At 35.8% G+C, this 64,083-nt stretch overlaps 6 protein-coding genes and 1 pseudogene across 6 annotated transcripts in view; 2 read left to right on the top strand and 5 right to left on the bottom strand.

The window, feature by feature from the left end:
• The window catches only part of LOC130740531 (uncharacterized), a 1,785-nt gene extending 906 nt beyond the window's left edge, over nt 1-879 (bottom strand). The window contains 1 exon segment of the mRNA XM_057593180.1: nt 1-879. This exon segment is cut by the window's left edge and continues 741 nt beyond it. The gene's annotated coding sequence lies outside the window, so the exon portion shown is untranslated.
• A 4,245-nt stretch (nt 880-5,124) lies between these two features.
• On the bottom strand, nt 5,125-7,287 carry LOC130740530 (WUSCHEL-related homeobox 2). The gene is made up of 2 exons (XM_057593179.1): nt 6,608-7,287; nt 5,125-5,743 (listed from the first exon to the last, which is right to left on the bottom strand). The coding sequence occupies exons 1-2, from the start codon at nt 6,969-6,971 to the stop codon at nt 5,325-5,327; spliced, it is 783 nt and encodes a 260-aa protein (XP_057449162.1). The 5' UTR covers nt 6,972-7,287; the 3' UTR covers nt 5,125-5,324.
• A 12,717-nt stretch (nt 7,288-20,004) lies between these two features.
• On the bottom strand, nt 20,005-22,631 carry LOC130740529 (heat shock cognate 70 kDa protein 2). Its single transcript, XM_057593178.1, has 2 exons — nt 22,329-22,631; nt 20,005-21,913 (listed from the first exon to the last, which is right to left on the bottom strand). The coding sequence occupies exons 1-2, from the start codon at nt 22,540-22,542 to the stop codon at nt 20,175-20,177; spliced, it is 1,953 nt and encodes a 650-aa protein (XP_057449161.1). The 5' UTR covers nt 22,543-22,631; the 3' UTR covers nt 20,005-20,174.
• Nucleotides 22,632-32,486: 9,855 nt separating this feature from the next.
• LOC130740527 (inner membrane protein PPF-1, chloroplastic) lies at nt 32,487-38,588 on the top strand. Its single transcript, XM_057593176.1, has 11 exons — nt 32,487-32,930; nt 33,834-33,944; nt 34,208-34,282; nt 34,402-34,462; nt 34,921-34,994; nt 35,097-35,201; nt 36,107-36,214; nt 36,291-36,394; nt 36,690-36,839; nt 36,917-37,037; nt 38,208-38,588. Exons 1-11 carry the CDS (start codon nt 32,619-32,621, stop codon nt 38,313-38,315), a joined length of 1,329 nt encoding a protein of 442 aa, XP_057449159.1. The 5' UTR covers nt 32,487-32,618; the 3' UTR covers nt 38,316-38,588.
• LOC130740528 (CLAVATA3/ESR (CLE)-related protein 46) lies at nt 38,536-39,578 on the bottom strand. The gene is made up of 3 exons (XM_057593177.1): nt 39,366-39,578; nt 39,004-39,071; nt 38,536-38,901 (listed from the first exon to the last, which is right to left on the bottom strand). Exons 1-3 carry the CDS (start codon nt 39,526-39,528, stop codon nt 38,803-38,805), a joined length of 330 nt encoding a protein of 109 aa, XP_057449160.1. The 5' UTR covers nt 39,529-39,578; the 3' UTR covers nt 38,536-38,802.
• Nucleotides 39,579-41,303: 1,725 nt separating this feature from the next.
• LOC130737178 (uncharacterized) lies at nt 41,304-44,609 on the bottom strand (annotated as a pseudogene).
• Nucleotides 44,610-56,158: 11,549 nt separating this feature from the next.
• On the top strand, nt 56,159-57,215 carry LOC130740526 (osmotin-like protein). The gene has a single exon (XM_057593175.1). It carries the CDS (start codon nt 56,220-56,222, stop codon nt 56,979-56,981), a length of 762 nt encoding a protein of 253 aa, XP_057449158.1. The 5' UTR covers nt 56,159-56,219; the 3' UTR covers nt 56,982-57,215.
• Nucleotides 57,216-64,083: the final 6,868 nt, after the last annotated feature.

Here is a 64,083-nt window from a genome sequence, read left to right as displayed (position 1 = left end):
AACTACTCCAAGTCCCAAACCCAATTCTAAAACAATGGCAACTTGAAAAAACTAACAACTCTTAAAGATATTAAAGAAACTCTGCGTAGAATATGAGGCAAAACATATTATGGCTTAAACTATACCACAAGAGGAAGGAGCATTAGCCTTCCAATAAAGGCATTCCCTTCCAATAATGAAACTCACGTTCTAGACTCTTTTGGCCTCAAACTCACGCATAGAAACTAACACTCAAGGGAAATTCTTCTAGGGAGGAAAAAGTCTTGCTTTATAAGCTCAAGTAAGATATCATGTCATACATACATGTCCAATTATTATAAGACCCTCACGCATGAAATATTTTCAAAACCAGTAAAGACCAAAAGCATAGCTTATATAAATCAGAAATTTTTTACTACTGTCTAAGGAACAGAAATTGGTTTGGACATTGGTTCAAACAGTTGGTGGGCACCTATTGTGATGTGTTGTGTGATAGGGAATGTGGATATGATGAAGTGTGTAAATATATGGTTGGAAAGCACAGTGCACATGGGGTTACAAAAGGGTGGTGTCATTTATCATCAAAGCCAACCTAGATAATAATTTCAGAGAACAAAAAAGGGTATTAATCCCTTAACAGGAGAGGTTTGGTATAAAGAAAATAAAGAACAAAAACAACTTTATAAGGGAAAAAGGAAAGATTGTTTTTCTACAAGATCAATTCAGTGAATTCACCATGTTATCAAAGCACCATATCAGATCCACGTAATCTGATTTGGTTAGGCCTATAGGACACTGCCATGAAAGTTGACACCCAACACCACCGTTACTCATGAAGATGGGCATAACATGGTGGAATAAAACCAAAAGAACATCAAGTTAAAATGAGTGATTGTGTGAGGGAAAGGATCACACTTTGATTCCCTTTTTAATTGTTTGATGATAAATTAAGAATCTCTTTCAATTATCACATTCTTTTATTGGGAAGATCCGCATTCAATGGATATACATCAGAGTTTTGATCTTTGTTCATGGTCACAAAAACCGCTGCTAAGATGTGAGAATTACCAAATGTATCTTTGAAAATACATTATGGAAACTAAAATTTGAAATGTAATTTTGATATTTTAATTAGCCCATAATGATTTTTTTAAACCAACACTAGCTTGAACAAAATTTATTAAAGTGCCTAAGACAAAGTGATTTTTGTAATTTTGTTGACGTTTGTTAGAGTCTCATTCTTAATTAGCCCAATTGAAGTATCTCAAAGCCCAATCTAAATGTTCTTAATGGGACCACAATGATTTGGCCACCAAGCATGTGTGACACATAATAATTGGTGTCGGCTGCAATGCAAATAAATATTTAATATTTAAATCAAATACAAACAATGAGATGCACATCACATGCATGGCCCGTTAGGTACAGATACACGGGCCCCCTATTGCGACGCTGGACCTTTGATGTATCCTTGGATTTCAAGGGTCAATTGCCTATGATTGTTACCAATCCATGATAGTCGACAACTATTTCCTATTCTATTTATTTCTATATTTATTATTATTTTTATGTTGAGTGAATATTATTAGAATTTAACTTCTTCTATTATTTTTATAATAAAAAGTTTGGGTGAGTTTAATTCCGATCATATCATAGGTCAAGACATACTTTTAGAATTATAGACTGCTCACAGAGATACTTATATATTATCCAAAAACTCAACTCTCACATTAACAAGGTAAAATTATTTGAATTTAATTTAATATGTAAAACATGGCTGGCCAAGTAAATTTTTGTTTACTATACATGTACCGTGACACATACTTTTTCTTCATAAACTCTACACCAAACACAACACAGTTAATAACAAATGAAACGGGTGATATAAGTGATGAATGTGCATTTCCTTAAGGGATTTCTCCCAACAATGACATATACACACCTCCTTTTTTATACACTTAATTTCCACATATTTTTATTTATATCTCTCTCCTTCTATTATCTACCATATCTTATGTTTTCTCTCTCTTACTTTTTTCTTTTCTTCCTATCTCTCTCATCTTCCACATCTTTCCACTTCATTTAAGAGGTGTGAACATAACTTTACTCGATTTCTCCTAGGCTTCTGGTCCGGGTTCGATCCCCTCTGAGGTCACAAATAATACCGTTACTTGTGGTCAAGGACATCACTACCGTATCCCGAGCCAGATTAATCACGTGGAGCCCTTTTCCCCGTGAAACTGGTGGAAAAAAAAAAAACAAATGAAACAGGTAACTAAATGGACTATTATAGCTAACTGAATATTAAATCAAATTGTTAAAATTTATAGGACTTTTGGTGAAAACAAAACTAGAAAAATGTGCCTCAGAATCAACTAGTTGGTGAAAGCAATACCAGATATATAGGAGGTTGCCTTATTCTCAAGGCGTCCACAAGAAAATTTACAGCTTTACGTCAAAGTTATCTTTTTCTTATTTGAAATTAATTTTAGCTTTAATAAATTTAACTTAAGTTCATTAAACTTGTGGTTGGTCGACAATGTTTGAAACATATTTTTGCTTAAAAAATAATAATGCACATGTTATAGAATATAACTATTAATTCACCCCAATGAAAGAAGAATAGGAATCTATTTTCAAGGTTCAAGTTTTGATGCAAGTACCCTTCCATTACCCAGAAGAGCAATACTAGGGAGGAAGGTACATTTCGGAAGTTGCTTCATTTGAAAGAGAAGTCCCATTTTTGTTATAATGAATGAATTGGTAAAATGATCAATAGTATTAAATTAATGTATTGTATGCAATTGGAAAGAAAAAGGTTTGGATTGGATAAGAAAAAGGAACCAATGAATGTAGTTGTAGGGGACATTGTCTTGATAAGAAGGAGCCTCTCTAGGTGTAGGACCATCGTGAAGTGATGTTGTTGAACCAACCTTAGAATCAGGGGTTCCTTTTGTTATAAGATTTTGGATTTGGGAAATATTTGCTAGCTTTTGTGGGCACAAACAAAAGTTGAACTGTTGAAGTAACTTAAGCAGATCAAAAAACAGAGCAGGGTACATGGCTACATCATTCAACTATCTCGAGTGTCGTTACTTTCTTATGCAATTTCACTTCAAAACCAGGGCGCATACATGTGTAGTTTAATTCGATATTCCAATTGTTATGGAATCTAGAAAAATATTCACACAAAAAAGACAGTAAATGTTATGGAGAACAAGAGCAGGAAAATGTAGCACATATATACACAGATAAATGGATGATGAGCACTTATTCCCTCACAATTTTATGCTTTATTGGTGAGATCAAATTTGATATTTGACAGCATAACCTCCCCCTAGCTATTTAACAAAGTAACAAATTAAACTGAAATAGTTTTGTAGTCTACCAGCTTGTTTATCAAAGTTTAAATTAGTGATATTTTTATTGTTTTTTGAGTATTTTTAGTACAGATTTAAATAATAATAATAATAAACTAAACTTTTACTATCTGATGCAAGCAGCGACAATAGATCTCGAGGAGGGAGACACCATTGAAAGAAGACACATTACATGCGCACTTTTAAAGAAGCTAAAAGACCAACACATGAGTATATTCTCAACAAATATGTTTGAAGGAGATATTTCAAAAAGTTGAATAACAATAGAGATAACTTCTCATAAAACATTAAACAAGTGTAAAGACATGGAGGGAGCCTCAAACAACATAACCTTCAATGCCATGAGCTTATCGTGAAGTGGACAATTACCATGAAAGGAAGATGAGAAATCTATCACGCACTTAAAAGATGAGTTGCGAATAATACGCCAGCACCCAATAAACTGCTACTAAGATGAACACATCCATCAATGTTTAACTTAAGGAGAGATCCCTGAGGCAGGGACCAAACCAAACAAGCAAGCTAACTAGGAGGAATAACATAATAACTTCATTGAAAAATAAATGTGGCGTAATACAACATCAATAGACCACAATGGATCATCAAAAAGTTGCATTATTTCACCAACGCCAAATCCACCAAATAATAAACACATACTTTCTCTGTTCCTATATAACTGACACTATTTCTACCTGAATTTTGTTCATAATTATCTGTCACTTTACAAAGTTTAAGAGGCCATTAATTATACTTTACCAATTGTACCCTTCATTTATAGGTGGTAGGAAAATTGAAAAGTTAGAATTAATAAGAGAGATAAATGATATAATAGGAAGTTACATAATAACTTCAATAAAACAAGAATATTAATTGTTACTATTCTTAATACTTGTGCAACAACCTTAAAGTGTCAGTTATATAAGAACGGAGAGAGCACCTCATATGGTCTTGATGATAAATAGGAAAAGTTAGCCAAGTTGGTAAACTTAATGCCCCTCCATTCTAAAATTGTTGTTATCTAAGGAAACGTACGGTTTAAATGCTTATTAAGTGATATAAATTTTATTTAAACACCTCTATTTAAAGTTGAGTTATATAAAGAGAGAATGATAATTATTGATAAAGTGATCGGAAAGAATTAGATGTGGTAGGTGAGATACAATATTATGAATGAGATATTCTAAAACAATCATTTTGAAAAATATATTAAAAGCTAAAAGAAGATTCATTTTAAAATGGAGGGTGTATTATATTTCCCATCTAGCTATCATATGATATATGATATTTCTACTGATCACAATTATCACAAATTACTTTACTAATAATTATCACTCTCTTTAATACTAGTGTAACTTAACTTTAAATTAAAGTGATTTTGTCAAACTATATACTCCCTCCGGTCCTATTTATAAGCATGAAAGAGAAGAAAAACCTTGATCCTTTTTATAAGAACCAAATGAAAGTTTGAGCTATATTAATTAATTTTTTCCAATGATGCCCTTATTAATTCTAACTTGTAAAATGTGTTTCATTAATTATTCTCTCTCTTTCCCACTTTCCAACACTAATAGCAAAGGGTAATTTTGAAAGTTTATTTTGATTTAAGACAAATTTAATGCATTTTATCTAGTTTAACTACATTTCTTAAACTATTTGAATTTTTTTTTTGTTGCTTATAAATAGGACCGGAGGGAGTATAAATTAATAAACAATTAAACTGCGTGTATAAATAGCAGTGATTTGGAATAAAGGGACTAAATTTGTATGGTGTGCACCACTCATTTCCAAATACAGCCAATAAATGTTTTCAAAAACTAGAAACAAAAAAGCACCAATCACATTCCAATAAGCCCAATTACATAAACCCAACATTCCAGTAATTGACAAAATGTGGAACTCAAAAGTTGCATGTTAGTAGTTTCAGCCAATAACAATTCATATATACCAAAACCATTAATCTCCTAATTAAGAACCTTGTCGAGAATTAAAAAAGTCAAAGAAGGGCTGGTTTTCTGGACAACCATCTTCCTCATTAATATCAGGAGAACCAGAAGTTGTATCAGTGGAACTATCAGCAGAAACAGAAACCAGAGAAGACACCTTGTCTGTTCTTGTTGTTTTCCCTTCCAAAATGCCAGTTGGGTGCAGAGGAAAGAGGTCCAACGTTTCTTGGTTATTGAAGTGAATGTTGTGATCTGAGATTCTCTGTTGCATGTTTACATCGTAAACCAGCTGGCTGTTGTAGACACTTGACATGCCGTTTGGCACAACCTTCTCAACATGATGATTCCTATAACCTACTGGTAGAAGAACCTTTGAGTACTGTTGTGGATAAAACCCAATTTCACTGTTTGGTTGAGGCATACAGTAAGGGCCACACAAAGCTGAAAACAAAAGGAAAAAATAACAACCTTTGATCAATTACCAATGTTAGAAGGAAAAAGCCAGAAACTAAAACTAAGGAAAGAGAGATGTAATGTAACAGTTAGAAAGAAAAAGAAAACTCTTTCTACCCATATCATGAATTGGCCATGAAAAAGAGGGCAGAGTTACTTTTAAGATGATTTGGTTTGTTTCTTTTAGAAAAATTAATATTCTTGGATCTTCAAAAGATACTTTAATTATTTTAATCTCTAACACACATGCCGAGCACATTTGCATGAAGAGAACACAGATTGGTTGTTCAATAATCAAACAATAATATTTTTTTGAAAAACCTACAAAGTTTTTATGTAATGAAGACTGAGTACAATATGTAACCAAATAAAAAACATCAATAATTAAAACCCAAAAGAAAAATATTAGAAAAACTGGTGTAACTTTTAGAATGGAAATTTCTTTACAATTGAGTGTATTTAATACACGATGAGCCTAAATTACGGATGAGCCTAAATTACGGTAGACAGATGCAACTTTTATGAGCTTTTGGAGTTCTTTATCAAGATTTTAACTGATTTTTCAAAGGGTATCCAAACATATAGTGGTTTTATAAATCAAAATAAATTACGGGGAGAAGTTTGTGTGGCAGCAGCTTCAGGTGACAAAATTGATTTTAAGGTATAGGTGATACAAATGAGTCTTTCAAAATTCTTTTAAAATTGAATATAAGGGATAATTTTTGGGTGTTAAAATTGATTATGAGAACAAGGAACTCATCCAAACATGTTAGTATACAACTTTTCTAAATAACAATGCATGAATGAATGGTACAAGATGCCATGTGAGGGTTGAATAGAATTGAAGCAAACCATTTGGATAAATTGGAGGAGAGAAAAATGGCTGGGGAGGCCTGTGAAGAAAGCGATTGAAGTAAGCGATGGTTTCTTGCTTCTGCTTCTGTCTCTGCCTTGCCTTATGATTCTGAAACCAGTAGAACACATTCTTCCCTTCGATGTGACCATGCACCCTCAGCCTAGCAGTTATCTGCTGTATCTCCTCCGCAGTTGGAGTCTTTATGCCCTGCTTGTAAAGACTCTCCAACAAGGTTATTTGCTCCTTTGTAGGGTTCCACCGTGAACTCGCCGCAATATTATTCCCACCACTAGACCCTCCCATTCCCATCTCCAACTCCTCCTCATTATTCTCATGATGATGATGATGACTCTCCTCCATTTGAAGTAGTAGGAGTGGTTGATAAGTTTTAGTTATTAATTACCACTACTGTTTTCATGGCACTCTTTTTATAGAGTGGTGTGAATGTGAATGTGATGATAATATAAGAAAAATGGTTGAGAGAGAAAGAGAAGGAGAGGGGATAGATTAACATGCGTATTGTTTTTGGTGCAGGACATCTCTGAAAACATGGCGGTATGCGGCAGAGAGAGAGAGGAGAGGCTTATAGGTTTCGTCGTCTTGGTAGTTTTAGTTACGAGAAAAAGCAATAATTGCCAAAATGGCCTTATTGAATTTGGTGAGGGTACATGGATTTAACGAGTGTGTTTAAGATTAGCGTTGATTTTCTTCACTCTCTGTGTCTCGGGAATGACAGAGAGAGAGGAACGAAGCCAATGAATTGAAGGGAAGGAAGGGTAGAAGGGTCATTGGAGGGAAAAATACATGCGGTTGGGTTGTAAGGTGTAGGTGGTGAAGGGTAGCTTAGCGTAGGTAGGGTTATTGGGAATTGAAGTGAGAGCAGATAGGCTCAGAGGAAGTTGAAAGCTGAAACGTCTACCCTAGCTAGGGCTCTTGGCCCCGGATGAATGAATGTATGAATTGAAGGTTGTGTGAGCTAGCTGTGAATTCAATCAACTTCCCAAAACACAAGGTTAATTAGATATAGAGTACAAGTACTAAATACAATTAATAACATGTTTTTTTTGGTACATATCATGAAAAAAAAAAGAAAACTAAGGCCTCACTGAGGCAACTCCCATGGCATCAGCCAACAACAGAAAACTCTTCCCCTCAAGAGGTTGATCAATAGTCACCAAGTTGGTATTCTGACTTGCTCCAAATTTAGCCAAGAAATCCGCGCACGCATTACCCTCCCTTAGGGTGTGGTAGAGCTCCACTCGCCAATCTCGCCCCAATAAATCCTTGATATCCCACACAAGAGACGCATACACATGAGTTGAACCCGGATCTGATGCAACAAGAGTAACAGCATCCAACGAATCAGACTGGCACTCCACCCTTCGAGCCCCCCTATCCCAAGCCAAACGCAACCCATGGTAGATAACCAGAAGCTCAAGGTGTAGGATGTTTGTATCATCCAAGTAGCCATAGAAGCCACCCTGCCACTGTCCCAAGCTGCTGCGGAAACAACCCCCAAACCCACCACGTCTTGGATCATCTCTCACACTTCCATCAACATTAATCATGAAGCTAGTTGCATCACGCGGAAGCCAACGGACAAGCCTTGGAACCGTCGGAGACCCACTGACCTCGCCATAACACCGCCCCAAATCATTAGCCATGGCAGAAATATTTGCAGCAATGCAGTGTAGGTTTGGCTGGGTAGTCTCGAAGCAAAACGCATTCCTCGCACGCCAAATCCACCAAATTGTGCAAATCTCCACTCGATTTGCCCCATGCAGCAGCGCACGCAACCAATGATGGTGATCTTGGAGCTGAAACAAAGCACTAGTGGTATCAAACCCCATACGCTGCCATATATGGTTCGCTAGGGTGCAGTCTCGCAGGCAATGCAGGACTGTTTCATCCTCACTATTGCAGAAGGCACACGCTGCCGTCGGAGCCATTCCTCTTCTGAAACGACACTCGTTTGTGGGGAGAGCGTTGTGATTAGCTAGCCAAATCATCATGACACACTTCAGAGGAGCCTTAAGCTTCCAAATCCAGCACCAACTAGTGGGGGACCCTGCAACAACAGAAGAAAGTAAACGCTGGTTAATAATCCAAGAGTAGCCCGTCGCCACCGTGTATATCCCTGTAGCATGCCCTGTCCATCGCACCCCATCCTGAACATGGTTATTTAGCCGAACTGGGAAACCATTAACCGCGTCAATCAAGTTCTCTGGCAAGGCAGTCCAGAGACGGTCCAAGCGCCATCTCTCCCCATCCCAAACATCCATAATTCGCTGATCGATATCATAATAATGCACAAAGTCCACTAAAGTTCCCAGTGGCCGGGAGGTACACCAAGGGGTATTCCAGAAGGAGGATAAACCGTTCCCTATTTTAAATTCAAACCCAGGTCTGAGCACAGCACAAGCCTGCTGAAGCGCATTCCAAACTGGAGACCCTTTCTTCTCATTTGCTTGCAGAAAAGAGACCTCAGGATAATAATTATGTTTAAGAAGATGGACCCAAGGTTTATCAGTCTCAGATATAATCTCCCACACATGCTTTCCCAACATCGCCACATTATGATCTCTAGCCTTTCTCAAACCAAGCCCCCCTTCGTTCTTCGGAATAGCCACTCGATCCCAACCAACCAAGTGTAATCCTCTACCATCCCTGTTTTTCCAAACAAAATTTTTTGTAACAGAGTCCAACTTGTCACATACTCCTTGTGGGAGCCAAACCTGGCTCATGCAATAAGCTGGCATGGCAGACAGAACAGATTGTGCCAAAGTGAGACGACCAGCCCGGTTTAAAAGCTTACATTTCCAATCCGCCAAGCGAGACTTAATACGGTCGAAAAGAAAATTAAAATCATGCTTTGTCACTCTTCTTTGGAAAATGGGGAATCCCAAGTACTTGCCAATATCTAAAGTGAAGTGGATACCCACAACATTAGAAATGCTAGCCTTCTTCAAATTAGAAATACCATTATAAGCTAGAATTTTTGACTTTGCTTCATTAACCTTCAACCCAGAAGCTCCACAGAACTTGTCTAACAAATCCTTTAAAACTCTCACCTGGCTATCCTTATCTTTGATAAAAAGAAGCACATCATCAGCAAAGAAAAGATGGGACAAACCAGGGCCATTACGAACCGTGCAAATAGGCTCCCACCTCCCGTCCAGGACAGCTGTCGAAATAGCTGAACTGAACCTCTCCATACACAACACAAACAAATATGGAGAAAGAGGATCACCTTGCCTTAACCCTCTTTTCGCAGCAAAAGGTGGTAATCTCTCTCCATTCCACATGATGGAAAGCTGAGAAGCAGTCACACAGAACATAATCAAGCGAATACAAGAGGGTGGAAAACCAAAAGCCATTAAAGTCTCCTTCAAGAAACCCCAATCAACCCTGTCATAAGCCTTCTCAAGGTCTAATTTGAAGACTAAATTTCCGCCTTTCCGCTTGGCTTTCCTCTGATGGTACACAATCTCTTGCAAAGCAATGGCATTATCACTAGTGCTCCGCCCTGGGATAAAGCTGCTCTGCATTGGGCTAATGATATCATTCAACAAAGGCCGAATCCTATTCACCAAAATTTTTGTTATCAGTTTGTAAATAACATTACACAAACTAATGGGCCTAAAATCCTTATACGTCTGGGGGCAATCCACTTTCGAGATCAAAACAATGAGGGTCTCACACAAAACAGGATCAAATTGTTGGGTCTCAAAAGCAGCTTTAATACAGGAAAATACCTTATCACCCACTACATCCCAGTAGGTTTTGAAGAAATAAGCATGAAACCCATCAGGCCCTGGAGCTTTGAAGGAACCCATATGCTGAAGGGCTAGGAACACCTCTTCTTTAGTGACCTCTCTCTCAAGAGCAGGAATGAAGTGCTCGGGGATAGTGGGCAAATTTGGCGTAGGTAAGCAATTAGTATCAACCACTACGGTCTCAGCAAATAAGCTTCGGAAATAATCAATAGCACCTGCTTGGAGAGCCTCCCCATCCTCACACCAAGAGCCATCCGGTAAATTAAGACCCACAATCCTGTTTCTCTTTCTCCGAATAACTGTTTGGGCATGAAAAAAAACAGTATTACGGTCGCCATATTTAACCCACTTCTCTCTAGACTTTTGGTACCACAACATCTCCTCTTGGGCTAAGATCTCGCTGTGCTCTTTTTTCAAACGATCAAGCTGTAGCAAGAGAGTTACTGAATCTACCGTCTCTAGTCTCTTCTGAGTAGAAGCCAAACAATTCTCCACATGTCTTTTCCTGCGAAAAATATTTCCAAAGATCTTCTTATTGAAATCCATGGAATCCACCCTTACTTCATTCAGGGCATCTAAGACACTATGTCCCCCTTTCTGCCAAGCATCATGAACCACATCCTTGTACAAATGATGACTAGTCCAGGCAGCCTCAAATCTAAATGGTCTCCCCCCCATATTTTCTATCTTTTTTCCACATCGAAGTAAATAGGTTCCAATTTCATAATTAATTATGAGAAACTAGTAAATAGGTTTTCTTTAAGCTATTTTATAAGATTACAGCTCAAACAATTGTGTAAGAGTGTTTAATTTTAATTTATATTAAAAGATGTACTCAATTTACTTAAATAAACTCTTTAGATGCAGTTTCAATTGTTAAAGTGTTTAATATAAGATAAACTTATATATCTATCACTCTAAGATTTTGACACATGTATTAAAAAATTATATTAATGTTCTTGTTTGTACTAAATTTTTTAACTAATTAACTTCTTAATTTTTTTTGAACATAAATTAACTTCTTAATATACACTTTAGAAATGCAAACATACTCTCTTCATCATTCTCTATGTAGGGTTAATTAAATTATATAAGTATCACTAGCAGTTTGGTGAGACCTACATGAATTTTTACTAATTAAATAGAGAGTTAGATACAATGTTGCTAGCACTAGATGAAAGTGAGTGAAAATGTATCTATGGAAGTTGTAATAGGAATTAGCTAGGGCATGTTTGGCACTTGTTCAAAGTTCATAGGTTTGTTTGTCTGCTAGAGGGCTAACAACACCACCCTTTCACCATATTCAAATTGTAACATGGCCCAGCAGTAGTGTTGTGGTCCAGTTTGATATATATACATTCTTTTTTACCCTAGCTACTGTCCGACAATTGACATGATTGTGACCCGCCATGAACTCCGAGAGGAAAAGAAACAAAATGTCATGCATAATTTACGTATAGCTGATGGTTATTAGTTTACATTCAATAGTCAAAGATAATAGTTCTGGCTTGACGAGTATCGGCATATCTAAGCATGCATAAACAAAAAGCAATGCAGTTTATTACTATCTATTGATGTATTTGGTTTCACTGTAACAAGACCATTAAGGTGATCAGAGTGGTCTCTGATGGCTTTTCAGTGGCGAAGTTTTTTACAGAAAAAAACAAAGAAAGAACCACTTTAAAAATAAATACATTTTGAATCAGTGCAGTTGTAAAACGCGAAATTAAGTACTCAAACAGCATGAAAAGCATAACAAAAATATAACGTTCCAAATAAACATCAAGCTAATAATTCTGTAAAATCTTCTAGTTATACTCCTTTATAAATAAGGAGACATATATACATTAAGTCATACTCCATTCTCTAAAATTAAAAAAGTAGTTAAAATTAGTTAACAATAACAAATGGATTGTGTAAATAACACATGCCAAAAATTGAGTTAAATCACCAATTGTCCAAGTGTACCAATCATGTTATAATATGTGTTTTATATTATCCACCTCACTTAATTAAATTCTTTTATTTTACATTTTCATAATATTTAATTTATTAGATTATTTAATTACAGAATAAACCTATAATTTTAGATAATAATATCACTCCTTTTGTAAAAATACCCAAAGAATCGCTAATCATATTTTGTTCCACGCTTATCTTCTCCTCTCCGAACGCTTTCTCCAGGATAAAAAATACCTAATTTTCATTGATGTCAAACTGTTTGCTTTCGTATGCAAACAACACATACTAATTGCCAATTGGAAACAACAGTATAATAAGATCCTATCAATCCTAAATCAAACAGCAAAATAGAAGTACTGGTAATCAATCAGTGAGGCTTTCGAGGAGGTTGTTCATCCTTGCATAAGATCTGACAACCTTTGCTTCCTAAATCATCAGTGGTAACTATGCTACCATGAAGCCATGAATACAAGGTGGTCGCCTATATATGAGGTTGTAGCAGGAGAGGAGGCTTAGAGGAGATGAGCATGGAAGAAAATAGGATTAGGGATTCTTTAAGTATTTTATTTTACAAAAGGAGAGATATGCTATAATATAAAATTATAGGTTTATTCTGTATCTAATAAAATTAAAAATTACGAAAATGTAAAATTAAAGAGTTTGATTAAGTGAGGTGGATAAATATAAAACACATGTTATAACATGATTGGTACACTTGGACAATGGGTGATTTAACCCAATTTTTTGCATGAGTTATTTAGACAACTCCTACAAATTAGTAGTAGTTCTTTTTTAATTTTTCTAAATTAGATCATAATGCTCTCTCTTCATTATCTCTAGATGACAGTAGTATTGTAAATAAAGCAAAATTTTTAAAAACAAGAAAGTTATTTAACATAATAAGGTTTTTTTTTAAATTAACATAATAAGGTTGACAGGGGAAAAATATAATATTTCATAAATATTAAGTAAGTTATATTTAATTTTAAATTTAAAAAACTCAGAAGGGACAAAGCGAGTTTTGCCATTTATATTTCTCTTGTGAATACAAAGGGACAAAGGGTTTCATAACTCTTGGAGAGTCAAATATCCATGTTTGAGGATTGATACGACATTATCAGCGTCTCAAAAACAACAGAAAGGAGACAACTGATCTAGGTTGTAGGATCAGTATCTTTTTTATTGAAGTTGATGACGAAAAGTTGGCCTCACAGAGTCACAGACATACAGGGCACGTAGTTGGAGTAGTTTTTGTACATGCGTTGTTTGTACGAATATGAGAAAGGAAGATAAAAAACATAAATAATGAGTTTAATATATGATGTGATGTGAAAAAAAATGAGAGATAGAGAAAAAATTGTGTATGTTAGACGCCTTGTATTCGTGTTGGATATTTACTTAATTATGGGGTGGGTTGTGGGTAGCTCAAATGGTTGAACTAAGGGTAATTGCAGTCTTGTAGGTGAAGAGTCAGGGTTCGAACTATAAAGAAAGATAATTTGTACTAATTTACTAATAACTAACATTTACGTATAAAAAAAATCATAACATTATCAAATCTCTCACACGGTTTGTGATTCACTCCTCTTGTGTTAAAATTTTGCATATTCCTTTCTTCCATATCTTTGCTAGTGAGCTGGTTACACCTAACGTTTTATGGTTTAAAAATGTTGAATTCACCGCTTAATCATCATTTGTTAACATGTTCAAAACATGAGATGACTAATTTACTAACATTACTAGTAACAACTAACATTTACCTATAAAAAATAATCATTTGTTAACACAATCTAGAGGAGAATATGTTTAATGGAAAGAGAAAAAAATGTATACCCTCACCCTCAAGGATTAGAGCCACTTCTTACACGTCAGTGGAATTTTTAAACAGGACTGGAAATCCAGTTTATTTACAATATTTTAATTGTTTCTTTTTTAAGGGTTGTCTAAAACTCGTTCTATAGTTAATGTAAAATATAATAAATAAATCATAAAACTAATAATCATCATAAATATAGGAAACCTTGGAAAATGTTACTAATTTGCGTAAGAATGGATTTTATATATTTGGCAGAATGTACGCTTTGCAAGTTAAGTAAGCTGAAAAGTTAAAAGCATCCTTAAAAGAAGGAAAACGAACAAGGTGCAGACAAATTAGTGCATTACAGAGACAAGTCCGTCCAAAGCAGAAAAAGTAGGTAGGGGAAACCTAAATGTAACCAGATTAAAGTTTCAAGCTTGAAAGAATGCAATGGGTCGAGAAGAAGCACGAAAGTGCATGTGACAATGAGCGGTGAGATAGATGACACGAGTTAAGCTGGCAGTGGTTAATTTGGCGCACGCAGAATTGCAGATCGATAAATTAAAGAAAGAAATAAGAATGAGCAAGTTGATAAGTATTTGGAGCTATGCGCCATAAATGCATGTCACTGCACTGGTGCGTTGCCTGCTATAGCACACACGGTCAACGAAATATAGGGAGCAAAAGACGAGATGATAGGTGAGTAGTGCTCATTCATTCATGCTATTCATTCATTTCTCAATTCAATTCCTGCACCATAACGGGCTTTTGCGCTGACTACCATGTCCAACTCACTACTACTTGTATCTGTACACTTCGTACTCCTATGGAGAAACTCTCTCTCTATATAGTCAAGATCTGGTTGATAAATGTAAGGAAACCGATTCATCAGGCTCTCAATAGTTAGGGGTTGTCTCATTTGCTGATAATGTTATTTTGTATGCCCAGGCATCCTCAACCCAAGTAGTTTAATTGTTAATTAAGATGTTGATTGATTTTTTAAGGCTTCGGGGTTTTGTGTTAAACTTGATAAGTCTCACATAATTTGCTCCAAGACAGTTACAAGAACTAGGAGGAAAGTCTTTGCAGCGTTGTCCTCTATATATACTCTAACTTGGGGAAATACTTGGGAGTGAAGTCCGGGAATGAAAGGAGTAAAAGAGCGTGATTTCATCACATTTTGGAGCGAATTGTGTGTCGCCTATCCTCTTGAAAGATGAACATGCTAAATAAGGTAGGAAAATTTAACCTAGTTAAATTAGTTAAATTTGTCTTGAACTCATTACTAGTTTATGGCATGTAGGTTGTGCGGTTGCCTCCTAGTGTGTGCTCTCATCATATTGATCAAGTGCAGGCATTTTTGACATCTGATAAGTTGAGAGAAAGTCATTGATTAACTAAATAGGAGTCTAGGCTATTAAAAAAGCCTGTTAGGCCTAACATGCTGGCCTGTATTAAAAAAATATGTGATATGCAAACCCAAATTAAAAATAAGACTTCAGATCATTACAAAAAAACTAACAGGCCAGTACTCTTTTTGTCATTCATACCACCCTTACTCAAACCCTGATATTTTTGACAAAAAAAAAACCTGATATTCAGTTAAAAACCAACCCGAACCGATGAAAACCAATGAAGATTGGTTCAATTCACAGTTTGAAGAATTAAAATCCGTGATCATGCATGAAAAAACCACATGTTAGAGTCACCACTCTGTACAATTCATTGGAAGTTGCCGTGGCTAATGTAGGCCTGGATTCACATTACTATCATTTGTCAATTAGTTAGAGTTTCTTTGGTTTGAGAATCAATGTTTATGTATTCTTTTTACTTTGTTTTTTATTATGGAAGTTCTTATTGTCGATTATGATATTTGAATCTGTTCACAATAAACCGATGCTCTGGATTACATAATCTAAAAGAATATTAGATTTCAGATCTCTATGGATCACCGGAGGGTAGCAGTGTTCATGCAGACATTTTAAACCTCTGATTGACATTAATCAATAGCATGTTAACAAATACATAATTAAGTAAGTGCTAAGGTAAGGAACTGATTAGGGAAAGTCACCTTGCTATGTCAAGAGCAATCTTCATCCTCATGTTCCAAATCAATGCCGAGCCATGAGAAGGTCCTTCACTTTTTTGGAAAACAAAGATATCAGTGTTATTTATGTACCAAAAAGTAAATTATTACTATTTCATAATTAACCTCATTATCTTTCTATTTGTGTTTTCTAAAAGGTAATAACAAAGCATCAGAAACAATGTTTTTCACATGTAATTGAGCTTCCAATGAGCCGTTTTGCATCCACTCATGGACAATGAACCTCGTATGTTACATTACTGCTACACCCGAGCAGACCAATTACATTTGGCAGTTAGCAGTTAAGAAACTAGTATATTCAGCCACATGCAAATCATATATCAATTGCAGACTCATCAGATGATCAAGAAAAAATGCAGAACCTGATCAAAGCTTAAGAGTCTTCAGTTAAAAAAGATAGCAGCCTAGTTCCCTAGTCTTTTAAATGAATGAATTTTTAAATAAAAATTTAAAATATAAGAATGAGGTTTTAAATTATAAATCCTATATCTTTCACATTGATTGTGAATTGTGATCGCTTCATGTAACTATCATTATATGTCTTTATTGTCTCGATGTTGAGTGTCAGTACCAAGGTTGATTCTTAAGCAATCAATCCAATTCATTTCCTGGCCGTTTTACCAACATTTTAATCTTCATTTTCTTTATACTAATGAACCTTGATGTTATCCTTTCTTTCATAATATAAGTACAAGATCATAGATTATACCTGTTGAAATGACATTCAACATTCATTATCTAGAAGATTGGAGACTCATTAAATAGAACTGAATAGCTTAAGTTCTAAGAATAACAGCTCAGACAAATAGCACATTTGATATGAATAGCCTCAGATTCATGAGAAGTCCCACTTTACTCCCATGGCTTAATGTGTAAGAAAGTTTTAAAATCTTTCAACACTGATATTCTATTACCTGTCAAATTGGACACAGCTCCAGTTTATCAGAGTTGGGAGTTTCTTGTTTCAGCTGTTCAACAATTTGATATTGGAGGTGACTGCTAGAAGGAAAAGAAAAGAAAGAGTTGAGAAGAAGTAAGGCTTTTTGTTCCCAAAAGAGAAATGCCTTTAAACAACAAGGGAAAAGATCATAGCATGCAATACCAAATATGTAACAGAAGCTCCAATCCTTATGATGAATTATAGGCTTCCGAAATCCAAGCACACCAAAAATACATTTTTATCTTGATTAAATTTTGCATGAAAAGAAATTAACTTAATGGAGAAAATTTCCTTCAACCGAGAGCAATTTCTGGCCCTTATGAAGTTATGAACAGAAAAAGTGATGCATAAAATGAGCAGCTAAAATATTAGAGCAGAGGAATATGCCAATGAAAATTGGTGGCCTGATGGGATCCTATGCAAAATGATTATTAGTGATGAAGGGTTAAAGAAAAAAAAATATACAAAAAGGCTATAATCACAGGAAAAAACAAAAGGGGACGTCAGAAGTCAAGGAACAAAAGGCAGTGGTCATGAACTCAATTTTGTATGGATCAAGTACTCATCAAATATCATGAACTTTATTTGACGTTGATCAACTACCACCTAGAGGAGCAGAATATTATCAAATCAAGTACTCATCACCATAAAATTTGGGTGTTTGCACCAAAAACCTTGAAGCTAATGAATTAAGCTTTAAAATTATTATGTATTGTTGGCTAAATGCTAAATGGTGTCTCACTCATCCACTCCTCGAACCAGTTACAATGGAATGATAGATAGCTTTGAAAGTTCTGAAAATGTATCCCCATATTTTAACTGGTCTGAGATTTTTAAAAGGGAAGAAAGAACTTTTTGATAATGCCAACCCTCGCTTAGAGGATCGACTAAATCCATTTTTGGGTTATTGCACTTCTGGAGATCTAGGGGACAAGGGTCACAAAGGTTTTCGCCCTTAGTAGCAGAACCAATCTTCTCAGGGCTGGCAAAAATTTGGGATATGCAATCACAGGAGTTTATAACCATTTAATTCATTTTATCATATATCCTCATATGTTCTGGAGAATTTTCACAAAGTGACTTTCATAATTTGAAAGTTCTCTTAACAGAAGTTACCAAACCGACATTATAGGTAAAATGGAATACGTTCTTAATGTAGATTCATAAAATTTCGCCCTGTTCTAATTAGGACCTACCGGTTAAGAACATAAAAGCTTATAGACAGAGGGATCCCTAAACCAGATGCTCTTATTGCAGTGAAAATCACAAGCCAACATCCGTGATGACATGTCCCAAAAATGGTATTTGTTTGCAATCTCATGCTGCAACAAATTGATTTACATAGTCCCCACATAAAAACTCACTTGTTCCACTACTTCACAACTAAAATCTATCTCACAGATAAGATATCAAAGAGTTCTTTACATGATCATTTAACTGCAAAAACTCCACCATATCAAGACATGGTTTATATATTGATCTAGTAAATAAACTAAGCAAAACTAACATACCAGAAGTGACCAACTGCTCCAACAAAACCAAATCCAAACATACATGTAGCCACGCGGTTCCTGTTGATCTTAAATTTAGCATCTGCATCCTAACACATCAAATATGATATAAGATTGACAAAAGACCTTGTCAATAGCCAGTATATTCAAAATTTAAAATCAATTAACTTGGCAACACAAACAATGCACATGCTCAACAAGACAATTTGCTGAAACCAGTAAGGCAGTAACAATAAGTGACATCAAAATTGAAACTCAACAAAGCTGGAAAGCAAAATTTACATACACCACCTAAACTTCTCAGTCCCAATCTGAGTATCTCATATAGGAAGGAGAAAAAATTATGGCTAAGTATTTAGTTTTTACCTGGAGCTTCATCTCAAATGTTGCGTGCACCGATTTGTTGTTTCCTTCAGGTCAATAGTTCAAATCTGTACAATGAAACTTGAGTGACTGAGAAATTTATGCAAAGTATCAGTGAAAATTACAGGAAAGAGAGAGTGTGAGACGTGAGTGAGAATCGACGGTACAGTGTGGTGTGGTGCTGCAGTGAAGCAAAACGAAAATCGCAATCGTCTTTTCTTCTGAGCGCGTAATCGCGATCTCCGAGTTGAAGGAAGACGAAACAGAGAAAGAGATGGAATCGCGATGCAAGCCTCTCTTCATCTGAATGTGTAATCGCGACTCAATCTACTCAGCGGGTGAAGGGAAAGAAGCAGAGAAAGAGATGAATCGCGATGCAATGAAACGTGTTTAGGGCAAAATTAGTGATTGTTCAAATGTCAGGGAAAATAAAAAATGTGTCTATGCAATCTTCCCTCTTCTTTTGTGGCAAACTTTTGGAGAGGAAGAGAGTAGGCGCGCAATTATTTTTTACCATGTAAAAATTGGAACCGCCCTTTTATACAATAAAAAACCCCATTACACAATAGAGAAAAAAATTGGAGTAGAAAGAATAAGAAAGAAATTTTGTTGGAAATCCATTTTTCCTAATGTGTTGTTGAAAAGAATTTGGTAAGAGCATTTTTCTAAGAGAGGTGAGATTGAGAAAGATTTAGAGAGTTTTACAATTTCAGTGGAGATTGAGAAATACCAATTGACAAAGCACTATGTTTACGAGGCAGAGAATAAGAGAGGTGAGGTTAACCATGATTTCTCAATAGGTCAATCAAATTTCCATATGATATTGAGGGTGGATAAGTTTGTCTTTCCCCTGCTGTAAGTTCACTGGGTTATAAGTTTGAGAACTCATGATCATAATTCATAGCAAGCATAACGCAACAAGAAAACAACAGGATATGCGCAAACAAAAACAGTTTCCATTAAGATGAAATCATGGAAAACCAAATTACATAGAAGAAGAAAAAAACGAAGAAAAGTTACGCTAAGCATAGATACATAAGATGTAATTCTCCCAAACCAAAAGAACCTTCCAAAATCTAGAGCCCCCCATCGCTGAAATGTTCTGCTTAATCGACTTCCTCAATCTTGGGTCCAGCACCACTTCCACTGCCAGCAGGAGGACCATCCTCATCCATGGCTCCACCACCCACATCAGCACCTGCACCTTGGTACATCTTAGCAATGATGGGATTGCAAATGGTCTCCAACTCCTTCATCTTGTCCTCAAATTCATCAGCCTCAGCAAGTTGGTTCCCATCGAGCCATTGGATAGCCTGGTCAATCGCATCCTCAATCTTCTTCTTATCATCCGCTGACAACTTGGAAGCAATCTTATCATCCTTGATCGTGTTCCTCATGTTGTAGGCATAATTCTCCAGAGCATTCTTAGCCTCCACTTTCTTCTTGTGCTCCTCGTCCTCGGACTTGTACTTCTCAGCTTCCTGCACCATCTTCTCAATCTCCTCCTTCGAAAGCCTCCCCTTGTCGTTTGTAATTGTGATCTTGTTCTTCTGTCCAGTTGTTTTGTCCTCCGCGGACACATTCAAGATACCATTCGCGTCGATGTCGAAGCAGACAGTGATTTGTGGAACACCCCTTGGAGCTGGAGGGATTCCAGAGAGCTCAAATTTACCAAGCAAATTGTTATCACGAGTCCTTGTTCGTTCACCTTCATAGACCTGAATCAAAACACCAGGTTGGTTATCAGAGTAGGTTGAAAAAACTTGCTCCTTCTTGGTGGGAATAGTTGTGTTTCTGGGAATCAACACAGTCATGACCCCTCCAGCAGTTTCCAATCCAAGTGAAAGTGGAGTGACATCAAGCAAGAGAAGATCCTGCACTTTCTCATTGCCCTCACCGCTCAAAATCGCAGCCTGAACTGCAGCACCATAAGCAACAGCCTCATCCGGGTTAATGCTCTTGCAAAGCTCCTTCCCATTGAAAAAGTCCTGCAACAACTGCTGAACCTTGGGAATCCTTGTTGACCCACCAACAAGAACAACATCATGGATTGTACTCTTGTCCATCTTTGCATCCCTCAAACACTTCTCCACAGGCTCCATACACTTCCTGAACAAATCCATGTTCAGCTCTTCAAATCTAGCACGAGTAATGGTGGTGTAAAAGTCAATTCCTTCATACAACGAATCAATCTCAATGGTGGTTTGAGCAGTGGATGACAGAGTCCTCTTGGCCCTCTCACAAGCTGTTCTCAACCTCCTAAGAGCCCTGGCATTTCCACTAATATCCTTCTTGTTCTTCCTCTTAAACTCCTGAACAAAATGGTTCACCATTCTGTTATCAAAATCCTCACCCCCTAAATGAGTATCACCAGCAGTGGATTTCACCTCAAAGATACCTTCCTCAATGGTGAGAAGCGAAACATCAAAAGTCCCACCACCGAGATCGAAAATCAGAACATTCTTCTCCCCGGTGCTGGTGGCTTTCTTATCAAGCCCATACGCAATCGCCGCCGCGGTAGGCTCGTTGATGATTCGCATCACATTGAGCCCAGAAATCACACCAGCATCCTTGGTAGCTTGCCTCTGAGAGTCGTTGAAGTAAGCCGGCACAGTAACCACCGCGTTCTTAATCGTTGTACCAAGATACGCCTCCGCAATCTCCTTCATCTTCATGAGAACCATTGAAGATATCTCCTCTGCAGAAAACTGCTTCTCCTCTCCTTTGTAATTCACCCCAATCATTGGCTTGTCAGCAGGGCCTGGAATCACCTTGAATGGCCACAATTTCATGTCACCCTGCACTGAAGTATCGCTGAACCTCCTTCCAATCAAACGCTTAGCATCTGCACACGCAAAATCAAACCAACATCATCACCAAAACCATACACAACACCAAATTTTTCACTCAGTTAAAAAAAGCATCATAACAATGAATTGGAAGCTGCAATTCAAACTCTAATTAAGAAGCACAATCAAATCTCATAACTACTAGCTAGCACATAAACAAACTGCAAAATTCACAACAATATTGAATGCATTTGTGAGCTATAGAATCACTGAAACAGAGTAAAATTGGAGAAAATCAATTTGTACAGAACTACAGATACACGATCAAACCACATAACAATTATAAATCTACAACGTCTCATAATTTCCTAAATTATCATAAAATAAAATCAAAATCATAATAATAAAAAATTTAACAGACTCAATGGAATTGCAGAAGAGCAATGTGGAAGAGAAAGAACTAGGACTTACCGAAAACAGTGTTGGTAGGGTTCATAGCGACCTGGTTCTTGGCGGCATCTCCGATCAACCGCTCAGTATCTGTGAAAGCGACATAGGACGGAGTAGTCCTGTTACCCTGATCGTTAGCTATGATTTCAACACGATCATGCTGCCAAACGCCGACGCAGGAGTACGTCGTTCCGAGATCGATTCCGATCGCCGGACCTTCACCTTTACCAGCCATGCTAATTGAAATTCTCTCACAAACTGTACTTACGAGAAAGCAAAGAAAAAATTCACTGTGATTATTGATTCCGTGATGAAGATGAGAAGGGAAAAGGTGATGTTATTAAGAACAGGGATGATTTCTCGAAGGTTCGATTGTGGCTTGTGAACCGTTGGATCTATGATTTTAACGGTGGGATTTGAGGAGGGAGGGAAAAAGAAACAAAGTGGGGTGTGTGTAACGTTCTCTAGGTGGTTCGAGAAATTTCGAAGCTCCACGCGCTCAAACTCAAATAGCTAACCGTTTGCGAGTGGCGGTGTTATTTTTTTGTCTTTCTTTGACTGGATTAGATTTTTCTTTTTTCTGTTTTTCTCGCGCCATATTGGCTGGTTTCTTACATACATTCACGCTAAACTAATTGGATTTCACAAACACCGTGCTATTTTGGACATCAATCTTAGAGGACAAGGAGACAAAATAAGATAATATTCTCATATGCTTCACATCAATATATTTTTATGGCATATCAATATCAATATCAATCAATGAATATCAATATCAATCAATCAATATCAATATCAATATCAATCAATATATATATATATTAGAAAAGAAGAACTTCTATAATGACGTGTCAGCACCAGATTAATTCTTAGTGACGTGTCAGCACCAGATTAATTCTCATAAAAATTATTTCATGTGTCAATTTGTTAGAGGATATAATTTTCAATTGATATATGTTTTAATTTTATATATTCTAACCTAATTAATTGATATTATTTTAGAAGATATAATTTTCAATTGATATATGTTTTAATTTTATATATTCTAAAATAATTGATTGATATTATTTTAAAAGATAAGATTTGGTCTTTTAATTTATTTTAAATTTATTTTTAGAATATATTGATTAATTTTTATTGAATTTTCAAATTCTTTATTAATTCGGGATTTTATGAGTTTTTATTGTGATTTGCTAGATTTTGTTAGTTTTTATGTATCTTTATTTAATACCTTTTTTAATATTAGATTTGATTGGGATTTAGGTTGTTTATTTCTTAATTTTATTTTAATTTATCTTATTATTTATTTTATTTTAAATCCAGGAAATAATTTATTTTATTTTAGATTTACTTTTAGAGTATATTAATTAATTTTTCTTAAATTTTTGGATTTTTAATTAATTCAGGATTTTATGAGTTTTTATTGTGATTTGCTAGACTTTGTAGTTTTTATCTATCTTTATTTAGTACATTTTTAAATTTTAGATTTGATTAGGATTTAGGTTGTTTATTTCTTAATTTTATATTATTTATTTAATTTTACTTCTAGAAAATATTTTATTTTATTTTACATTTATTTATAGAGTATAATAATTAATTTTTATTGAATTTTCGGATTTTTAATTAATGCAGGATTTTATGAGTTTTTATTGTGATTTTCTAGATTTTGATAGTTTTTATCTATCCTTATTTATTGTTTATTTTAAATTTTAATTTCATGAAATATTTTATTTTATTTTTGAGTTACTTTTAGAGTATAAATGAATTTTTATGGTATTTTTATGGAAAAAGATATTTGGTACGATCAAAGAGCGTACGAACCGGCACGAGACGTGCAATTGTTCAGTTCGTTTCCCTTTCTCTTTTAGGTGGCCTTATTTTTCCCATTCTCTGCTACTTTCTAAAATTACTCGTTTTTCTCTTCCACTTTCTATTGTCTCAAACTCTCAGTTGCAACCATTTTCTTCTATGGACTACAAAGACCCATATCAGTGATGGATTGGGTGCAGCGTGACTACACAATACATCTACAGCTCTTGCTGGAAAAAAGAAAATTGCATGTGAAGAGTGAATCATGATTGACAATTCATGATTGGAATTAACAGAATGAAAATAGGGAAATGGAAAAGAAATGGGAAGGAAAATACAGGGATGGAAGTGGAAAGGGGAAGAAAGGGCTCACCAAATTTTATGGTGTAAAAGGTGGGTGGCGGTGGTGGCGTGAAAACGGCGGCAACAGCGGTGACTCATCGGCGACGACAGCGGTGACTCATCGGCGACGACGACGGTTATGTCGAAGGGAAGGGTGCGCGTGACTCTGTGGACTGTGGGTGTTGGTTCCCAAATTATTTCACTGTTTTGGTTTTGTTAATTTTTTTTTTGCTTTTAAAAATTCTATTTTTAAATCCTCGTGCCCCCTCGTGCCCAGTTATCTCGTGTCATATAGCGGTCCTCTATTTTTATTGAATTTTCATATTTTTATTTAATTCAGGATTTTATTAGTTTTTTACTGTGATTTGCTAGAGTTTGGTAGTTTTTATCTATCTTTATTTAGTACCTTTTTAAAGTTTAGATTTGATTAGGATTTAGGTTGTTTATTTCTTGATTTTATCTTAATTTATCTTATTATTTATTTAATGTTAATTATAAGAAAAGGGAGTTGATTTGGTGCTGATGGTCCACAAAGCTACCATGGACACGCAGAGATTTGATAGCTGCTATTTCTACCTCTGCCACATGTTGCGATCAGGACAGAGGTATGTCGTAAGATGATGTTACGTGAAGAAGAGTTTATCATGTTGTGATTGATGGTTTGTGCCATTTCAGTTTATCCTTTATTCGTAATTCAATCCTGGATTCTTAAATTTCACATATTTTGTGTGCTTTGATCCAAAAGTTTACAAATTTTTGCATAGACCCTTTGACGAATCTTTGTTGAAGACGTAATGTTTTGATTCTGATGTAATGTTTTTTCTATTGTTCTTCTTCCGCTTTTGTATTTTTTTAAACCAGATTTTAGTATAGTTTGTAGAAACCCATGCGTGTGAAACCATTCTAAACCATATTTTGGTATAATTTATAGAAATTTACGAAACTTAGGATAGCCTGAATTTATATTCATTTCTCAAATTTTGCCTGTTTTTATACTTCATGTTTGAGCTGTGTGTATAAGCATACTATTTGCACTGTATGTGAATGATGCACAACTTACTATTTTTTTTTAATGATGCACATGTCAGTCAAATTGATGAAAGCATATGAAGAGCTTACATTTAATCTTCATGAGTATGTTTAGCTCATTCTTAAGGTTGGTTCATGTTTTCCTTAAACTCATTAGTTTTGCATATACTCATGTTTTAGTATGTCAATTGGGTGACTTATCTTACTTTGCTCTATATATTTCCTTAAGTTCAATTTAAATTGATTGTTAGTATAAGTTTATTGGTGAAGTAACCTGTAAGACCCGGATTTTCGGAACAAGTTAATTTCCGACTCACGCGTGGAATCAGTGTAAGCGTGACAGGAGTTTGATATTTGAGAAAGATTAATGAAAAAGAAAGTTCAGGAATTGCTCGAGGAATGTGGCGTTGTTTCTTTCGGAGCTAGTGCGAGTCGTCTGCACACCTGCCTTATGGCGAGCGTGTCCAGAATAGGCTATTTCGCTCTTAAAGCAACGTTTTGAGTGAGATTTCGAACTCTCGGAAAATTTAAAGTTTCTCTTTATTTTTCCATCGACCAGCGTTTCATTTCGGAACTCTGGACTGTACGCACGATAGGTTTCACTTTTCGGATGTCCGCCAACGCTAATTTCTTTGCTTCGAAACCCTATTTTCGAGCAATGGATGAAGACTTTTTCTATTCGGGACTTCTAACGAAGATTCCGTCCGCGTTGCCAGATTTGTTTCGACGTTTCCAATCTTTCTTCAGAAGGAAGTTTTGTCGTCCGGCGATCACAGCAAAAAGTAGTTTTTCGGGACAGATTTAACTTACACCGCTTTTGAGATTTTCGATATCGTTTTTCCCATATCATAGATATTTGTTTTGAGTTCTGGATTTCTGACGCCAGAATCTCTCTTAGAATTCCTTGGTGAACGTGCTGCAAAAATCGGAATCGCGAAATTTTCATTTTCCCGCGATTTCACCCGCCTATAAATAGGCGAAAAAGCAAATATCTTCTCCATTTCACCCATTTTGGCCGAGAATTGTGGAGAGCTTGGGGGGAGAAGAGATTTTCGCGAAACCTTGACCAATCTTCGTGCAGTTCGTCCCTACTTCTAGGTATCAAGGTAACTAACACGATTCCTACCTCTGATTGTTGTTTCTGTTGCGTTTCTGAAGTCGTTTCTGTGCTCTAAGTTTTGAGCTTTTTCTAAAATTGTCCGATTTCTCTGATTTCTCGCTTGGGTTATGTTCCTTATGTTCCCCTGAGTCTAAAACCTCTGTCAGTAAACTTTGATTGCGATTCAGTTGTCCAGGATCTGAAAAATTGACTCAAAACTCTTTTTGTCTCACATTTCGAAACTTTATTGTCGTAAAGCTATAATCTGACTTCGTGCCTTTAGGATTTGTTGTCACGGATGTCATGAGGATCGTTGCTGTCAAATCTGTTTTCAGAACGGATAACTTTGAAGTTTTGAGCCTTTATTTTGGACCAAAATGCCCCTGCGTAGTCGTATTTCGGCCCGATTGTCCGAAAATTGTTCTGACAGTTTCTTTGCCTTAGTTTTACCCTAAAACTACCTTGTGAATTGATTTGATCAAAGAAAAAGAGCCGAAGCCCTTTTTCCTTTGAGGCCGTGGACTATTTCCTTTAGGGGGGAGTTTTGCGGTTTCGAAAACTTGTCTTTTCGTACCTGATTGTCCTATTCTGAAGCTTTAATGCTTTGTCTATCGTTTATGTATTGTTTTGCGATCGAACTAATCGATTTTGTTTGGATTCTGCTTTGTTTTTCTCCGAGGTTCAGTTGAGGGAACTTTGGAAGACTCAGAGCAATTGTTTGAGGAGAACTTTGTTTGCGAAGCTGGAACAGCTCGAGGTTAGGGCAACTTACATATATATTAGCTATGATTTCATAATAGGCGTCGATAAATTCGACTTATGCTTTGCTATGATATTGATTATGATGATGGTTTATTGTTATGAATGTTTTCATAACTTATGATGTTGATGTTGTGTTGGATTGAGCGTTTTGACGCGACTTCGGAGTGGAGATTCATTGATCTGGTGATCTTTGACATTTCAGGTTGGATGAACAACCCTAGGCAAGTCCAAACGAGGGGTTTGAGGCTTAGCCATTTGTTGGGATTCGTTTGAATACTTAGACTTTCCCCGGGAAACTTCTTTTGGAGGGTTTTTGGAAAACTTAGAATGATTAGAATTTCGAAAACTAGAGACTCTGGGAGACTTAGACTTTGAGAAGTAAACTCATAACTTGACTAATTCAATTCGAAACGTTTTTACTAAACAAATAATCATAGGAGAATTAAAGGGGAAAATATTTACGAAAGACGGGGAAAAGTCGGCTTTTGTTGTGGGTTTGGAGAGTTTTGGAATTGGGGAAAGCCACTAAGGTGAGCTATGGTGATGATTGAAAGTCACCGAGTACTCTAGTACTCTTGGGAGTGTTGTTCGAGTCGTGCTGTATTGACCGGCACAGACTCTGGGCTTTGTTTGTGGGTTTTGTGGTGGGAGTTGTGTTGTATTGACCGACACTAACTCATGGTTTTGTTGGGATTGGGTTGTGAGCTAAACACTTCCGTGGTAAGGGCGATTCGTTGTTTGGCTAACCATATTGCATCAATCGGGTGAATAACGGGAATGGTTCACCTGTGCATATCATATGGTGAATAACGGGAATGGTTCACCAAGGATGAATAACGGGAATGGTTCATCCAGGATGGATAACGGGAATGGTCCATCCATAGTGAAGAACGGGAAGCTTCACTGAGGCGTGAGACTTCGTGAAAGCATGGAACTTCACTGAAGCGTGAGACTTCGTGAAAGTGAGTAAGCTTCACTGAGGCGTGAGACTTCGTGAAAGCAGAAACTTCACTGAGGCGGGAGACCTCGTGGAGACGGGAACCTTCGCTGAAACGGGAGATTTTGCGGAGGCGTACACCTTTGCTGAAGCGGGAGACTTTGCGGAGGCGTGCAACTTCACTGAAGCGTGAGACTTCGTGAAGGCGCGAAACTTCACTGAAGCGTGAGACTTCGTGAATGTGTGAGATTTCACTGAAGCGTGAGACTTCGTGAAAGCGTAAGACCCCATTGAAGCGTGAGACTTCATGGAAGCGTGAGATTTCATCGTCGTTTACCCTAGGGCAACGACAGGGAACATTGGTTTAGTTGGATACGTGTGTGTTGGGAGGACGATACATTGTTTGACTAACCTTATCACCTAACTTCATATGTTGAGATTATGATGATTTGATGTTGATGAACATCGTTAGGTATTAATGATTGAACTGTGTAGGAGATTCGAGAACAGGCTATGTATATACCTTAGAGTAGGCAATACATAACTTATATGTATATATATACAACATATGTATATATCCCCTTTATCACAAGTTGATTGTATATCTATTGTATTCTGTAAGTTGACCCTAGCGCCTTGGCTTTGTTTGTATGTTTGTGTTTGGGCGGTCGGCCTGCTGCCAGGCGTCTGTCAGCCGGTTCGTGATGATGCGTTGTGCGGGAAAGACCCGGAGCGGAACAACTATTACTGAAGCTTTCGACGAGGACCCTGACTTCATGCCTGATCGAGGGAGGGTCGATGATAGTAGTGTGGGGTATGGGTGGTTAGAGTCTTTTGGAGTTGGTTGTTACTGTAATAGCTCTGATTCGTTTTGCTTTTGGGACAGGGTAGGTTCCCGATGCATGGCTTTTTGTGTGATTCTCTTGCGGAGGGATCACAGTGAGTCAGTCGGACCATAGGGGTCTTTGCTTAGGCCATTTTGAGGCCGACTTTCTCCTGGTGGGTTGTAATTATACTTTTTCTCACTCACACTTCTGGATCTGTAAATATTTGCCTACGGGCACACTACTTTGGAGTCACTGCGAGTGTGTGGGGCGTGGAAGTGCAGCTGAGGCTGTACATGTTTATATTTGATGTATATTGGTTAGTTTAGTAGTTGTGTTTTGTCTTTACTTCTTTATCGTTTTGATTTAAAGGAATCAATCGAAAAAAAATTACCTGTTTTCCGCGTAAAGATTATTTTTGGTTACTAAAGTGACACCTGGAAATCGGGGTGTTACATAACCACAATTATTTTGGGTGAGAGAATTATTTTGTTTTTTTCTCACATATATAGATAATTTGTTGGGGTGCGCACATATGGGGCAATACACAATTTTTGTTTCTCTTGACTGAAATGTGTCTTTGATTTTTCGTTTCACAAGGGTTCCACCCCAAGATTCACAAATACACTAAATACAATTCTTTCACCACAGTCCTTTCAAATTGGTGAAGGAGGGTATTTTATTCTTCAAGACTTCATTTTGGGTTTCTGTTTCAATCTTCTTCATGAATTGATTTTGTTCTTCAACTAATTGTAAGATGTCATGTGCTTCAAGGATTCCTGCTTTTCTCTTCTTAATCAAAAGCAAAAGGATTGAGGAAAAGAAAATCTTCTAGGGTGCAGAATATTCACTAATTGGAAAAAAAAATAACATGTGTCATTCTCATAAAAAAAATACATTTTAAAATTTTAGATTTGATTAGGATTTATATTGTATATTTCTTGATTTTATCTTAATTTATTTTTGATTTATTTTTAGAGTAAAAAAAATACATTTTTAAATTTTAGATTTGATTAGGATTTAGGTGGTTTATTTCTTAATTTTATCTTAATTTATTTATTATTTATTTTTATAGTATTAATTAATATATCTCAAACTTTTTTTTAAAAAAAGTGAGTTTGAAAGCTATAGCTTAAGTTAATTTTTTAATATATTCCCAAATAATAATAATAATAATAATAATAATAAAATAATAATAATAATAATAATAATAATAATAATAATAATAATAACATATGTGTGCGGATATGCGCCGGTTAGGTACTATAGTGCCCATACCCACTATTTTTTACGGGCAATTATTTATACTCAACCTCATACCCATTTAGCGGTTTTTTACCATACCCATAGTGAGTATTTTTTGAGGGTACCCTATGATTTTGAGACTCATTGTCATCCATAGATTTAGATTTTGGCAAAGATGGATAGCTTCCTGTAATGACATTGAATTGTCTAAAGGTGGGGAGCTTCGAGTTGCTACCCACGTGAGTATGAAGACGAGTACATGTAATTTTTAAAAACGCGGGTATGGAGATGGTACTATAGTACCTACCCATTGTCATCCCTACTTAGTTGGAATAAACACAATAATGTTATACTTTATGATATATCTTACACAATCCTGATTTGTGCTACTATCACATTAATTTTTCTTAAGATTAATATGTTGATAATTCTTTATATCTATAATTTGTGTTATCGTCTTCATATTTACGAAGAATGTGAAACGAGTTCCTCTTGGTCTCAATCGGGCTTAGAAGAGAAGTCTTTATCTCCACTTTACTCATCAATTCTGACTTTTATATTTCATTCGTTGTTTAATATATTTTTAATAATCAAAGTATTAATTAATGTATCAAATACAATAGACATATTTCCCGTGCAACGCGCGGGTAAAAAACACTAGTTAAAATTTATTTTGAGCAAAATTTTGAGTTGGGAAATGCTTGCGCTGATTTCATGGCTCGGAACGCCTCTACCCTTTCCGATGTGATTTGGATAGAGGAGGGCCCTCCGGGTTTGTTTTGCTTCTTGCAGGCGGATCTTTTGGCTTTTATGCCGGCTTTGATTTGATTTAATTTAAGTTTGCTACGTTCAAAAAAAAAATTGAGTTGGGAATAACATGATACACGACAATTTTGTATTTCATTCCCACTAACATTATGAAATAAAATTTATTGAAATATTTATACGTTTCTAGAATTTAAAAATATGAATTTATATTTTAACGAAAAAATATATTAATTCATAAATGCACAAATATTGATTTTAATAATACATAAATGTACGTTTTCTGATGAATCAAAAAATAATACATAAATGTACAAATATTGATTTTATCTTATCATTGTCCAACTCTTATATTGTTAAGACTTTTACTTGCTCAACAAGCCCAATGAGTCAATTTAGTTAGACCCAACACTTCACGAGATGAGGAAAAGGAACGAAGAACCTTGAATGGAGGGTGAATTCGAGCTGGAAGGAAGGCATCGAACCAGAGGTACTTATAGGGGACTTTGATGCTTAAGTTAGTAAGGGAAGTTGAAGAATAAGGGAAACTAAGGATGGGATTCAAAAAACTTACCTTATGATCAAGATGTAAGTATTTATAATTGAGGTTGGGTGAGGTCCAATGGGTGGTCGCTTTCAAGGGTAGTAGGTCTCGCAAGTTTCGCGCGAGGCGCGAGGCAACCGAGGGTGCTGGAGATTTGTTTGTCGAGGGGTGGTTCATGAGGGGTCGCTTTCTACTTGCTCCTTCTCAAGGGACACGATGACACCCTTCATTGTTGGACCTAGGGTGATGTCAAAAAGGTAACCAACACACTCGGTTTGGGCCATCACGGGTTCCACTCTCTGTCGGCTGGTCTCTGTCCTAGGTCAGTCGGGTCCGTTTCATCCAGGTCGGCCATGTCCATCTTGTCCAGGTTATATCTGACTAAGCTAATCCTCGTAACAATAATCCCTCACATATAGCTTGCTGATGTTCGAGCTTTGTGGTGTGGGCAAACAAGGATCTCCATAACAGTTGTTTCTCAACTCTAGCATCGAGCTTGTCGATGTTTGAGCTTTGTGGGCGGACAAGGATCCACGTAACACTTATTTAAACCGTTAAGTTTCCTTCCATCATATTTTTCGAGAAGCCGATGAGAGTGCTAACAAATCCTCTCATTTTTTTTCCTTCTACTTTTCTTTCCTCTTACTTTATTTTCTAACCAAACACAACATTAATAACTATTCCAATTTTTTCCCCTTCTTCGTGTAACCTTGTGATGGGTGCAAAATTGAAAATACGCAATGACGATAAAACCCCTAATCTGAAGACGTGTAAGTTACTGGGTGGTTGAAAATCAAACGGAAAATCCAGCACTTGCCATCGTGCACACTGTCCTCGCCTCGCGAAAAAATAAGGATAATTCGGAAAATATACCCTCATCTCTAATCCAATCTCTCATGATGATGAGAAGCTGAACCATCTCCACTTCCATCATCATCACCTTGAAGTAGTAGCCATGGCCAACACACTCATTTCTTCTCCATCTTTCACCGGCACTCCGCTCCCTTCACTCCCTCGCCGCCACTTCCCCCACCGCGCGGCCAGGCTACTCACCACCAAGGCCTTCCACCAAATCCCCCCAATTCACTCCATTAGCCATTCCCTTGACTTCGCCGGAATCGTCGCCAGGACCGAAGGTCTTCTTTACACGCTCGCCGACGCCGCCGTCGTCGCCGTTGATCCTGCCACGACTTCCGTCGATGCTGCTACACAGAAGAACGGAGGCTGGTTCGGCTTCATTTCCGAAGCCATGGAGTACGTGCTCAAGGTAATCAATCTTCTTCTCAACTCCACCTCGTTAGCTTTCTGTATAGCTTGAAATGCTTTTGTTGAGGTTGTGTAGCTTGCTTAGGTCTGAAGACACCTTCTGCTGTTGAATTTTAGCTCAGAACCGTTGATTTTGAACTAAGTTTACATGAGAATGATGTTAAGATTGTTGAATTCTAGAGATGGTATTTTGTATGGGAAGGGAAAGTGTTCAGTGTTTACTTTGAATTTCAACAGTGAATTTGACTAATAAGTTCAGATTTGGTGCTTTCAATTATGTGGAAATCAAGCTATATTTGGAAATGCTAACATTGGTGGCTCGGTGCTCTCTTACGAGGGATTTTGTAGTTTTTACGAAACTTCTCACGAATAGTACAACTCACTTGGCAGTTGGTCCTTTGTTTCACAAATCACAGTTAACATGTGAAATGGTGAGAAAGAAGAAGGAAACGAATTAATTGACTTAATGGAAACACACCTCATCTTTGTTTACTTGAGAATGATGTTAGGATTTTTGAATTCCAGAGATAGTATTTTGTATGGGAAGGGAAAGTGTTCAGTGTTTACTTTGAATTTCGACGGTGAATTCGACTAATGAGTTCAGATTTAGTGCTTTCTATTATGTGGAAATCAAGCTATATTTGGAAATGTTCATATCGGTGCTTTCTCTTACAAGGGGTTTTATACTACAATGCACTTGGCAGTTGGCCTATTGTTTCATAGTTGATATGTGAAATAGTGAGAAAGAAGAAGGAAACGAATTAATTGACAAAATGGAAACACACATCATCTTTCGTTGATCATTTTTTGGAGGATTTAGTATTTTCTAATGGAAATGTTTGCTTATTGTTATTCAGGTACTTGTATTTTAGATGCTGTGTCACAGTCATTATTCTGTTTTCAGGTGTTGAAGGATGGTCTGTCTGCTGTGCATGTGCCTTACTCGTATGGATTCGCAATCATATTGCTCACTGTTATAGTTAAGGCCGCCACGCTTCCATTGACAAAGCAACAGGTGGGTGCAAATCCCAGCAATTTCTAGAGACAACCATAGAATATAGCATTTGCAAATTTACTGAAACCTTTATTAAATCTTTGTTTGAAACAAACTTGTTCCTTCATGCTGAAGAAATTGGAAGATTTTCTTCTTCAAAACCTGACATACTCCTTCAAAATATTATGAAAAACCATAAATGAATTTGAACTTTCAATCATATGAAATTTAACATATAAGCTTCGCTTGACTAAATGAAGTGCTGATTTTATTAATTCATGTAGGTGGAATCAACACTGGCTATGCAAAATCTTCAACCTAAAATTAAGGCCATTCAAGAAAGATATGCCGGCAATCAGGTGAGGGATGTTTTTAATTATTCAGCATCTAAATTGATGTCAAGTAAATATTGATTTTGTCAACCTTAAATTATTGCATGGTTGTTTCTAATTATTCATTTTGTTGCCATCTTTTCAAGGAAAGAATACAACTTGAGACCTCAAGGCTATATACGCAGGCTGGGGTTAACCCGTTGGCAGGTTATTTTTTTTTACCAATTCTTCTACTTCTTCTTTGGGATAATAATGCCTTGACATTTGAAGGTCATAAACTTGTAAAATCATTGGAGGGTTGTACTTATATATGACAACCAAAGAATATGGCTGGTAGTGTTTTCTTATGACAAAATAATTTTTAATTTTTTGTTCATCTGTAATCCTTGCTCCCTGGCAATATTATCATAGCTAGGATGATAGGTACTTAGAGAGTTAGCTAGTGACAGGGTTAGCTTATCAATAAGAGGGTTAGTGAGAGTGATTAGCATCTTGGGGATCTTTTGTGAAATTGGGAATAGGAGAGTCCAGGTTCTCTAGAACAACCTGGGATTACTTTCAATAATATCAGAGTATTTCCTATCATCTTCTTGGCTGGTTCTATCATAGGATTTGGCACATTTTCTATATGTATGTTGACAGTACAATGATGTCATTTTGTATAGGTTGCTTACCAACTTTAGCTACAATTCCTGTCTGGATTGGTCTCTACCAAGCATTATCAAATGTGGCAAATGAGGTAATTAATGTTTAAACTTTTATTCTTTGAGCAGAGCTTATGATGGATAGACTACACCTAGAATGTTACTTTTGCTAATTTTTGAAAACCTTTAATTTGAAGGGACTGTTAACAGAAGGTTTCTTATGGATCCCTTCTCTGGGTGGTCCTACTTCCATTGCTGCTAGACAAAGTGGATCTGGAATTTCTTGGCTTTTTCCATTTGTGGTAAGAAAGACATCCATCCTTTGTTTAATAAGCAAAATGATAGTTTGCATTTGATTATATTTTCCCTCAGGCCTGTGAGTCTGTGACGGACAGTATAACTTTCAGACATCACACTGTTGAGTGTTGACTCTTTATGGCCATTTTTATTTCGAACTTATTCCTAGTTGTGGGTCTGCAGACCATAATACTCTAAACTGTATATGACAAATGGTACATACAAACTTGGGAGTTTAGCATTGTGCTTGTTGAAATGCATATTGCAACATCAGTTAGTTGCTTTATGATTTTTATGAAGCTCAATATATGATAGCTGTGCTAGACTGGCGTTATGCTAGATGTTGTTTACCACAGCTTGTTGTGGTAAACAACATTATATCCTTATTTACGTATTTCTTCTCTTTGATTGTCATTTTTCCTTTAATTTTTTTTCTAGTAAAATTCACAAGTTCGTTTACTTTTTTAGGTGATGGTGTTAGATTTCACTACTTTCTTCATTGTTGACTCCTTTCTATATTTCCTTTCTTACTAAAAACCTGAACTAAATTTGCTGATGGCAGGGAGGGTTGGGAGGAACTTAATTGACTGCAATCATGTTTCTGTTGAAATATAATAGCATTTACTATTGGGAGGAATTTAATTGTCTGCAATCATGTTTCTATTGAAAGATAATGGCATTTACTATTCAAAAATCAGAATGTAATGTAAATATGTAATGCTTTTTAGTCTACAAATCATAATGACCCGAAAGAGGGTGCACATAATGGAGCAATGATAAAGTTATAGATGGAATGTTCACTTGTTGCACAGTTGCAGTCTTCTGTCAAGACAATAAATGGAAAACATTGTAAATTGATTTTGTACTTTTTGTCATTACACAGTATCCATAACAATCATCTGTCATGCAGGATGGTCATCCACCTTTGGGTTGGCAGGATACTGCAGCATATCTTGTTTTACCTATTCTTTTAATTGCTACTCAATATGTTTCAATGGAAATCATGAAACCACCTCAGGTAAACACATCAGTTATCCTACTATTTTTTTTTCTTCTGGGTTTACAGGGCAGGCCTAAATGACTTCTTTTGACAGTCAAACGACCCTACTCAAAAGAATACACAACTTATTTTCAAGTTTCTTCCGCTCATGATCGGTTACTTCTCACTATCTGTCCCATCAGGACTAACAATTTACTGGTTAGTTTTTCACAAACTACATTTATGAAATCCTTTCTATTCAATAAATTATTGTTTTTCATATTTTTGTCATAACTCCGCACATGATTTGTTTTATTTTGGGTTACAATTGTATTTATCTTCTACTCTAACTAAGCAAGTCCAACTTGGTCATCAAGTGAATACTTTTTGTTGATTGAAATAAAAAAAATCTTGGATTAGGGAGGTGGTTGTGACAACATCACTTGTATGATAATTTACAAAAAGAAAAACTAAACAATTTTGTTGCTTGTTTATATTCTATTTATTTTACTAGGTTTACGAACAATCTCCTGAGCACAGCTCAACAAGTATGGCTTCGCAAATTAGGAGGTGCAAAACCTGTTGTAGATGAAAATGCTGGTGGAATTATTACTGCAGGACGGGCTAAAAGATCAGCTTCTCAGCCAGCAAGGGCTGGTGAAAGGTCAGTGTTTTATGAGATAAGATGCAGCCCAAGTGTTTCAACTCCTATTGGACGTGTAATGAATTGGTGATCTACAGGTTTAGGCAGTCAAAAGAAGAGGAGAAGAATAAGAAGTTAATGAAGGCACTGCCAGGGGAAGAACTTCAACCTTTGGCTTCTGCTTCTGATGATGGCTCCGATGTAGAAAGTGACAACAAGGTAAATATTCAACTTCTAGAGTTTCTTGGAAGAACTTTTATGTGATCAAGCTGTCTTTTTGAAATAAAATAAGAAAAATATCTACAATTTCATGATTTAATATTACAAAGAAACCTTCACTATAAATTCAATGCTGTTGCACAAGGAGCACTTCCGCGGTAATTTATGTAATTTTCCAATTTTACCTTTCTAGTTGTAGCTGATTACATAGGATTTCCTCTGCTGTAGGAGCTGATCTCCATCTTTCATTTATATACATTCCAAGTTCTATTAGTCATCAACTTCTATCTAGCACTGCTTGCTCTTTGCTCCATCTTCATGTTCTAGCTACCATGACATTCACCAATGTGCATGGAGATTACATTATTAATGAGTTAAAGCCCAACATTACTGTTAAACACCAATCTGCGGGGATAGAGATATATCTGTCTTTTGAATAAATCCTCACTCTTTGAAATGTTTATTCTAATTCTATAGCACACAGATTGAAAGGAGTGTCTTCCCTGTCTTGCTTTGCTACTAACATAACTGTGCAAAACTAGAGATGAGCATGCTGAATCACTTTATTGTGTGCTATAAATCTGCAACTGTCACTAGTGGAGGTAGTTGTGTGCAGAAAATGTTACATACTCTATCCGAACAAGAAATGCAATTCAAGAGGCCTGATTATCTCCCACTCTTTATATCAACTCACTTCTTTCCTGATTCTTTCTTTTGCTCTCTTGCTTCTTTTTATTTCTCCAATATTCACCAAATCAAAATTGAATCACATGTCCTCTTTATCTCTCTTGAGTCTCTTCCTCCTTCTCCAATTAAAAAAATATTTGATAAAAAATAAATAACAAGCAAGAGAGAATATAATATCATTAAATAGAGAGAACTTTTTAGTCGTGTGAATCTTTTTGTTGGAGGGACAAAAAAGGCAACATGTAATCTTAGTCCCCATCTGCTGATCCTGATCTCCTTCCTCATTTCTCTCCCAGCCTGCTCTGTAGGCAAGATGTCACTCTGCTGATCCTGATCCTAATCTTAGTCACTCTGTTGTCCTAATGTTTGGTTTTGATTTTCTTTGAAAAGGAAATTACTGTAACTCTGTTATATTTTAAGATTGTTGATTGGGGTTTTCATTCTTTTACCAAAAATCCACAAAGCTAAGTTCTCATAATACAGGGACAGGAAGATGGAGAAGAAGCTTATGCCTCAAAAGTTGGTGAAGAGGTTCAAAGTTTTTCTAGGGAGAGAAGAAGCAAGCGTTCTAAGCGGAAGCGCGCTGTATAGAAGTATCACATACGGTTGTTTGTAGCTTATAGGGGAGTCTTGTATATCTCAACAGATTGTCCCATTTTTGGATTGACTATTCAATTGAATATGTAATTTAATCCTGCAAAGCATCTTGTATCAGTGAAGTAGTTTTCCACATGTTAGCTAATGCAAATTGTCTTATGTCATTCTTGATTCCTTATATTCATGATTCTCTTGCTGTAAGCAAGGAAGCATAGAAACTTGTAAAAACAATCAAATTTAAAGGAAAATTTTACAAGCCTTAGTTTATCATGCTCATGGAGAGACTCACTGAATTTGAACTTTCGATTGAAACTTGTGCATGCACAGCTAATCTTTTAGTGGATTATTCAAGTAAATTAATGCCCATGTTTTTGTACAAACACAATGCACCTAAAAGTGGAATTTTGCTCAGACTGCAATCCATTGATCTACAGTATAACGTGAGCGAAAAATGTCTCCATTGAATTCTGATGCTGAATGATCAGTGTTTCCATGCATCTCTTTGCGGTTGTGATGGTGGGCGGTGATTCCCTATTGGGTTAGGCCCTGATGGACTTTTACGACTCTTCTTTTCTTTAACCTGTGATTTTCATTGCTCAAATCATAATTTTGCCATCAGATTATTAAGTAAAATGAATGAAAATATAATTTAATAAAAAGAATAATTGATATCATTACTTACCCATGAAGGTATGGCATGTCCACCACGCAGCTTTGGACTAGCCTGTAGAGTCCTGGGATTGAAATGAACTATGTGCAGGAATATAAATAAGGTGAGATACAATTAGTTGAAATAAAAGAGTCAGCTATTTGTGTTTTTCAAATTTAACGTACAAAAAGGAGAAAATTAACATCCAAGTGAAGTGCAATAACATGTATGTGAATGTTTTTCTAATGCGGTACTCTTTTACAGTTGATTATGAAATCAAAATCAATTCTTAAGAGAAGCCGATGTGAGTTTAAGAATTGATTTTACAAAAAGAGAAGCCGATTCAACTATAGAAAACAATATAGCTGAGTGCTTTGCAAGATAATTTGAAATACCTCCTGATTGAATAGCCTGAACATTAGCAGTGACATGATTGAATGCAGAAGCTGCAAGTAGAAGCCAAGCAAAGAGAACATGGACGAAAATTTGTCTTCTCATCTTAGGCTTGCTCATAGTGAATGGGAGCGTTCGGCGTTTAATAGAGCATGTCACAAGCATGTTGTAGCTTATATTAGCTATGTCATTTGGTACTATATAATCATGACGAAACTTGAAAATTTATGTGAGAATGTTTGTTAAAGATGCCTGGGTATCCTATGCCCTTTCACTGTTGACTTAAAAGATCGAGAATCTGTATTTATCTTCATTATGGATTGACTTATTATCTGTGATCATTTCTTTGTTATGATTGCTTCCATGACAGCTTTAGAAGTTCTTGTCATTATTTATCTCTTGAGTGTTTTCGCTATTCTGTCGGTATCCTTCCTAGAGGTATTAATTAGTTAATTAAAATCTAAGCAATACTATTAGCACGATTAGTTAGATCTTTAAGCCTTTCAGAATCACTTTTCCCTCACAAAAGCTACTAGTGCATGTTTTATTGCACGTCCAGAATTCAAATTTTGTCCCAAAATCACATTTATCCATAAGTTTCAGTAGTATATATAACTTCTCAGCCGACATACTTTGAAGTGTGTGTTTAACACACATCCAAACATAATAGAATTAGAGTACTCCAATTGGAAGAAACTACTCCAAAAATCACATTTCCCCAATATGAAAAACTGAAACTAATCATATTTCCAAAACACACTATAGTCTTACGAATTTCAACTCAGTCTTTATGGCCGTTTAGATAGAATTTCAGTTGAACATTATGTTTTTGGACATTATGTAGCTTGTCTTTTTACCACTACAATTTACAGTAAACATATAAAGAGTTGCAAAAGTTACGAGTTGCACCTATAAAAAACATGCGTGCAACTTGTAGCAATTTCAGCCCCTCATATATGTATTTGTATTGTATTTTTTTTATATCGCTGTGTAAAATCTGCCACAATTTAATTTGTTAAGGATGTTTAACAATGGTGTTTGTTATGGGGTAACTTATTGTTTGTAACATGTTACTCTCCTTTTATTGTACTAGCATCAAGTGGACCTTACGTTACGTGTGTATTTTGACTATTTTCATGGTGTGTTCCTTATAGAGTTCATTTCTCATTTCATTCCCATGTTTATTTATAGAAGTTCACCATTAGCACTATACATGTAGAGATACACAGCCTAACTTTTGTGAGACAAGATGAAAAATCTTTAGTACAAAGTCAAATGTTGTTATGATTGCTTGGATTATAATTTATTAATTTAATATATTTCTTTCTCCATTAGAATTTTTCTTTTGGCCAAGTGTGTGTTTGAAATGTTGGGAGTTGATTACGGGTTTCAATCCTACTCATAAGACCATGTACAATAGTTTGTTTAATTTATCTCATTTTAACACCACTTTTTCTCTTCCCAACACTCCATATCATCTTCTCTCTCCAATTCAACACCCTCTCAACAATTACCCACTCCAATGGTTTTCTCTCAACACCCTACCCCACCACTTTTTTATTTCATTTTTTTATTTAATTTTTTTTTACTATTTACATAAAATTACAATTATTGTATTACATTAAATTAAACAATAAACACATCACAATTTAATTTTTTTTTAATATAGACAATAATTTATTTTATTTCCTTAACTTAAAAATGGAAGACAACAAACTAAGCACACGATAATTTATTTTATTTTCTTAACTTAAAATGCAAGACAACAAACTAAGCACACAATAATTTATTTTATTTTCTTAATTTAAAATTCAAGACAACAAACTAAGCACACAATAATTTATTTTAGGGAATTTAAAATGCTAGACAACAAACTAAAAGCACACAACACCCAAATAACGTAATTAGTACGATACAAATCATCTTCAAAGAGGAAACATTCATAACTTTGCCCAGATGTGCTTCACTAGATCTGCTTGCAGTTCGTGATGAACATTTGCATCACGCAACTCGGATCTAGCACGCACATGATTTGCAAAAGCGGGTAACACCTCGGTCGAGTATGGTTGCGGTGTACTTGATCCACCTTCCCCAGATTGCTCAAAATCGGTCTAAGGTTGAGCATATGAATCTCTTTCATCCTCAACAATCATATTATGTAATATGATGCATGACCTCATAATGATACCGAAATCAGCTATGTCTCACACACGAGCTGGTTCACGGATGATTTTAAAACGAGCTTGAAGCACTCCAAATGCACGTTCGATGTCCTTCTGATATCCCTCTTGATATTTTGCAAATAACTTATCGGGATCACTTTGAGGAAGTCTAATCGATTTGACGAAAGTTGGATAAGAAGGGTAGATACCATCAGCTAGATAGTATGTCATATTATAGGGACGTTGATTCACAAAGAAATTCACATTTGGAGCCTTTCCCTGTTCCACGTCATCAAACACTGGTGACCAATCTAGAACGTTTATGTCGTTCAACGTTCCTGGACATCCAAAAAATGCATGTCAGATCCATAGATCATGAGTTGCAACTGCTTCAAGAATAACTGTTGTGGTTCCCTTATCCCCTCTAGCAAATTGACCTTCCCACGCTTTAGGACAATTTTTCCACTCCCAGTGCATGCAGTCAATACTCCCGATCATGCCTGGGAACCCCCGCATTTCACTAACATGTAGTATTTTTTGCAGGTCATCTTCGGTAGGTGCTCTAAGGTACTCTTGCTCATACAATCGTATGATTCCTTTACATAATCTACGTAAACACTCCAGTGCTGTAGTACCTCCTATTTTGATGTACTCATCGACTGCATCTGCTGCCACACCATATGCTAACATTCGCATTGCTGTGGTACACTTTGCTAACGGTGATATACCTTCTTTATTGGCTGCATCAATTCGCTGGGTGAAGTAGTTATCACTACTTGAAAGGGCCGCAACGATTGAAGGAAAACATGTTTTTGCATCCGGTATCGACGACGAAACATTGCATCGTCATATGTAGGCTCATTGGCAAAGTAGTCGTCAATTAGCCTTTGGTTTGCCGCTGCATGATCCCTACTGACATATTTTCTACTACGAGGTGCACTATCTTCCAATCTTTTGTTTAGACGCTCTCTAAATCGGTTGAGTATATAAGCTTCTTCAATCTCAGAATTTTGAAGGTATGTTGCCATATCAAAAGGATTTTCAACAGGATTTTCAAAAGAATCCATTTGTTGTGAAATTCAAAGTAGATTGGAAGAGATTTGGGATATTGGTACATCAATGGATCTATGAATCCATGTATATAAGTACATTGAATGGTGGACACTGGCGGATTCGAAATAAGTTATCAATTAGAGTTAATAATTGGAAAATGACTAGATTCGAATTGAGTGTAACATATTCAAACACAATAACCCATACATTAAAGACAAACACTACAGACTTGACACCACTGACAAATTATTAAAGCAAACACTACAGACTTGACACCACTGGCGGATTCGAAATAATTTATCAATTAGAGTTAATAATCGGAAAAGGACTAGATTCGAATTGAGTGGAACATATTCAAACACAATAACCCATACATTAAAGACAAACACTACAGACTTGACACCACTGACAAATTGTTAAAGCAAACACTACAGACTTGACACCACTGGCGGATTCAAAATAATTTATCAATTAGAGTTAATAATCGGAAAAGGACTAGATTCGAATTGAGTGGAACATATTCAAACACAATAACCCATACATTAAAGACAAACACTACAGACTTGACACCACTGACAAATTATTAAAGCAAACACTACAAACTCGACACCACTTGCAAATTATTAAAGCAAACACTACAAACCTGACACCACTGACAAATTATTAAAGCAAACACAACATACTTGACACCACTGACAAGTTTGACCGAATACAGACAAATACTCGATTGAAATTAATTCCCAAATAGGTCTTGGGCCAACTGCTTCAACAGCTCTTTCTTACGGTCATCGAGATGCTCTTCGGAAGATAGTCTTAGATGCAAATTGGTTTTCATCAATTGGTTAGTCTCATTTTGCACCGATGATATCTTCTCCAATCGTACAAGCTCTTTCTCTTTGAAATCTTTGTATTCAGCCCAACCTTTGTTCACCTCTTCCAAGGGAGCTTCTCTACTTTTCTTTTTATTCTTTCTTTTAGCTGCCTCCCTACCCATTGGATGAGGAATTGATCCTATAGAGGTTGAGCCACATGCATCACTGTCGTGGGATCTCTTAGATCCACTACTTGCTGAGCCAACATTTACTCCTACTTGACTACAAAAATGTGGAAGATCACGGAGAGCGATCCATTCTTCCATCAAAGTAAATTGAACATTCTTCCCACATGCGAATAATTCCTGCGCTTTTGCCAAAACATCATTTTCCGACCAACCGCTTCCTTGCTGACGCTTAGCGGCATCATAAGCGCCAATCCATTTACCCAGTATTTTGTTCATATAATTTCAACAGTTTCGGCATGCAATTCCATCACGCGGAGGATCGAATGAGCAATGCTCATTACAATACTCAGCAATATCTCTCCAAAATGTTTCTCCTTTCTGGTTTTTCCCCACAACACTGCTTGTTTCACAGTTAATCCACCCACTAATTAGCACCAAATTTTGTGCAGTGTTCCATGCTGGTGACGGGGTTCTCTTGCTCTTAGGAGTTGAATCCTCTTGATTTGGAGTGAATTGATTAGCACCAAGAGTCATTTGTGTTGAAAATTCGGGAAATTCAGGTGCATCAACACTCGGAAAATTTTCATTCACCATTGGCATATAGGCATATAACCACTAGACGGGGGTGTTTGAGATGGATATCTCATAGATCCATAAGATGGATGAAAGGATGACTGGTTGAAATTTGGTGCAAAACCTAAATTATGTATGTTTTGAGGACGTTGGGTGGAAAATTGATTTGGATCTTGATAATTGTTGGGATATTGAGGACGTTGGTAGGAAAATTGATTTGGATCTTGATAATTGTTGGGATGTTGAGGACGTTGGTTGAAAAATTGACCAGGATCTTGATAATTGTTGGGATTTTGATGACGTTGGTTGGGAAATTGACCAGGATCTTGATAATTGTTGGGATTTTGATGACGTTGGTTGGGAAATTGATTTGGATCTTGATAATTGTTGGGATTTTGGTTGTTATATGGGTAGTTAGATGAATTCTGGGTGTTGAAATGGTAATTGTTGGGATCCATTTCAAAACAAAGGCTAATAGAAAGATAATAAGATGGTGAGAGAGATAATAAGAGAGTGAAAAACTTGGTTTTTTTTTCTGTGTCCAAATCAAACGAACCAAGTCTCTATTTATAGAGAAAAAAAAATCATAAATTTTGGTATAAATTTTTTTTCCAGAAAATATTTTTTTTGATGAAATAATTGAGTTCAAAAGATAAGAGTAAAAGAAATCCGGCGACCCAATCAGAAGCGGACACGTGGCAGCCCCATTAAATATTTCAGTTTCTCTCTCCTTCCACAGGCGCGTCACGCGCCTTGTCTACGCGTGAAGGCCACGCGCCTGTCGGTGGCCAATTGGACCGCGCCACGTGGCGTCCGGCAGGTCTCTCAACTTTGTTGAGCTTCCTCAACATTTCTCCCCTCCCTCTCTCCTCCACATCACCCTCAACATTATTCAACAACCACTACAACATCTCAACAATCCTCAACACAATTTTTCAACAACCATTGCTCATGGTGTAAGAAGTGTGTGTTTTGAAAATACAAGTGAATTTATGTCGGGTAGGGATTCGTATCAAATTGAACCGATAAATAGTTGTTTTTAGAAAAATGGGTAACATTTACTGCATTTAGAATTGAAACCAAATATGCTCTTTTTTTTTTTGAAATATGCTCAAAGTCTACAACTTTGAAATATCTACACCCTTCTTTCACTTCCGCCTCATTTTCTCTTACTATTTTTTTATTCTTATATCTCTTTTTTCATGACATCACTTATCATATCTCACATTTATCTATTTTCTATTCATATCTCTAAAAAAATTCAATCTCAATGGCTCTACTTGAGCATATGAAAGGACTAGTTAATTTGAATTAAATCAAAACCAAATCACACTAATGCTACAAAAACAAATGAGCCCAAAAATGATTTGTCTTTATGGTCCATGAAATTATTACAATGATCTGCTGTGTACACTAATCCTTTGATATTATTTGCCAGGTATCTTGGCCTGATTTATTTGTTATATAGAAATATTTGCACAAACTTAATGCACTCGAGTTAGTTGAATTGTGCCAATAAATTATATTCATATACATTGTTTAATGATGTCTCAATTAGCACATTTTAATTTGCTTACCTTTGCCATCCATAACCCAGATTTTGTGTTTAGGCGAAGGTAGAGGGTGGTAGTAATTATGACTAGACTTGACTAAGTACAAAATGATTGGGAATGTTGACATGTGCTAGCTGGCGTTTATTCTTTTTCCTTTTGTTCTTCATTGACAAAGAATCAGTGTCAATGGCAAAAGTGATATTGTGATAATAATGAAGTAAAAGTAAAGAACTTGGCCCGTATAATTAATTAGGTTGCTAAGAAGCCCGAAAACACTGGGCTGTGCATTCTGTTGAGTTTGGGCATTATTACACCTTTTGTTAGGGCCTTGGGCCACCTTGATTGTAACCTCTAGACCACTGGAATCGTTGACCCCAAAAAAACACAGGATGTATTTTAACTTATTTTTCAAAAGAAATTGTTGTTTTAGAATTCTATTTATATGCTGTTATTTAATATTTTAATTTTCAAAAAAATATATCTCACACACGTATTATCTCATATTTCCTTCAATTACTTAAGGAAAATGCTACTGGCTACGACATGTCCTTCGTAAAATAAAAAACACGAATGCAATTGATTGGTGGAGATATCATCTAATTGGGCCCATCACAGTATGTTTTGACAAACAGCCAATGAGTTAACAACAACTCATCATTCGTTGGTTTCGTTGAGATATTGTTTTGTAACCCATAGTATTGCTCATTACTTAATTAATAATAACTAGTATTCTCTCAATGTTATTTTCACTAATTATAGTGCTTTCAAATTGAACCTTTCGTATTAAATCGTAACAAAGTAATTACAGGTTTACCATCTCAGGAAGATGCAATACTAACATCATTGAATAGCCTGCATACTCAAATGCAGTGGCGTATTTAAGGAGGGGCTGACATGAACCACAACTCCTTAATAATTTTGAAAATTTCACTGACTATAGTATTTTTATTTAGATTTTTTGTAGTCGCTGACTCTAATCCTAAAAATTTTGTTCTCGTAAATTGATGAGATTTGAATTTATTTTAATGTTACATGTAGTTGTAAAATAGTATCATAGAATTCATACAATATTTATATCTAATTCCCAACATGTGAGAAACTAGTTATCCATTTACATGATAATTTTACATATAAATATGAAGAACTATAGGAATCAAAACAGTCTGATGTTTCGTCGCCGAATTCAACCTCTAGAGCTTCACCTCCAACTTACAAATTTTTTATTTTTATCACACTAAGCAACCTACAAAAACTACTATAATTTCAACCTCTTTCGTTCTCTAGTATTTTTTTTCCTTTTTCTCACTAACCAAAGCGTCAAGGTTATATTAAAAATAGCTTTTCTTTTACATGTAAATATGTAATGGATTTTTTTTATTTAGCTGTAAAAAATAAAATAAACAGTGTAATTGTAGAACAGAGACGGTTGAATGAATATATATCACTTTTCATCAAAAACGAAAATGACCGACATGAATCGTAAACAGAGCTTCTTATCGTCTTGCAAGTTGCAATATACGTTTTGTCTTTTTTACGGGACAATGTACGTTTTCTTTTTATATTCAACATTGTTATCATTTTGTTACTCTTCATTTCAACAAAAAAAAATTATTGTTTAAAATCGTAGCATAAAAATAAGATGAATATTATTAATAGTACAATATTATTTTTTTGAAACTAATAGTACAATATTATTAATAGCATGTTTTTGTTAGTTTTCTTAATATAATGTACAATTATTAAAATTTACCATAGATATAGAAGAGTTGTAATTGATTATTTTAAAAGGTAATAAGTGAGATAAAATTTATTAAATAAATATATAAATAAAAAATGTATTCATTTTATGAAACAATAAACATTTTAGAAATTAAAATAAAAGAAAAAGAGTAAAACAACAATTTTTGTGCAAATCGAGGGTACTTTTTTTGAAATTATTTGTACCGACATTATCTATCTTCACATACACAAATATAGTGTAAAAATTATTTTAAAGTGAACGCTGCATATTGTACTTTATGCATTAACATCTACTACTTCTTATTCTTCCACTACTGTAGCTAAAAGAGCTCCTATCACCGCGCGACACGTGTCCCACTTTTCCTGAATTTCTCTTCTTCTTTTTTTCCCTTGCCAGTTCCACATACGGCGTCGTTTGCACAACTTGGTACCATCTCTCAGTAACCCTAGATTTCCATCGCCGTTTACCTCTCCCTTCCTACCTGCTCCGTCGTACCATCCCATCTCCTGCTGATTTCGTGATTTCTCTTTCAAAGCCTTCCTTTTCTCCGCTGTACCATCCCATCGCGTCAGAGGCTTGCATCATCGCCGACGCTCGCCGTTCCGTGTTGAAGGAGTTATGCTCTCCGTAAATGGTGGAACCTACCGTATGTCGCCACCTCCCTCCATTCACTGTTGTTTGTTCATCAACCTTTCAAATTCTAGATCTGAATCCATTTTCAAGGAGGAAATCGCGGATGGACAAGCTGTTGGTCAGTATCTGTATCTGTATTCTCTTCATCTTTTTCTTTTAATTTGAATTTTTGAGTAAACGTTTTAGAAGAAAGTACATATGATAGAGTTGTAGGTATGCCAGTTCAAGTTCTCTATAAATACTCCCTGTGTGAGGATTTTCATTCATTCTGCTTTTCCATATCCATTTTTCTCCTTTGTTGATTTGCTCCTTTGTTAATTGCAGGTTTGGTTAGAGACGGAGATCTAGAAGTATCTTGGAACAGTATGATTGGTGCCATGGTTTTGTGCTATTTGAACTACTTCTCATAATTTTTAAGGTTTGTTTTGACCTTCACTGGCCAAGTGCATCAAAGTTGAGGCCTGTGCAAATACAGTCAGGTTCTACACTGGTGCAATGCCAATTTTTAAGGTTGTTTTTTGGTTGATGTTATCACTAATTCATTCTCTTTTAGATGATTAATTTACCGCACAACTCAGAAACATTTTCATGTTAACACGAAGCATTTAAGCCTTAGATGAGGTAACTTTTTTTTTTCCTGTCTTCTCTGTCAGGCATATGGAGACTCATCATTCAAAGATTGTAAGCAAGCATCTGAAGAAGCAATAACTATCATAGTAAATAATTTACAGGTATAGTTCTTTCACCTTTTTTATGCATTCTGTATAATCTTATAACGTGATATCTAACCCCTGTTAGATAGCTATATCTTATCTCATTTGGCTATCAAACTTATGATAAAACTGGATAAGATTGATTAGCTTGTCCTCTCCATCCTTTTTAATCAACTTTTCTAAAAAAAATGTCAAACTTTTATAAAATGCACTGAAGTTAATAACACTATGCTGAACAAGTAATTGGTGGTTATTTTCTTTCTGTGAAGTTTGCTTCATAATTTGACATTTTTCTCAAAACAGGAAAAGTTATATTTAGATTCTGAATCAACGCAAGTGAGAGCTGAGGCTGCTGTTCAAGCATGAATGATGTGAACCACTTATTTCTTCAACTACTAAAGAATTCTCTGCCATTCATGTTGCCATAGGAGCACAAGATAGTCCCTGAAGTTATCAAAACTGATGTAGTGCAGCAATACTTAAATTGAGTGTATCATGATTGATTATGTTTTGATCTTTCTTCTGCTCATGCTTTCTAGATGTTTTTGTTTTCTTTAATACCTGATTATGCTTTTTGTTATAGAGTCATTACAGGCAAGTTGCTGCTAATCTTATATGTTTTTTTTTTCATGTGATATATGTCTCTCACGTCATAGAACTTTGTTCATTTCCACAGGATTCCAGATTCCATGCCTCTACGCGGAATCATCTATAAGTAGTCCAACATGTTCACACCAGTCTATTATGGCTGCCAGCAAAGTAAGGACAAAAATGTCCTTACATTGTAATTTTGTAAACAATGTCTTTTTGTAAGTTAGTTTTAAATAAACAATGTAATTTATATGTAGTTTAGCTATATAAGTACTAATTAGTTTTCTTTGAAGAACTAAGTTTGTATTTCATATTAATGTTTGCCTTACCTTTTTATTCATCTTTATCTGTATCCCTTTGATTTTTCCATTAAATTTGATTTTTTGAGTAAACATTTTAGAGCCAAGTACAATGATGACCTACAGCTGATAGAGTTGTAGGTATGACAGTTGATTTATGTAATTTCTCTATAAATACTCGCTGGGTGGGGATTTTCGTTCATTCTGGTTTTCATATCACTTTTGCACCTTTGTTTAACAATTTGTGGATTTCCATTGATTTATTAGAAGTCCTGAACTGTGAAATCTAATGAAATAATTAAATCTGTGTCCGTTCAATTTTCAGGTTAGTCTCAATGGTGAGGGGAATAACAATTTCAATGAGAAGGGATCAAAGTAGGTACAATGGTTTCTGTTCACATGATCTGGACAGAATCTAATGAAATGATTAAGTACATATGCTGCTTCAGTTTTGTTTCCTAAAGAATTATCTTATAATTATGTGTGGTGTTCCAAATCTTTAGACTTGATGAATTGTTCTTATCTAATAAACGGGTTTGAGATGCCCTCAAGGTTCTTGATGCTGCTGATATTGATAAACCAGAAGCTTTATTGGGAATGTATGCACGTATCATGGCTTTTTCTGTAATTTACATTTTTCCATTTATTTATCAACGTTTTCTGTTTATGGCATTAGCTGATTTTCATATATTATGCTATGCAGAGTTGAAATATACTCCTTAAGAGTTGTTCCCAAAGAGCTATGAGGAAAGCCACAGGGATGGAATAGTGAGTCAAGTCAACTAATCAATTTTTTTGGGCTTGCATTGATTTTAATTCTGTTCTTTCACAAATCTTGAGTTATCTTATGGCTTTTCAGCTGTTTCACTTAAGTTAATATGTTCCAAAAGTTTTACTCTTTGATTATTATTATTATTTTCAACTAATGACTATAAATTTTTCGGTCTAAAGAAGTGAAGTATGTTCAGGGGGACAAAAGGATGTGTTTGAAGGGAAGCTATTACTTATTGTTTTAATAAGTTTGTTAAAAGTTAGTTTTACAGTTGTCAGTTGGTAGTTATTAAGTGGTATATACCTATATCAGTTATGTTCAGTAGGCAGATTCAGTACTGTAAATGCACCTGCTATATGCCTTTATCTAATTCCTCACATTCCCAATAAAATCCTGAAGTTCATTGATTGTACAAATAGTTACCCTATTAATATTAACATGATGTCCTACTGCTCATAGAGTAATGGGTTTCTCCCTTTAGTATCTGTATAAATAATGTCATTTTTTTGTTGTTCTTCCCATCCTGCAACTGCGTTAGTTCTTTTGTCATAGATACTAATATCAATTTATCTTGCGTCTTACCTCTGTTTAGTGATACTCATGTCTTTTATGGCTGGACCTGTGAATGGATATGAAGTGTCCTCATTCTGGTATGTTTTGCCTCTCTTTCAATTTCGTTTTGGATAGAAAATTCTATCATGATTTTTATTTCTAATTTGCTTTTCCTTAACATCATTGGTGGACCGTATAAGTCAATGATAAACTTAGACTATTAGTATGATGAATAAATTGTTTCTCTTGCCCATGGTTTCTTTGAGGGTCTTTCACTTCTTGATCAAAGTGAAACAATGGAAAACTTAATTGCTTTTTTATTCACTTGTTAGTCCCTCTTTCTTTTGATTTTTCTTTTCAGAGGTGTTTTAGCACATATTGTACAGATATACTTCTTTAGTTTTAATTTGTTTTTGTTATATCTTATGGGTACTGTTTGCAAAACTTTCTTTGCTAACTTATTCTTGATGTGGACCTTATACTTCTGCCATTCTCTTCAGGCTAAGATTGCTAGAGGAGATTTTGGTTATACTTTTGCCATACTCTTTAGGCTAAGACTGCAAGGTGAGACTTTGGTGGATAGCTCTTTATTAAAGAGGTTCAACTTTTACATGCAAGTCCTTTGAAAAGAGTGGATTCCTTATGTGGTTATGTTGTTTCATACTACAAATTTTCTTAAGCTGATATAGGAATAAATTTGTTTACTTCAAGTACTCATAAAGATTCTAACTATTGTTGCCCGGCCGATACTGGATAGAGTGGTTGTCAAATATAACTTCATTTTTGTTTTGATTTTCACTTTTCCTAAGTTAATTTTGAGATCCTTTACTCATGTTATCATGTGACTATATATTGGCATATTATCAGCAATTGGTATATGATCAATTAGTACATTTCACTTCTTAGCAAAGGAGAAGTGAAGGGGTTATTAGTGCAGTAGTTATGAGTATGTTTTGATTGATTGTCAATGTGACAAGGAAAAGAGGCGTGTCTCATGTGTTCATGTGCTTGGAGGAAGAAGCCTATTTTCCAACTCATCAATGATGCCTTTAATCTAAGCCTTTCACCCTCCACCATTTTTTTCTCTCTTCAAATTGTGAATTACATTATTTATTGTTTTATTTCCCTGTGTTGGGATTTAGGAGTTTGATTAGCATTTTTTATTGACTTTAAATTAAATTCTATGTTAGCGCCATTACCACAAGAATGAATGAAAAGACCAAAGATTTATATCATATTAGTGCTTGAAAGGGCCAACCAAATGTTGTCCATCGTTGACAATGGTATTGACATAACCAATGAAGGTGATCAATCTATTCCACGAAGTCTTTTTGCAGTTGGTGAATGTCTAACTTTCAATACCTAAGAATGCAACCTTGGAAACATTTTCAGTGTATGTGTAATTTATGAATTGAATTTTGTGAAGGTTTACCATGTACCATGGATTCACCTAAACATCAGTAAGGCTTTAAATGAATGAAAATCATAGCATTGGAGGACAATAGGCCATAAGAAATTCATATTTCTGAAGCTTCATAATAATGAGAGATTGATTTATTATTTTGCAACATTTAAGATCAGCTATATGGAACCAAAAATTACTTATATGCACCTTTATTACATTAAAAATTTAGTCTAAAATTATGTTCAATAAAATTGATATCACCTACTAACATGTTGATAGCTTACAAAAACTAGAAGCAAAACATTTACCATCATAAGACTAAATATACAGTTAATAAGATAGAATTAAATATACTCTTTCGTAAAGTTCCTTTAAACACCTCAATTTATTGTATTATTGAATGTGAAGTTATGTGTGATGAGTTATGTGTGATGGGTGTATGAAACTGATGCAGTCTTTTAAGGACAGTAATATATTCTTTATACTTTCGGCTCCTAAATGAATTATGTAGTTTGGTTTTTTAATTACTTTACCAAGAGAATAAAAGTGGTAGTGGGGGATAGAAATAAAAGAGAAAGAAAATATGAGATGTGATACGTGATATATCATGCACTACATTAAAACATTATATAAAATATATAACAAGAACTAAATTTATTATATAATAGTAAGTTAAAATTTTATAATATAATTATAATTGTAAAAGTTCATGTTTTTTATTTTGCTATATATTAATCTAAATTTCAAATTCAAAAGAAAAAAAACCTGACCACGCATCACAAAGTTTTCATGCTATATTTGTTATTTGTATAATGAAAAAATATTATTTATATTTTCATGCATTACAAAACATCTTATTGATGGTTTTTTTTTTATGATTGGTATACATATTGCTATATTATTTTCGAAGAAAATAATAGATATTCCTATTTATTCAGCGAATTTAGAAAAATCTCAAATATGTGGATAATCAATTGTTCGTCATGCGAATGTCTTCCCTTGCCGTTTATTCTATCTTGAGTAAGAGACTTCCTACAATGGATTCACATATTGGGTTCGGTCCCTCCCTACACCTCATGCATAAACGAAAGATTTATAGCACCATGTTTACCCTCAAGTGAATTTGTTTTCCTTAAATTTATGATTCAAAACTGTGAACAAGTTCCTTGAAGACAAAAACAATGTGGCCAAACTGCGAAGCGTTGGTTAATTAATTTGTTGAATTTGTCAAATTCAAAATCTGTAAAATTATTGAGTGAAATACCTATGATAAATATTACTCTTAAAGTAAGGGTACAATGTCATCTATAATAAACAGAAAATGCCATCAGTGGTAGATAAAAATGACTGTTAATTTATTTAATATGACATCAATATGTTTATCTCAAAATTAGTCTGAACGAATTGTTGAATATATTTCCCATGCATCGCATGGGTAACATCAAAGGTTTTTAACATAGACCATTTACAATGTTATTTGGTTTTTTCTAAAAGGATTAAATTCATCTCTTCCATTTTATAAATCATATTGACTTAATTTTATAACCTTCAAGAAAGGTTAATAGGATTAGTTTATAACAGTAAATTCATAACAATGTCCCTAAATCACCCTCATTTAAAAGAATATCAATTCAATTTATGTCATTTTTTTTTCTCCATATTATTGATCTACTTTCTTTATAACCTACTTTGATAGAAACTAAAACACCCTAATTTTAGAGGGGCTCGAAACATATTTAACCTTATTTACATTTAAGTTACAGTATAAAAAACTCTCATTGGGTTTGCGCCAAAGAACACATCGACAGGGTGTCAAACACAGTTAACATTTGAAACTCATCTAATTCATATATATATATATATATATATATAAATGATAAAACATTTCAACATAAACATAATATAATAATGACATATAAGTGTTTGACTAATTGAAATTGTATGTCTCAGTAAATACATCATTCTATATTTGACACTTAAGTGTTTAACTGATTAAAGGTAGACATCTTAGTTAATACAACATTAAATCGTTCACATATATAAAATACTTAATAATTATAATTAACAGTCTCATGCATCAACAATTTATCCGTGCATCGCACGGACAAACAGGTATAATACTAGTGCATATGAAGCATGGACGTGTACGTATATAATGGTTTTCGGGACCACATTTATGGAATTATGGTTCCTTATAGCAACTATAGACCTTTTCAAAAGTATCGCACCCAATAATACGAGTTTAAATTTGAAAAAGATGGCTTCATAATCATCTTTTTTTTAAAGTGGTTTCACACTCATCTTAACTCCACTGAAATGTGATTGAAACAAAGAGAGTAAAAATTAGATAAAAAAGAGAAGCAAAGTCTGAATATATAAAAGCTGTTAATTTTTAATTACCAAATACATTAATTGCCTTTTATTTAAGTAATTAACTTGGAAATTGGAATATAGGAGGAATATTGGATGATACGTTTTAGCATCCCTCGGTCTAGTTCACCTCATGAATCACCACTGAGCAGCATTGAGGAGTCTTGTCCGTGGTTTCAGACCAACTTTTCAGAATTCAATGAAAGGACAAAAATGTACAAAATAAAGTAGTCCTTCTCTGCCTTTGCACCTATTACCCTGGCCTATAGTATTTATTCAACCTTTTATTACCGCCTAAAAACAATACTTTTGCTATTAAAATGCTCAGAGAAAGGGTAATCCAGTCATAGAAAGGCACACAGAGAAAAGTAAAACAAAGCTGTTCATGACATTGAAAGATTTACCCAAACGAGTTTCCCCAATTAAAGAGAAATACAATATTCTTCTAACACCTTCTAATTATCTACATTTTCTTATTCATTATTCACATGAAATTAACTTAATAATTACGTAATTGTACCCCTCATTATTAATGATGAGAAATTAAATTCAAAATTTCACTTCTCTTCAAGAAGACAAAATTCAATTTTAAATGATGTATTAAAATATGTGGGACCACATTTACATCAACTTTAACGTGAAAATAAACATAAATTAAAAATGTATTTAGACTAAATTTTACCAATTAAATTCGTTTGCAAAATACATTTAGTTTAGTTAAAGTGGATTTCATTTAATATAATAATTTATGTTTGAATACTTTTATAAAAATATTAATTTTAAAAAATGTCATATAAATAAAACTACCAGAAAGTGAAATTATGGCGTAAAAGCAATGGACTACTTGTTTGAGAAAACTGATTTGAATAAAACTAAATTGAAAGCAAAAGCATCACTTAAGGTTTAAAAGTGCATTTTAGGCATATTCAAATTGAAAGAAACAAAATTTCAATCAAGTTGGCACAAAGTTAACAAAAACTGAAAATGAGTTTTCTCCACCAATTTTTATTAAGATAGATGAAATTCATATGGGTAATGATATATACACACCTCACTTTCTCTTCCATCTCATTTTCACCTATTTTTCTTCCTATCTCACACTGCATTTCCTATCACATCACAAATCATATCATTCATTTCTCTCTAATTTCTACTTAACCTCATAAGGTGAAGGTGAAATTGGTATGTGAATTAAACATTATTCAATTCACATATATGTTTCAGCTTAACACCAAAACAAACTTCCACCACCTAGAGAAAAGAGTTTTCCTGACCATGCCATTAGTATTAGACAACTTTACCCATCTCCATGGACCATGATGATCCTTTATTTTGCTCTAGAATACTCAAAATGTATTATCTTACCTATAAATAACACTCATACCAATATTCATCACACAACACATCAAAGTCCCAAAAGCAAAGAGCTAGCAGCAACAATGCCAATGGCTCCTCCTTCTTCACTTCTCATATCCTGCTTCCTCATTCTCACCATCACCACCCACCTCACACCTTCACATGCCCTCTTCCTAACCCTCGTCAACAACTGCAAATACACCGTCTGGCCCGGCATCCAGCCCAACGCCGGCCACCCAGTCCTCGCCGGCGGCGGCTTCGTCCTCAACCCCTTCACCCACCTCTCCATCCCCGTCCCAGACACTCACTGGTCCGGCCGCGTCTGGGCCCGCACCGGCTGCACCTACGCCGCCGGCAACCGCTTCACCTGCGCATCCGGCGACTGCGGCGGCCGTCTCCAGTGCGCCGGCGCCGGCGGTTCCGCCCCAGCCACCCTAGCCCAGTTCGACATGCACCACGGCAACGCCGACTTCTCCTCCTACTCCGTCAGCCTCGTCGACGGCTTCAACGTCCCCATGACTGTAACCCCTCACGAAGGCAAAGGTGTTTGCCCTGTTGTCGGTTGCCGCTCCGATCTGCTCGCCACGTGTCCACCGGTCCTCCACCACCGTGTGCCGGCGGTTCACGGCCCTGTTGTGGCGTGTAAGAGCGGTTGCGAAGCTTTCCACTCCGATGAGCTTTGCTGCAGGAATCACTTCAACAACGCGCAAACGTGCAAGCCATCGGTTTACTCAACGTTCTTCAAGCACGCGTGTCCTGCTACGTTCACGTTCGCACACGATACTCCTTCACTGACGCACGAGTGTTCTTCACCGCGTGAGCTTAAGGTTATCTTCTGCCATTGAAAAAGGACAAGGTTTGGGTCACTGTTTAGCGACCCATTTCCTTCTATTTCTGGTTATTATTCAAATAAAAGCAGTGTGGTTTAAGAAGCTAGCTAGGTTTGATTTTCGTATTGTAATTTTAGTTTATTATCTGTAGTTTAGTTTGTATTGTGGTTTGTGATTTGTTAAGTGTTTGAATGTTGTACTAGTAGTTTTGATTTGTGGTTTAAGATTTTCGATCCAAGTTTTAATCAATGTGTGTGTGTTTGCATATGTTTTGTATTTTAGTGCAATGTTATTGAGTTCTGGAAGTGGTCATGGAGGAAAAAGGACCAATGCACCTCTTGTTTAGGCTCGTACTTCGAAAATTCGATTGTTTGTGTTTGCTGAGAGCTGTACCGCGCTTGTCACGTGTTGGCTCAACTTTTTATTTACTTTTCACAAAATTCAATACAATTGATTTTGGTAAGTTTGTTGTCGCTTAGTTAAAAATGTGAGTAATTTAAAGATAAGATCGGGGAATAAGCTTACCAACTTTGTTTTTGAAAATGATATGAAGGATTAGGGTCTAGGGATGAATGTGTCTTATGCTAAATCCAATGTTTTATTTGAATTAGCTTGGCTGAAAAATTATTTCCAATGGAACCCTTCCAAAAAAAACGCACATGAAGTTAACGTTAACTCATGATGTTATATTCACATATAGTCAAATATCAAAAAACCTTTTAACTTGCACGAAAAAAAAAATACAAAATCATCACAACACAGTCACATACATTGTTCTTCGTTGTCCTTCTCCAACATGCTTTACAACCATTGTAGTATTTATTAATGGCTGAATTATTTTACCTCAAACTAAAACTGCATCAACACCGCTTGAGTTGTGACTATTCAATTTTAGTTACCCAATAACTTGGCAAATCGCAGAGGTATTGGCATTTTCTCACTTGGTTTGAGAAATGTTCCTAATCGTCAAAACCCTCACTGCAATGCTAAAAATATGGTTGCCTCTGCGGTGAGACATTTTTAATTACAACAATACCTTTATTTTTTTTCAATTTCCTTTTCATGCCACCAACATCTTCTCCCCTTCTGTCCCAATGACCACCACACGACCCTTTGCAAAATCTCAGCAACCTCACGACCTCCGCCGACTCGCTGTCGCACCTCACCGTGCTCTTCAACCTCACCCTCATCGCGAAGAATCCCAGCAACCACCTCCTCTAGGAGCCCTTTGTCATCATCGCATTCTCCGATTCCGTGCAAATCGGCAACGGGTCGCTCACGGCTTCGGGTCCGCCAAGAATAACCAGACGAGCCTCCGCACAGTACTTTCCAGGTAGCAGGATCTAGACACGAAGTCGCTGAGTAGTCTCAGATCAGGGCTGGAGGGGAGGAAGAGGTTCCCGGTGACAATTCAGATGGATACCAAGGTGTGGATGAAGATGGAGGAGTGGCTGAAGAGGAAGCAGTTGGGGATTCGAGTGAGGTGTACCGGAATCAGAGGCACGGTTCCCGACGGTGGCTTACGTTATCAACTATGAATGTAAGGTGGATCTTCGAATCAAGATATGGAAATTCTCCTTTCTCTTTTTTTATTTTATTTTTTAAGTTTCATTCTGTTTTGGGAGTCGGGAAAACGACTTAGCCCCCTGCTGACTGACAAAGGACGAGCACCTTATTAGTTCACGCTCCACTACTTCAGTGGACCAGAAGTTGGGGACTACTGTTCTGGGAGTCGGGAAAATATCCGACCACCCCCATATGCCCAAGCGGACAACTGCCATGAAGCACCCGACCACGATATTGAGGCCGAAAATAGGCCCAACCCGACCGCAGTTTCCGAACGATCATCCTTTACCAGGACGAACGTTTAGGAGTCACTCGACCACGGGACAAGACGATCGCGCAACCGACCCCCGCAGTTATGATGAGGATGCTCACGACTTACCACGACGGGGAATGAGGTTCGAATCAACTCAAACATCACATCACTGACCCTACACCCTAGGGCTAAGGATTAGGGTTTAGGCTCGAGGTCTAGTCAGTAGTTACTAGGACACCTGAGCCATAAGATCCCTCGAACCTGCAGGAGCTGCAGACTAATCTAACGAAGGAGAACTGCCCTGATTCTAGGTTCTCATTGCTTATCCTGAGAGATATCTTGATCTCTCTGGCTGATATAAAAGGCCCTTTGCAGCTGGGGGCCAAGGTAACTTATCTTTTCTTAACTCTACTCCAAGCTCTAGCACCTAACCACCTGAACTGACTTAAGCTTCGGAGTGCCTTGCAGGAACCCTCCTGGACTAACTCTCTCTGCTCTAGACCGCTCCTCCCTCGTCCTCGGCTCGACGTTCTCCACACTCCTACTGTTCTCCTCTCTCCTTACCCTTCCTGATAAGTTTGGTCGGATTTCCCCCGGTCACATTCTTTTTTGTTTTCATAATTGCTTTTTAATTTGTGTTGAGATTTGAGAATATGAAATTTGTATGGACAAAAAACAAAATTGAGAGATTATGGTCGTGGAAGCCGTAAAGTTGGGGTTTTTGGGTGGTAATTGTTGCTACAATTTATTTCAAGGTTTTAATAGTAATGCAACTACATTTTATAACTGGTTTTGAATTCTTGATTGAATCTACCCTTTTCATGCCACTATTATAACTACTTTGACCTCTCATGTAAATACGTACTTGATACTTGCACTTGCTATTCTGCAACTATTGATTCCCTATCAGATGCCCTCAGTGAGAAGAAACTGGGGATGAATCTTGAAGTAATGGAATAAAGAGTGTTGAAAAGTGAAGAGGCAACATTATACATACCCTTGCGAGGTGACAGAACAATGTTGTCGCTCCCAATCTTTTGATCCTTTCCTATCAAATCAAGAAACCCATCACTGAATATCAGGTGGGAAATTGTGAATCAGACCGAGAACCCTAATGTTAGGGTTGGGATTGAGCAGCATTAGCCCCTGACTCGATTGAAACAGAGAGATAAGTGAAAGCAGCGATCAACATGTTTTAGGGATTTCATTCTTGGGCATTGCGAGGCGAGCGAGGAGTAGAGAGGTAGAGCGATTCAGAGTGAGAAAGACAATGAGATGCCACCGGTGGAAGCAATGAACCCACCGCAATAATCCTCTCGATTCTCGGTGGTCGTCGGAGAAGCACTGCACTGCTATGAGTGAGTGAGGAAGAGTAAAGACAGATTTTGTGTGGGTTTTGGAAAGGGAAGCATTGACTGTACATGCCATTTATAGTCATAAGTAGAGTAGAGACTTTCTTTTCACGCAACACACTTCTTGCGTGCTTTCTTTTCACGCGACGCGCTTCTGTTAATCCTCTGTCGTTTTATGCCCAAAACAAATGTCGTTTACGGTCATAAGTAATGACTTTCTTTTCACGCGACGCGCTTCTGCCATTTTATGCCCAAACCAAAATGTTTGTCTCGTTTCTTGCAGGAAAAAATATTACTTAAGGATTAAGGTGGTGTATTTAAAAAAAAGTCAAATTTAAAATACAAAAACTTAGGAAAGGATATAAGGTAAATAGTTTCTAAGGCACTCCTTCTTTAACTCATCACATCCATAATATATAGAAATAGGAATTGTTCAGGGTCCCACTATTCCAGGTGGCATTTCAATACCTATTCTTCATCATGATCCACGTGGCATTTTTTCATCATTTTTAATTTTTTTCCATTTTCTCTTTCTTTCTCAAAATTTCAAGTTTCACGTTTCTCTCTCACTGTGTGATTTCAAATTTCAAGTTTCAAGTTCCAGCGCTCTCTCTCTAAAAAATGTTCTCTCTCAACGATCTCGCCTTATCGCTCATCAATCTCATTCTCTCATCGCCGCCTTCTCCTCTCCGCCTTCATCCGATCCCTATCACCGTTTCCAAATCGCCGCCCCCTTCTCCGTTTCATTACGAGCACGCGATTCTGACACGCTATTCTGTTTCTAATGACCTTCTCGATTCAGGTATGGGTTTTCTGTACTCCAATACTTTTCTCTTCTCAAGTACTTTTGATTATTATCTCTTATTTCAGATGCAGCTTATACAATGGTTTAAGTTTTTCAAAGACACACAATTCATGCTTCCTTGATGAAGACTATCATGTATAAGTTTGAATTGAGAAAAAAATTTGTGTCATTTGTCATTGCAAGTCTTACAGATATTCTAACTCTTATTATTCGGTATTTCAGTTTTACTGAGGTTGGATTTTGTCTACTACTCAAACACATATATCAAATCACTTTCTTTTATTGTTTGGTGGTCTCCCTTCACGAGTTCTTGAAGTGAGTACTAATCACCTGTCCATATAGTTCAAGTTCATTTATCGCTCCTGCTTTTATTCAACTTTGGTTTGATGGATCTGATCTATCCCCCCATTTGTTTGAGCAAGTATTTGAAGAATGCAATATACCACCTGAATCATCACATTAACCAATATATCAGCAACTTATAAGAATAGGTATGCCCTTCTCTGACATGTGACCTGCCCTGAAATTGCTTTTTCCATGGTTTAGTGGAAGTCTCTTGGATAAAGATAGCTTTACTTATTTGCAGTGTTGCTGCCCCTTATTGTTTTTAAAGTGTGATATATCATTTTTACCAGTTGAAGCAGTGACTGAGTTTGAGCATTGAGTATTTGATGTACCAATTTTGAGTTCGAGCATCATTTAGTTTTTCTGGGTAGTGTTTGACATACAGTCTGTTATGGACATCCTTTCTTTGGGCCTTTGTTGCTAGAAAAGTAAGAATGTAATGCATTTCGTGAGGTGTTTCCTCTAAACTCATGTCAGTTAAGTAAGCATGCCAAGTGCAATGTTCATAAGTCATAAGCTGATTTTTCTTTTTGATAGTTAGCATAGCATTCCTTGGAGTTTTCCACTCAGTACTGAAATTTGAAGAGACTAGCCAAAACAAGTCTAATAGTGAAGGGGAAGAAAAGCAAGCTTCACCTGCAATTTATAGACATAATAATTATGTCTGGTTTTATGCATGACCCTTTGATAAAGATGAAGATATCTCTGTACAGTTTCTATTAATGTAAATTTAGCCCTTGCTTTATACTTTTCTGGAATTGTGCTTAAGCTCATGGTTTGATTTAGATTAATTTATGAGTGCTGCTTGGACAGTCTTTTTTTTTAAAAAAAAAATTCATTATTTTTTTTAGTTTTCAAATCCTTTCCTTTATCATCGCAGCTCTCTGACAAAATATTTAAGAAATAGAGTTGGATACACTTGCATGATGTTCTGGTGTTATACTTTAAATAATATGTGCACTATAAAAATTCTCTAATTCGATGCTCTTCATGGAATTGATAACTTGGTACTGTTTTCTTTCTTGATTCACTTTATTTGATCCACAACTCTCCTTTGCTTCCACAGCAGAGACTAAATATCTTGCCTTGATTGTGAATTTATGATTGCTTTGAAAATGATCATACTGCTTGATAGCATAACTTTCAATTGATGTTGGGGTGTTTGGAAGACAGTTAGCCATCCACCGTTCTTGAACTGTCCTTGGGTTCAATTTATTCCAATTTTCATACCTGCTCTTATTATTCGATCTCATATTAGAACGCAATTCCACCTAATAAAATGTATGATAAATATGCTTTTTATTAATTACGAATATCGTTTCTATGCAAAGCTAAAGATCTGTTTTTTTTTTCTCTAATTAATTCTCTTTGACGCCTGATTATTGAATTTAACGAACATTTGGTCTTTTCAGATTCATGAGCTGAATATGAACACGAAAATTTCATTCAAGGGAATAACTACAACTAAAAGGCTATTGGATGATGCGATCATATAATTGTGTATTCCTTTTTCTATAGGTATGCCTCTATGTTGAAGTCCCACGTGTTGTTCTCGAGTGATGATTTCTAGCCTAGAAGTAACAAAATTTGTTTTTAAGAAAGCTCAGCTCTTCAAACCTACATTTCCTGCCAGCAAAGAAATGATGTTTGGTATTCACCAAAGATTGATTGTAATAGAGATATTGGAGCAAGCCGTTAGGAGAGTCTGTTATTGGGGAGGCGTCGGGAGGATGATTTTTATATGAAATTGTTGTACCTATAAAACGGAGATGACTTTCATTTTTCATTCAATATAGTAATCATGATGAAAATAAAATTATTTATTATTCTTTTTTCAAGAATATTTCACATAACTCTTACTAATATCTAACCAATTTTTGAACATTATTCTTTTCCGAGAAGTTTACTAAGTAATCATGAGGAAATTCTGACTCCTAGCAATAATGAGATTTTTCTATTTTCTAACATTATTCTTTTCCAACAAGCTTAATAAGTAATCATGATGAGATTCTGACTCTTAGCAATAATATTGGATTTTTCTATTTTTTAACATTATTCTTTTTCCTCCCAATGAGAACCTTGGTGAGGAAAATAGAAACCTAAAGTTTGGGTAAATCTCTTTCTATGCTTCTCAACTTCTCCTTGAGACTATATAATATATAATGACAAACATGGTGAAAACTAAAGGCAAGCTTTTACTTGACTTTAATACTCCCTCCGTTCCTGAACTTTTGTTGTATTAATTTTAGTCTAAATTCCAAAACTTTGGTTAATTGTTTTACAAACCCAATGCATTTTTTTCTCAATTTATTCCATGTACACCCTCATTTATTACTATATCTCTCACATATCACATCTTATTTTCACCAATCAAAATCATAATAAGTTTCACGGTTCGAATCCTGAGGAGAGATTAATTTACTAACATAACATTACTAACAAATAATATTTGCTTATAAAAAAAAGTCAACAATGATACTTACACCAAAGATTTGATTGTTTTTTAAATTAACTTTTTTTTAAAAGTCAAATATACTGTTCTTGGAATCGACTTACTAAAAGTATTCATAATCGACAACTCTCAGGAATTTCCTTGCCCTCTATGTTTCATTATTCATTTCTTTATTGCATATCAAATTGTGGTGTTTTATTAGGCGTTATAATTTGTTACACTTAATAGGAATTTACTTTAAAATGCCAAATTTTAGATAATATATATGATTTTCTTTCTAACATGCATAGATTAATGTTAAAATGTACTATATAATTATATAGTCTGCTTTTGATTTTGTTGAA

This window comes from Lotus japonicus, chromosome 2, assembly GCF_012489685.1.
Source record: "Lotus japonicus ecotype B-129 chromosome 2, LjGifu_v1.2".
Classification (NCBI taxonomy): domain Eukaryota; kingdom Viridiplantae; phylum Streptophyta; class Magnoliopsida; order Fabales; family Fabaceae; genus Lotus; species Lotus japonicus.
The sequence above is the reverse complement of the archived record's forward strand: the minus strand, read 5'-3'. Positions and strand labels throughout refer to the sequence as shown.

Bases quoted from the DNA above. Each gene is read 5' to 3' on its own strand.
- LOC130740529 (XM_057593178.1), bottom strand. From the start codon at position 22,542: ATGGCTGGTAAAGGTGAAGGTCCGGCGATCGGAATCGATCTCGGAACG. The intron at 21,914-22,328 runs GTAAGTCCTAGT...TTGCGTGTGCAG, and splicing joins CCCTACCAACACTGTTTTCG to ATGCTAAGCGTTTGATTGGA.
- LOC130740527 (XM_057593176.1), top strand. From the start codon at position 32,619: ATGGCCAACACACTCATTTCTTCTCCATCTTTCACCGGCACTCCGCTC. The intron at 32,931-33,833 runs GTAATCAATCTT...TTCTGTTTTCAG, and splicing joins CCATGGAGTACGTGCTCAAG to GTGTTGAAGGATGGTCTGTC. The intron at 35,202-36,106 runs GTAAGAAAGACA...TCTGTCATGCAG, and splicing joins CTTGGCTTTTTCCATTTGTG to GATGGTCATCCACCTTTGGG.
- LOC130740530 (XM_057593179.1), bottom strand. From the start codon at position 6,971: ATGGAGGAGAGTCATCATCATCATCATGAGAATAATGAGGAGGAGTTG. The intron at 5,744-6,607 runs GTTTGCTTCAAT...TTTTGTTTTCAG, and splicing joins TCCTCCAATTTATCCAAATG to CTTTGTGTGGCCCTTACTGT.
- LOC130740526 (XM_057593175.1), top strand. From the start codon at position 56,220: ATGCCAATGGCTCCTCCTTCTTCACTTCTCATATCCTGCTTCCTCATT.
- LOC130740528 (XM_057593177.1), bottom strand. From the start codon at position 39,528: ATGCTTGTGACATGCTCTATTAAACGCCGAACGCTCCCATTCACTATG. The intron at 39,072-39,365 runs GTATTTCAAATT...TCCTGCACATAG, and splicing joins TCAGGCTATTCAATCAGGAG to TTCATTTCAATCCCAGGACT. The intron at 38,902-39,003 runs GTAAGTAATGAT...TGAAAATCACAG, and splicing joins GACATGCCATACCTTCATGG to GTTAAAGAAAAGAAGAGTCG.